We start from the raw sequence: 72,089 nt of genomic DNA on the forward strand, positions 1-72,089 counted from the left end.
ACAATAATAATATTCTAGTTAATTTTTGCCGGTATAATTTTTGTCGCCTATATTGCGCATCTGATCTTCCCGAGGTTTTCACCCACGAGTGGCCGAAAAATTGGGGAGAAATTGGGGCATTGCCAGATGTGTTGTAAGGAGATACTTGCTTGAATTGTTTCTCAAAATGAATGTTTGATTGATTGCCACAAACTTGTTTTGCAGAGAATTATAATATCTCCATCAGTCTTACTTTGTAAGGAGCTTAATTTCCTAGTCATTGGGCGGGTTGAAACTTGAAAAGTATAGATATACTTTAAGCACGGATTTGTAATTCTCACTGCACGGATTTTTATTATCACTGCACGAACGTGGCAGGAGGCACGTTAAAATAGCCCCTGGCATGATGAAATCATTTATATTTTCACCATTATCCATTTTATATGTACGGCACACGTAATGTGAGTATCCGCATGTACATGTTATCAGTGATAAATTCCCGGGGGACTCTCAAAAATTTTTGTACGGGGATGTGCCACGCAGACTTTCGGATGCTGACTTTCTCTATACCTACTTTTTGCTGATTTTACTATCCATCAGTATACCAAATTTTCACCAAAAAGCACCAAAATTTGCCCTAGTTGGGCGCTTTTAGGACCACTTTTCCCCAAAATGCGACCAAAACCACTGAAAAGGTACCCCAAAACCGTGGCACATCCCCGTATATCTTCAACCATGGAAAACCCCCTCCGGGGATAAATAACTTTGTAAATGACATTGGTAAAGCCGAAACGGATGAACAATTTTCGTAAATTTGTTTCGCGTGCGTTGGCCTGTAACGGTACAATTTCTATTGATATTGCCCATGTTGATATCCCGGGGTTGATATGATAACAGAAGTGGTATGAGCGTCGAATACAATTCCAGCAGACCTTCTGCCTTTTAACATGTTCTAAGGTACAGTGAATGAGTATGAAGAGGAACAAAGACACTGCAGCGTCATGGCTGGTGGTAGCTTCAGTCACTCTAGCGCATTTCATAGAGCAAGGTCTGATCAAGAGTTTAAGTGTCCTATTGCCAGATATCAGGGAACAGTTCACAACTTACACGTGGGTCATTGGATGGTCTATATCATTTGTGTCAGGATGGGGATGTGTGCTCGGTAAGTTAACATATTAATATGATTTAGTTTATTCTTTCTTTATTGAGGGTAACAACTTCAGTGACCAACACTGCTTTCCAAGCAGGCCCTCAGTCAATACGAAACATAATATCATAAAGTATATATAATAGTACGCAAAAGTGATACAATATAAGATACAAAAAAAATGCAATCACAATTAGGAATTCATAAACTATACATTTTAACATGAAATGAGAACATTTGTTTTGAATTGTCTCAAAGATATATTTTCCATATCAGTTCGAATCATTGGTGATAAACTGTTCCAAATATGAGCAGCTCTGATGTGAAATGTACGCAATCCAGAATTAGTGTTGTATTTCGGAACAATCGATGTATTAGACGAATGATTTCTGGTTACATGAGAATGAGTATTATGAACAAATTCAAACTGAGATGATAAATATGAAGGAATAAGATTTCTTAAACATTTAAATGTAAGAATAAGCATATGATTTTTCTATCTGTCACTTAGTTGGATCCACCCTAGTGAGTTTAACATATCTATTACTGGCGTCCTAATATCAGCACATAGAATCGTTCTAGCTAAACTATTTTGTAAAACCTGAAGCCTTCTTTGATATTCAAGAGAAAAATTAACCACACTGAACTAGCATAATCAAAGTTAGGGGTTACAAGAGCATTTGATGACATAACAACAGTGTCATGTGGAAGAAAATGTCTACAACGCCTAATAATACAAATTCTTTTTGAAATATGTTTAGATAAATAATCAATGTGAGAGGACCATGACATATTATAATCAAACTTAACACCTATATAATTATTTGAACTCATCAACCTTTTCAATTTATTCCGTGTTTGAACAAAATATCAAAAATATGTAGTCAACAGTGTATCTAATCTTAATAAGTGCAATACAATGCCACACATGTCTCTTACTTATTCTGTGACTTTCATGGAAATAGCTTGATTCGTTTTGGCGTGACATTGCTAATTTGTAATTGAGCAGTTAGATGAATAGGCATGATTTAACAGAAAGTTCTTTCCAAAACCCACTCGTAATGATAAAAAGCTACCATTATCATTAAGGAGGCGTATGTACAATCAATGTTCGCCACTCACATGACCTACGATGCTGAAACCGCGTCTACAACTAAAGATCTTGAACAGAAACTCATCACGACACACATGACACAGAGAGCCATGGAAAGACGTATGCTAAACATTATTATAACGGGAACAGTGACATAATTAAGAAGCAAAACATACTGCAGTTACTGTCCGTTTTCCTATACACAATACACAGTGCTCTCACCATTGACGTGTGACCTCAACAAATGATGTATGTTGGGAGAATGGACACTTGCCTAGTTAACATCACTGTGTGAAAATAACCAGCCAATATTTTATTTATTCTCCAAAACTTCTAGCAAATATATTTCTCTAACATGACCTAAAATTACAGCTAGGTTAGATGTTCAGAAATGGTCGCACTTTTGTAAAATATGAGTGAGGGCAAGGCATAGCTAGCCAACTCCCCGTGTTAATTGAATGGAGATTTGACCGAAAATATTGGTATCGGACCGCTCACTTCTGAAGGATGCCACAAAAAAACGGTAAAAGCTACATTTAAATTATTCTAAATAGGTTCTAGAAAATAAAGTTTTGTAACATGTCCTAAATTTTTAGCTAATTTAGATGTTTGGAGAGGGTCGCACTTTTGTGTTTTAGGAAGGATATGTAAACGACAGATAACACCAAAAATATGAAGAAATTATTTCCAAACAGTGTTAAGTCAACAATCATTATGTTGCTCATTTTGAAGAATGCTGGTTAACAAAAAGCAGGTCTTTGTGTCATTTCGTGAACAATGGTACACATACCATTGTTTCCTTTCGTTTCCTTTATAATCGGTTACCCAACTGAAGCTGTAATACCAGCTTTATTGCGATGTCGCACATTGAAAACAGACACTTGTACACAACCAGAGAAGATCTGATTTAATCAGTTGAGCTGCTTCAATGAGTGTTATCTTGGTTTAATAGCTTTTAATGGGGTTTAAGTCCTGCAAAGGTCGAGATGAATTCTACTGTAGACATGACTGCATCATGACGGAAGTCAAGGACATCATGGAAAGGATTGGTGAAGCGAAATAGAAATAGAAACATTAAGACATATGGCAAGAAACAAGGACAATAGATGGACAAAAAGAGTCACTGAGTGGCAGGCAACCAAGAACGGAAAAAAGAGGAAGACAAATAGACGAATCTGGAGGCGCTGGGCAAGGACCATATAACGAAAAAAAACCAGCTGGCTCTCAACATGCGATATATTCAAATCTCCCGCGCCGAGTGCAATGATGTCATGGTTACTTGTGCTCAATTGCTGTCAGCCTTCATTGTATTACTGGGACGTCATTGCACTGGACACATTCGGCGCCCGGGAATTTTGAATGAATCGCGTGTTGAGAGACGGCCGGCTGTATTAATAAGATGCAAAATATAAAGCGACAATTCAATGCATTATTCGCATAATTAAAAAAGTATTAATTATACTGGTTCCTTCAAAAACATCGTGGATACTTTGACTTCTCTCTTAAAATAGTAGCCCGTGTTATAATATTGTTGGTCCCAAAACGATGAATAATTATAGTGTTTATGAAATCTCGCTATTGGAGTGCAACATTGCATACATTAGCAGTGCAGCTGTTCATTATATCGCAGGGGCTATTTTAGGCGGAAAAAGTCACTGCACGTTGGCAAGACAGTGCAGTTACATTTGTCGCAGTGGGCATTAGAGAGGGGTGGTAGCCACCCCCGAGTTCTGAGATTTTTTTTAAACCACGCGTTCTAAGCACTCATTTTGATAATACATGTGTGACCTCACGTTGACTTCTTTTAAACATGGGAGATATAGGCTGACCAGGCAGATGAGGCAAGGGAAAATTTTCAAATGGTCTCACTAATTGACTACTATAATTTCTTCACCGGAACAAATTTGCAATCTTAATGCTAAAATGGCCCAAAAGAGGACAATCATGGTCTTAAGGCCCGGTCACACTATGACGGCCGATAACCAACGAAAGGTGACGGACGTGAAAATCACAAAATGTTGACGGCAAAGCGACGGCAAAAAGAGGAAAAACAAGATTCGCTGACGAGTGGGAACGACCTTCAGCGACAACACGGCGGCAAGGGACGAATGGCGGCGGCAGGAAACGGAGACTAGCGACCAAAACCGGACGTTGTCTGGGCGGCGAGTGACGATGTCTCGACGGAGCCCGACAATAAGCAACGAGGTCAGACGGCTAGCAGCGGATTTGCTTGCGGCAAGGAACGGCAGCTGACGGTGGATTGCGGCGATGATGACGTGACTCAGCGGCCGACATCAAAGCATGTGTGTGTGCGGGTCGTATAGTCCACTTTGAGGTTCCCACTCTCCAGAACGTTCTGGTCATCCACTCAAAAGTATCAATATAAATATAAAAAAATATTAATATCAGTATCAAAAATAATCAAAAATATTAACATCAATATCAATAATAATTAAATATCAATATCAATAATAATCAAAAATATTAACATCAATATCAATATCAATAATAATCAAAAATATTAATATTTTTGATTATTATTGATATTTCTTTTTATACGAACTTCAAAATTGCATCGTGCCGGACGCTTAATTTCTTTCTGCAACCATTATGGGCCGCAATATATAACTAACCGCATAGTCCGAGGGAAGTTCTATTATTGTTAGGGTTAGGGTCTTAGGGTTAGGGTCTTAGGGTTAGGATCTTAGGGTTAGGGTTAGGCTTAGGGTTTATGGTTAGGGTTAGGGTTTAAGGTTAGGGTTTAGGGTTAGGGTTAGGATTAGGGTTAGGGTTAGGATTAGGGTTAGGGTTAGGATTAGGGTTAGGGTTAGGATTAGGAGATGATATACGTATTTATAGCACTAATATTTACTAGTATATTGTGTGTATGCACTTTATTGCGTAATCAATAAGTATGATAAACAAACACCTTTCTGGCACAACGACCCATGATAGCACAGTTGTGTAGGCATTAGACTTTGAATACTTAGAGTGTGGGTTCGAACCCCAGGTAAACCGTTGTAGAATTTTAATTCTAGTAAATTTTTATTTTATTAAGTAAGAGGAAATAATAATGGCAATACACTCGTGTTGTATTTGGTCTCATACTTACATGTATGTTGGCCTACAATGTGTTATCGTATCGCGGCCCATTATGGTTGCAGAAAGAAATAACGCGTGCCGGACAGTCTATTGAAATCGAACTGACGTCAAAAAATGTCAAAAATCCCACAAAAAGTTTAAAATTGTGGACCATCGTTTAAAAATCGTAACCCATCTCAGACCACCGTTTCAATGCCGCAGATACTCGCCAATGACCCGCCATCAACAGTCAACATCCATCACCCTCCGGACAAAATTCGGAAGTCACTGTCGCACTGACTAGCGACCAAAACCGGACGTTGTCTGGGCGGCGAGTGACGATGTCTCGACGGAGCCCGACAACAAGCAACGAGGTCAGACGGCTGGCAGCGGATTTGCTTGCGGCAAGGAACGGCAGCTGACAGCGGCCGACATCAAAGCCTGTGTGTGTGCGGGTCGTATAGTGCATTTAAGCGTTCCCACTATTCACTAAAGTCAATATCAATAATAATCCAAACTATTAATATCTATATCAATAATAATCAAAAAATTAACATCAATATCAATAATAATCACAAATATTACACATATCAATAATAACAATAAAAAATAATATAAATATCAATAATAATAAAAAATAGTAAAATCAATATCAATAATAATCTAAACTATTAATATCTATATCAATAATAATCAAAAATATTAACATCAATATCAATTATCATAATCAAAGATATTAATATCAATATTAATAATAATAAAAAATATTACACGTATCAATAATAATTTAAAAAAAATTAGTATAAATATCAATAATAATCAAAATATTAAAATCAATATCATTAAAAATCCAAACTGTTATATCAATAATAATAAAAAATATTAACATCAACATATCAATAATGATCAAAAATATTATCATCAATATCAATAACAATAAACAATATTAATATTTTTTATTATTATTTATATTTCTTTTTATATGAAATTCAAAATTGCATCGTGCCGGACAGTCTATTGAAATCGTACTGACGTCAAAAAATGTATAAAAAAAATGGCACAAAAAGTTTTAAATCGTGGACCATCGTTTAAAAATCGTAACCCATCGCAGACCACTCGCAAACGACCCGCCATCAACAGTCAACATCCGTCACCCTCCGGACAAAATTCGTAAGTCACTGCCGCACCAAGATTGTTACAATTTCGTTACTTAAATTGCCACAATGTGTCGTCAGGGTTCGAGATGTGAAGTCACTTGCCGTTGTTTTGTCGTCAATGGTCGTTGACAACGACTACCAACGAAATTGTGACGACCTCAAAACGACTAGAGACGGCTTCGCACGGTATGGAGACGTCAAAGAAATGAGGGTTGCGGTCTCCAACGAAATCTGAACGGAATCACAACTACTTACTTTGCCGTCACAAAATTTTCAACATATGATGAAAATTTGCCGACGAACGCGACGAATAATTTCGTCAGCGACAACTAACGGCAACATACGATGAGTGGCGGTAAATTCAAAATTGCAATTCGCAGCTTAACGTCGCTTGCCGTTCACCCCTATTCGTCACAGTGTGACCGGGCCTTTATACCGGGCCACCATGTTATTTACAAATCATTGGACCCACTGACCTGCTATATCTGTACCGAGACACCATGAGCGCGGAGCGCACAAAAAATTTAGGTTTTAATGCTAATGGGTTAAAATTAAAACAATCTATGCCTCAAACCGGAACATACAATTTAATTTCGTTCTAATCATTTTTTTATAAAGTCGCTGCTCATTTATATTTAATCCCGTAACTATTCGTTTTGATTATGTAGGCCTACTGTTCATTTTGAGGTATATTATCACTTTTGAACTAACGACAATATCATCAAAATGAATACTTTCCGTTTTATTTTAACAAGTAACTATTCAAATTGACAAGATTTCCAACTCGTTATTTGACAAGACTACCCATTTCATTTTGACAATATTTTGTTATGCCCCTCTCTGAGAAGATAAACTACTCAAACTTGAAGTTGACAAGAATCTTTTTATTTTGTAATAATTCTTTGGCGGTCAAGTTAGCTCAATCGATAAGGCGTTCGACTATGGTGCGAGAGGTTGCGGGTTCGAACCCTGACGCGAGGGTACCTAGTACGCTCTCTTGGAAAAATTGAATTAGCTTGAAATTCCCCTGGACAAGGAACTTACTGCTAATTGTCTCGTTGCAACCCTTATCCTGGTTGCGAAGGTTATTTGTGGAATGTATTGGGTGTGCGCTCTTGTAGCTGCAAAGTCCCTGCATTAATGTTAAGGGACGAACCATTAGATTCTCAGGGGGTAGGAAGTTGGGGTCGGGGAAAGAAATTTTTTTCGCCGGAGGCGGCGAAGTCTTTTTTCTTCGCCGTCGAAGGCGAAAAGCTTTTTGTTTTTTTTCACCATGGTGGGATAATTCTGAATTGACATTTAATTTGGGTGTACTTTGTCTTGGGTCCAATCTCTATCATGGAAAGTTTGCTATATTTTTCTAAATAATGATTGTTTGTTCTAGATTTGGGTTTTAGCGTTTCATATTTGAAAGAACTAATGTTTAATTGCAACATTTCGAAACCACAAACCAAAACTGGGTGCTATGATGTACAAGATTGGGCTACGAGTATGCATTTTACCAAGTTAGCAATAGGTAATTGCTTCATTTTGCATATGCATGAATTTCTTTATTATACCCCAAATCGGATTTTATTATACATGCTATAAGGAAGTTGTTTACGTGCATTAGGCTCCTTCACAGCCGGTTTCTGTCGTGTATGTTTGCGAGTGAGCCACAAGGAGACTGGGTTGCCAGGGACTACAGGACAAAATACCTGTTTCTGACTATAACTATAAATAGCTGAGACTAGTATTGGCACCCTACTGATAATTGTTAATTGGAAATCTGAAAATAAACACTTATTTTGTAAACAGATGATACTCTGTGATTATTTATGTATGGAAACTTAGGAAATTGCTGTTAATGGAAACATTGATATATTAAGAGAGTTTATCCGATAGACTCAGATGGTAGGTGGAAGATGGGGGTCAGCAAATTTTGTTCATATTTTGTCAATCAAACATGTGTCCATGAGTATTAACAGTGGAGGTATTAAAAAATTTGAGGACCCCCACTGGGAGATACTGGACCCCCTCAAAATGAACCCCTGGGATTGTCTTCTCAGACACAAAAACTTCGAAATTTGCGCTAACTTTCGACTAGAGCCACGTAATAACACCAATTTGCAGACAATTTATTTATACTTCACAGTAATTATGCAAATTTTGTCTCGACAGAGCAATTACAAATTCTTTAGAAAAAGTTTGGATTGTTCCATTTTCAGAGAGGGGTGTAATGGCCTTTTCAGCAATTTTATAAATGTTAAAAATCCCAATTTTGAAGCCAAGTTTACAAGATGATTGTGAGAGTTCCCCAATATTTTTGTAAAAGTTATTGATATGTTGGATAAAGTAAATATAGGCCAAACAATTGAGCAAATAAAAATCATGGAGACTTTTTCTGTTTTAAAATGAGCACATCTTATTTTATGCCCTTTTTCAGAAAATGCAACCGCGATATTTCTAAGCTATAAACTCATGTTCGGTGATTTTCCATGTTTGAAAAGAAATTGGATAAAAAGTGAGCATATTAGAAGTAAACAACATCAACAATACTGTTGCCTAATAAGTTTGGGGCCTACATTTTGCTGTAGAAATGCTTAAAAAAAAGGACTATTCCATTATTTGTTGGGTGTCAATACCCCGTGTTAGTACTAAAATTCCCTTTGTTTTGATTTAAAAATTGCATCATGCTTATATGCATCCTCAAATGAATATTATCTCTTTCTTCCAAGGTAGATATAGCCTACAATTATTTTCTATCACATGTAGTGAACAACAAAGACAATAGTAATATTGGAATGATACATTCATCAAGTAGGGGTGTTATTATGATTAACATAAAAATGCTTATCTATCTATGATTTTTAATTTTTTTATACCAATCATGCTGTTGACATTCAATTGATTTTGGGATTTGTATTGAGGTTCCTATGAGTGCTCTCTCTCTTCCTCCTCTCTCTCTCTCCCTCCTCTCTCTCTCCATCATATTGCATAAAAATCAACATTTTTAAGTGGCATTTTCTACCATGCGTGGCAATATTTTTCAATTTTACATCCTCTCTAGTTGTATTAAATAAAGAATACATTTTCATTTAAGGGCTCGGATTTTCCCCAAAAGACCTAACCTGCTTTGGTGTTTTGGGAAAAAAAATCTATATCAGATTAAGGTCAAAATTTTCAATTGATTGTCGGCCTTAAGGTGGTACTACACCCTTCGCCAATTTTGTGCCTATTTTTGCATTTTTATCACAAATTATAGCGCATTGGTGACAAGTAAGATATGTATATTATAGGGGCAAGGAGTACTAACTACTGCACTGAAAACAGTTGTGGAGTTACAGTCAAAAATGAGGGAAACCAATATTTGATCAATAAATCAATAACTACTTATCTTGAGTCACTGAAATTCCAGTGTAGTAACTGGATTCCTTGCCCCTATAATATACATAACTTTTGTTACCAGTGTTTTATTAGTTGTTGAGAAAAATGCAAAAATAGTCACACATTTATCAAGATGTGTAGTCCCACCTTAAGTACATATCATCATATTTATACACTTTACTTTGAGGACTGTTAAATTTTAAAAAAATGTATAAATTTTTATAAAATGTGTATTATATCGCGAATTTAATATATATATTTTACATTATATAATATCAGAAGGACATATTCAAAATGTTCTAAGGTCCCAAAAAATAATTAAAAACATCCCTATCCGAGCCCTTAAGCTTTAATTTCATGGCTATCTTTACAGAATCAGATTTTTTATTGAAACTGTTGAAAAGTGACGCTAACTATTTTGATACCAAAACTATTATCAAAACTGGCTCCGTTCGCAGTAATTCGGAGAAGGTCTACCTTTCTTGTATTAAATAATTTCATATCCATTTGAGTGATTAATAAAATAGCATGTTTTATTTACCGGGACATTTGCTCAATTCACTGGGGAATTAAAATTAGTATAAATGGCTGTTGCCATGGAAACTGTCTTCTCTTTGAATTCTCCTAATATATGTAGCCTAAAATTAAAGAATCCATGTATATCATTATCAATAACATAAAGTGTAATACAAACGTTTGTAATGCAAGTAATATGAAAATGGGTCAATTTTTGGCCAAAATTCCCCAAATTACTTATGAATTTCAAGAGGTCATAGGTCACAGAAAAATATTGTTGCTGTCATCTGGAATAAGGGAGGCAACAAAAGATGGCATAGTGGGGTTTATCTTGATGATTATGGGGATGGAACCTTCCGAGTGGATCGAGCAGTAGATTATGCCTGCGCCTGTAGCAGTTTCCAGTTTCCGTGGCAACAGCCATTTATATCCAAAGGGCAATTTTTTGGAAAATTTTAAAAGAAAATTTACCAAATGTTACGGGGGAATTCGCTTAAAAATGACTTAATGAGTATAAATGGTTGTTGCCATGGAAACTGCCTTCCCTTTATTATTATTCGAATAGCTGACACTGTATATCAAAAATATAGAATAAACCAAAATATAAAATGTAAAAAAGAGCAAACAATTTATCTACATGTTTCATTTTTAACAGTATGTTATTTTTCTATTTCATCATTAATATCAATATTGTTATGTAATTGTTAAACTGTTGTCTAGCTTTTTTCTATAATATGAGGTTTACGGGCATGGTTCAAAGTGTAGAGTAAAAAAAGGGTAAATTTGGTCAAAATGGATTTTTGCTCGGTAGGCCCACCCTTTTTGTGGACCCCAGACCATTTTTTCATTTCATGTTGAGATAGGCCTAAGTCAAATAAGACATGACCAATTAAAGCCCACTACTAGTATTATGATTTACCCCCCCCAAGGTTAATAGGATTTTGTACTTTTGTGTCATGGGCCCTTTGTAGGCCTAGTTCCTATACCCAAAGTGCTGATACAGTCCAACCTCTCTTATCCGGCCATGATGGGACCAAGCATTGTCCGGATAAGTGAAAAAACCGGATAAGTGAATTACATGTAATTCTGCAAGTACTGAAATGGTGACAACAAAAGATTGTTTTAAACATGCTGTAATGACACTAAAAGATGGCTTTAGAGTGCTTTTTACAACATAGATGTCATTCTAAGCATTCAGAGCATAGAATTACCTGTGGTAAATCATCAAAAACATATTTCCCTGTGAAAATTTCACATCCGGATAACAGAGAGATCCATATAAAAGAGGTCCGGATAAGAGAGGTTGGACTGTACATGTAAAATGATTAAAAGTCAGAATAGGAGCTTGTGATCATCATAATAATCGTGATAACGCTAAAATATAGGCCTATATGTTCATGGAGCATTATTTACTGGTGATTTTACCAATATGCTGTAAAAAAAAGAAGCACCCATGTACTTGGTTTGTATTCTTAATGTGGTGCTCAACTCATCAAAGCAATAACTGACTCAAGATAACTGACTCGAGATAAAGGACTGATCAACAGTGAAAAGATCATACGTTTGATGTTTGTGTAATATACAGCATCATTATACCAATGCCATACCGGTTTATGGGGAAAATATATGTTTGTGTTTTCTGAAAAGTAAAGAAGTCTCCATAATTTTTATTGCATGATATAAATAACCTATGTACAGAGTTTCTCTCCTGTAATGAACAATATGAAAAAAAATTGGGGAACTCTTACAATGACGTCACAAAGTAGACGGATATTTCACTTATTTTTTCAAAAGTTGTAAAATGTGAAATATGGCCCTCCCCTGTAAATAAATGGAATATCCCAATATAAATATTTGTTGTTTTATACTTTTTTAAGAAGACGAAGGATGAAAGATTTGGTGTACAAAAATTTACTTTCATAAATGCTCGTCTTAGGTGCAAAAATATTGTTCAAAATGGTATAAAACCGCATTTTACAAGTCAGGAAATGCGCGTTTGGGAGTTCATGGAGCATTATTTACTGGCGATTTTACCAATGTGCTGTAAAAGAGAAGCATTTTGTATTCTTAAATGTGGTGATCACCTCTTCAAAGCAATAACTGACTATTGACTCAAGGTAAGGGACTGATACAGTGAAAAGATCATACATTTGATGTTGGTGTAATATACAGCATCATTATACCAATGCCATATATTGGGGAAATACATGTTTGTGTTTTCTGAAAAGTAAAGAAGTCTCCATGATTTTTATTGCATCATATGAATAACCTATGTACAGAGCTTCTCTCCTGTAATGAACAATTTGAAAAAGATTGGGGAACTCTTACAATGACGTCACAAAGTAGAGGGATATTTCAGGTTTTTTCAAAAGTTGTAAAATGTGAAATATGGGCCCCCTCCCCTGTAAATAAATGGAACATCCAAATATAAATATTTATTGTTTTATATTTTTTCAAAAGATTTCGTGCACAAAAATTTAATTTCATTAATGGTCGTCTTAGGCGCCAAAATATTGCTCAAAAATGGTATAAAACGGTATTTTACAAGTTAGGAAATGTGTGTTAGGGGCATATTTTAGGGGTCCCATATTTCCTAGGAGGGGTATACCAGATTTTTAAACCTGATTACTGTGAACACTTATCCAAACTTACTAAATTGCCAAAATATGGTTGAAATTTGCTGACCCCCATCTTCCGCCTTTTTCCCATTTCATCGGTATTTCTCAGAAAATCTCTCTTAAATCTGCTGATCCAGGCTACTGATAAGCTGTCAACAAGTGACCACTAATTCAACAATTATAATGAGCAATTGTCTGACCAGACAGGAACCAAGCTAGGTATAAGGTGCCCAGGCACCTGCTCTGTTAACTAGGGTTAGTTTATACCATCACTAATTGATGTTGGGAGTGACACTAGTGGGGGGAGGGGTGTGTTAAATACCAGTAATTGGGGGTAGATAGTTGCTTTGGTTTTATACATTTTGGGAGAGCAACTGGGCAGTTAGTAGTAACAATTATAATCAACACATTCAGAAAATAAAGATTGAATTGAGCCAGGGAACCCCTGGGATTTTTAAATCAGTCTTTTTGATTATAATTGTTAAAAGGTCATCTGAGCCTGAGGTGGAATAAGTATATATTGTTGGATTGTCAGAAGGTTCAAAGTCATTTCATAAAACGTAATCACAGTCGTCTGAATATAGATTGTTGGATTGATGCGAAACTCGGTGGATGTGATTTCCATTGATCCCTTTGTTTGTACAAGTATAAATTAAGTATAAATTAAATGTAGACCTATTTAACACACATTTTTCAATTTAGCTTATAGTATCTCATTGGTGGTATTCGTGTAACAACATTTCCAACCCGGTTAGTTGTGCATGTGCTACACACAAAAAATTACTAGCATTCCAAGTACTTGTGAATGTAAAATTATGAAACATGAATTTCATCCATGGTGTTGTCTTTTTATACACAGTTAGGTGGGGGAGTTTTTTGGGTTTTTTTTTTAGTGTTGTTGGGGAAAGTTTTTTTCCTCATGTAGTGGGTGAAGTTTTTTTTCAAAAACTCCTACCCCCACCCTGAGAACCTAATGGTGCATCCCTAAATGGTTTATGTAATGCTGTGGGGGCGTAGTGGTCAGCGACAACATGTAAAATGTGCTGAGGCCTGCGGATCAACGTCTGGGCGTTGTGCCTTTGCGTAGCGCACTATAAACCACTGGTTGTTTTTTTAATAATAAAGGAGCTAATCCGTGTACCCAATCGAGACTGACTACAATTTGGGGAAGGCGATAATATATTATTATAGTATGAATACATTCCTCGACTCAGTACTTAAGATATTGTTTTTTTACTGAATCTCTAAATGTAATTATGAGAAATATATAAAAGTATACAATTTTAGAAAGGAACTGATGCTAGGAATCCAACTAACATAACAGAATGAGCAGGTTATAAGACAATCTCAAAATTTGATTTTACTTGACTGACTCGATCGAGGAAGGTATACGGATATTACTGATATCAAGTTAACCAAACGGTATTATGCTTAAAAATTAACAGCTCGATAAAAGTAAACATGCACACAGGTGTATACAATGTCATAAAATTACAATCTCTGTAAAATGTTTATCAGAAATGTTTTTTAATACCTAGCTGCAGCTCGATAAAGTACACAGCTGGTTTACTGATATCAAGTTAACCAAACGGTATTATGCTTAAAAATTTACAGCTCGATAAAAGTAATATGCACACATGTGCATACAACGTCATAAAATTACAATCTCTGTAAAATGTCTATCAGATTTTTTTAAATACCTAGCTGCAGCTCGATAAAGTACACAGCTAGTTTACTGATATCAAGTTAACCAAACGGTATTATGCTTTAAAATGTAAATTATAATACAAAAACACACACAAACCCTGCATAGTTGCCCGGGGCAAGAAATAAAATTGGCGCTCCTACCCACCTCCTCCCCCACCACCACCACCCGAGAATATCTTAGTACGCGGTCTGTTGCTCTTACGTCTGTGCTCTCGCCCCAGTGGGTGTATTAGGGGTGGGTAGCGTTTTGGCCCGTTCTACTGGGACAATTGTGCGCGGAGCACACTTTTGGAAAACTTTCCATTTTAACCCCAAATCAAGATGATTATGTTGTGTAAAGACGGAAAATTTGAAATATATTTAATCTATTTTGCCCCTAAATCATAATATGCAATAATAATATTCTAGTTAATTTTTGCCGGTATAATTTGTGTCGCCTATATTGCGCATCTGATCTTCCCGAGGTTTTCACCCACGAGTCGCCGGGCATTGCCAGATGTGTTGTAAGGAGATACTTGCTTGAATTGTTTCTCAAAATGAATGTTTGATTGATGGCCACAAACTTGTTTTGCAGAGAATTATAATATCTCCATCAGTCTTACTTTGTAAGGAGCTTAATTTCCTAGTCATTAGTCGGGTTGAAACTTGAAAAGTATAGACATATTTTAAGCACGGATTTGTAATTCTCACTGCACGGATTTTTATTCTCACTGCACGAACGTGCCAGGAGGCACGTTAAAATAGCCCCTGTTATATCGACAACAGATCATTAAAAAATACATCATATACTGAGTAAAAAGATATCATTTACTTAATTGGATATATTATTAGATGACATTTTCTTGATCTCAAATGAACTTATATGCATGCTAATTTCCGTAATCTAAAACCCGAAGGGCAGCTGTTCATTACATCGACGATGGATCATTAAAAAATACATTATATTAGGGATGACCAATGAACCATCAACTTGATTAGAACACTCCCATAGACATGCAGGGAGCTCAACTGTGCACTGCTTGCACAGACATTTCTAAATTGAGCTCATTCTTTTATTATTCATAATTTTTCTGTAAAAATTGGGGATGTTAATGCCAATTATGTTTTGTAACTATCTTGCAAATTACAGCAACATAACGTATTTGGTTTTTCTGTAAGTGCGAGTCAAAATTGGTCCATCGCCACAGTGCGCTTAATTGCCAGTGGCCAAGTGCAGCACTGCTCAGAATGGCACAAAATATTCAGATGAACACCTTGACCTACTGAGCTGTAATTTGGCAGAGTTGCCGTTATTACCTCTATCATACCCTCTGTAAAAAGGTTAAAAAAATGGACAAGTAGATCACGAGTTAAAAATTAACTCACCAGCTTCCCTTTGGAATTTCCATACACCTTTCGAGTCATGTTAAATAGACACCTTTCTGAACATAAATGTGAAGTTTCGTGCTCATTTTTTGTATTTTTCACCTGATCTCAACCCTAAATATTTTCTTATATTTATACCATCTACACTGACTTGCTGCTATACACGCACAGGAGCTGTACTTTTAATATACGCGCCTAATCAATAATGAGTCTTTCATCTCCATTGTTAAAGTACTGTGCTCGCTCTCTGTAGCATTATGGAGTGTTTGGCAACTGTTTTCTAAAATCATGATTTCAGTGCCTCGGTTTGAAGAAATAATTTATGCTATTGACTAGTAAAGTGCCATTTCATAAGAAACCCCTTTGATACTTTCACAATATGCTTGTTTCATGTTTGCATATTATATTAAAATAAAGAAATACAAAAAGGTAAATATATGCTTATACCAATTTTGCTCCCATTGCTATTTTTGGACTTTGTCAATTTATTTAGTTCCAAGGACCGGTCAGAATGGGAAACTTCATAATTCATAATTTGACCGATTTTGACCATTTAACCACCAAAATACTTCTGCTGATGAGTATCTGTTGTAGCAATAGGGGCAACATGAAATTTTGATGGTCATCCCTAATTATATACTAAGAAGTCCAACAGTAAAAATTCAAACTTGTGCAAATGCAAATAAAAGTGCATTTGAAACGATTACAATATATATATAGCATACTTAAACCAAAGCATTCGTTAAACCGATAAAGCAGTAAAATCGCCATTGGTAGAACATGTCGAAGGGTAATGTTTAATTTGCCTACTTCGGCTGAATGGTATTTTCTCAAATGTTTTGAAATTATTTGATAAGAAATATTAGTCTTTAGACAGGAGTCAACTCATCTATAGATGAGTTGAGTTGTGACGTCAATGCCTGGCAGTTTGCGCTCGCATCATCACAATTCCCATTGTTCCCTGCTTGGCAGTATGAGAGCGCATCATATTTTGTTCAGGGCCCGTACTTTTAAAACTCCCGCCACATCATAATTCGCCGTGGAATTCCCATTGTTCCTTACCTGGCAGTATGCGCGCGCATCATATTTTGTTCAGGGCCCGTACTTTTCGCCGTGGAATTCGCCGCCAATGTAACAGGATTAACTACCACAGCAATAAGTGAATTTTTTAAATATATATCGCCCTGCACAAGTACGTTCATGCGGTACCTCTGTATAGAACCATAGATGTCAAAGACCAGGGACACCTGGATCGTAATTCTATAGAATATTCATATCATGCTGATCACTCGCACCTGTAAGATTAGTATCTTTGAAAAGAGCGGTATTGTATCCAATATAAGATTATAGACATACAAAGGTGATAAGCATGAGTGCAACATGCTTGTAGTGTAGGGCGATATATTCAAAAATTGTTTTCACCTAATTGCTATGGTAGTTAATCCTGTTACATCATCACTTCTACGACGAATAAGGCTATTTAACAGCATATCCAGGGACGTCGCTAGTCATTTTTCTCAGAGGGGTGTTTGCTGGTATGGCCTGTTTTACCTGTTGCTGGCACCTGTACAACATGATTGCCACCCCTGGCGCATCGGATAGAAGACACCCCTCCCCCATAACTGTAACCCAAGTTTTTACCAAGCTGTCCCCAGCATTCCTTTACCATGAAAAGTGCATGAAAATTTGATAAAGTGCGCGCGTAGCGCGTGAAAATTTGCTATTTCAATGCTAAAAATCAAAGGGAAGTGTACCGGAATTACCGAGTCAGTGGGCATAATGTCCAAATCGTCCTACTGTTCTGCTACTAAAATGCGCTCGAAGCGCGTAAAAAATTGTAATTTTCATGCTTACATTAACAAACTTGAGGACAATTGTTTCCTAAAATTGTGCCAAAGGATGATGCATAAGCCTTTTACAACTTTTGGCTAAAATCTTTTCCAGGCATCACAGGAGCTGTTCTAACACTCATATGATTTAGGCCTATATATAGAAAGGATGGAATTATAATTTTTATTTTTAAGATTCGTATTCAAGTTTAAGATGAAAAAAGGAATATACAAAAACGAATTACAAGGGGATATCTCACAGATCTACTCACAGAATGGCTTTATTGGTATAAATGCGCGCGAAGCGCGCAGTAATTTGGCATTTGTAATAATAAATCAAGATGGGGTTAATTTTGGGTTTAAAATAGACCAAAAGGAAAATGTAAATCGTAAATCTCTGTCAACTGAGCAGGGAGGGGATTGACTGGCCATTCTGCCCCACGCAGTGCCAGATTTACCTTTTTGGGAGCCCTCTGAAATTGTTTATTCGTGATGCCACACTATACACCACTATAGAATACAGCCGACGAATTATGGTTATTATGTACTTAAGGGCTGGGGTATGAACGTTTGGACAGTATTTATTTTGGGACATTAGAGCACATCAGACATATCGAATTGCATTCTGAATACGAAGAATGTCATTCTGATATCAAATAATTTTGATTTTTGAAATTCGCAATTTAATACACATTTTATGGCAAATCATTAAAATTGATATTTTTGATATTTAACAGTACTTGAAGTAAACTTTATAAATATGATGATTTATACTTAAAGTATATGTGGGTGGGATGAAAAGCCGACGATCAATTGAAAATTTTGACCTTTTGTATTGAAGATATGGATTTTTTTCCCAAAACACCAAAAAAAAAAATTAGGTCTTTTTGGAAAAAATCCATATCTTCAATATGAAAGGTCAAAGTTTTCAATTGACCGTCGGCTTTTCCTTCCTGCTACATACACTTAAGAATATATCATTAGATTTATATAATTTACTTCGAGGACTGTTATATATCAAAAATTTGAAAAATAATTTGTCATAAAATATGTATTATATTGTAATTTTCAAAAATGAAAATTATTTGATATCAGAAAGACATGCTTCGTATTCAGAATGCAATTCGATAGGTCTGAGGTGCTCTCATGTCCCACAAAAAATACTGTCGAAACGCAATAAACGCTCATTTTAGATCCCTTAATGCGGATGTGTACTCTAGACATTGTTTCTTTCGCGAAATTGAGTTTTTTTGATATGTTTGTACTTTGTTATGTTTTTTATAAATACAAGGAATGAAAATCCAGATTTGTACACTCCAACTGCAATATTTAAGGATTTTATTTCACTATTCCACTCGTGTTTGAAATTTAAAAGGAAAGAAAATCTTTGTTGTACCAGCAGGGTACACGCGCGCAACAACGCATCGCGTTGCGTATCGCGCAATTTGTTAACGCACAAATACGCTACGCATACGCGACGCTTATCTGCATGCGAGGCGCATCTTATGGAAACACCACGGAAGCACTGATTTCACAAAAACCCAGCGGTCAAATGGCTCCGTTTTAGCTTATAAAATGTGAATTTTTCAAGTTCTTTCCCCGATTTAAACATCAAGATATGAATGGATTTCGCCCAAACTTCTCAAGGGGCTGTGGATTTACCGATGTTAACGTAATGTAAGGTAGAACAACGAGAACTGCCGCATTCTTCTGTAAGCTTCGATCAAAGTGCAAAATGTGACCACTTTAAACTTCAACGGCCTTTATTTCAATGTTCATTTTCTCGGTAAAATGGCGACTTAGGTACATGATAACTCAATAAATACAGCATCTATAGGTAAGCATTTATGCTCATCATAAAAAGCATGATCGATTTAAGAAACGGTTTTCTTATTTTTTTATATTTTGGTCTATTTCCGATTTTAGGCATCATTTTGTGCAAATAGGCGTTTGTGAATTTTAAAAAGTTCATTTTGATGCCTTATATGGTCAATATCTCAAAAATAAGGCCAATATCAAAAAACTAAAAAAATCGTTTTTGGAATGGTGCCTCAAGATTAAGAAAAAAGCAAAACAAACATTTTTGGAAAGAGTGTTTTTTTGTTATGATGTACCGAACAAAAATTGCCAACAAATCATTTTTTTGTGATTTTCTTAATATTTGTTGTTTTTACACCAAAACTGTACTTATATTGATATTCATTGATGTCTTGCCTTCATAAAAATGTATACTTTTATATGTCTTGCATGAATAATTACAAAGTTATGGCGGTTTTACTACATGCGTATCCGAGAGTACACAGCTACCTTAAGGGAGCTGGAATGGGCGTTTTGAGCGTTTCGACAGTATTTTTTGTGGGACATGAGCGCACATCAGACATATCGAATTGCATTCTGAATACGAAGACAGCTATGGCACGATTTAGGGTGTAATGGTGTGAGGATTTTGTGTCGCACTCACATTACCGCCCTCTACAGTCCCTCCACATTTTTATGTATTCTGTTATTTTGTCATTGGATTTCTTTTGTTTTATATTGTTTTGTGAGGCGATCACTTGCAGGATTGCAGGAGAGTGTGATGTGGAAGAAAATGTCTACAACGCCTAATAATACAAATTCTTTTTGAAATATGTTTACATAAATAATCAATGTGAGAGGACCATGACATATTATAATCAAACTTAACACCTATATAATTATTTGAACTCATCAACCTTTTCAATTTATTCCGTGTTTGAACAAAATATCAAAAATATGTAGTCAACAGTGTATCTAATCTTAAAAAGTGCAATACAATGCCACACATGTCTCTTACTTATTCTGTGACTTTCATGGAAATAGCTTATTTCGTTTTGGCGTGACATTGCTAATTTGTAATTGAGCAGTTAGATGAATAGGCATGATTTAACAGAAAGTTCTTTCCAAAACCCACTCGTAATGATAAAAAGCTACCATTATCATTAAGGAGGCGTATGTACAATCAATGTTCGCCACTCACATGACCTACGATGCTGAAACCGCGTCTACAACTAAAGATCTTGAACAGAAACTCATCACGACACACATGAGTATGACACAGAGAGCCATGGAAAGACGTATGCTAAACATTATTATAACGGGAACAGTGACATAATTAAGAAGCAAAACGGAAGTCAAGGACATCATGGAAAAGATTGGTGAAGCGAAATAGAAATGGAAACATTAAGACACATGGCAAGAAACAAGGACAATAGATGGACAAAAAGAGTCACTGAGTGGCAGGCAACCAAGAACGGAAAAAAGAGGAAGACAAATAGACGAATCTGGAGGCGCTGGGCAAGGACCATATAACGAATAAAAACAGCTGGCTGTCAACATGCGATATATTCAACGCGCCGAGTGCAATGACGTCATGATTACTTGTGCTAAATTGCTGTCAGCCTTCATTGTATTACTGGGACGTCATTGCACTGGACATTTTCGGCGCCCGGGAATTTTGAATGAATCGCGTGTTGAGAGACGGCTGTATTAATAAGATGCAAAATATAAAGCGACAATTCAATGCATTATTCGCATAATTAAAAAAGTATTAATTATACTGGTTCCTTCAAAAACATCGTGGATACTTTGACTTCTTTCTTAAAATAGTAGCCCGTGTTTTGATATTGTTGGTCCCAAAACGATGAATAATTATAGTGTTTATGAAATCTCGCTATTGGAGTGCAACATTGCATAAATTAGCAGTGCAGCTGTTCATTACATCGACAACGGTTCATTAAAAAAATACATCATATACTGAGTAAAAAGATATAATTTACTTAATTGGATAGATTATTAGATGACATTTTCTTGATCTCAAATGAACTTATATGCATGCTAATTTCCGTAATCTAAAACCCGAAGGGCAGCTGTTCATTACATCGACGATGGATCATTAAAAATACATTATATTAGGGATGACCAATGAACCATCAACTTGATTAGAACACTCCCATAGACATGCAGGGAGCTCAACTGTGCACTGCTTGCACAGACATTTCTAAATTGAGCTCATTCTTTTATTTTTCATAATTTTTCTGTAAAAATTGGGGATGTTAATGCCAATTATGTTTGATAACTATCATGCAAATTACAGCAACATAACTTATTTGGTTTTTCTGTAAATGTGAGTCAAAATTGGTCCATCGCCACAGTGCGCTTAATTGCCAGTGGCCAAGTACAGCACTGCTCAGAATGGCACAAAATATTCAGATCAATAAGATCAGGTGAAAACCTTTACCTACTGAGCTGTAATTTGGCAGAGTTGCCGTTATTACCTTTATCATACCCTCTGTAAAAAGGTTAAAAAAATGGACAAGTAGATCTCGAGTTAAAAATTAAATCACCAGCTTCCCTTTGGAATGTCCATACACCTTTCGAGTCATGTTAAATAGACACCTTTCTAAACATAAATGTGAAGTTTCGTGCTCATTTTATGTATTTTTCACCTGATCTCAACCCTAAACATTTTTTTATATTTATACCGTCTACACTGACTTGCTGCTATACACGCACAGGAGCTGCACTTTTAATATACGCGCCTAATCAATAATGAGTCTTTCACTCCATTGTTAAAGTACTGTGCTCCCTGTAGCATTATGGAGTGTTTGGCAAATGTTTTCTAAAATCATGATTTCAGTGCCTCGGTTTGAAGAAATAATTTATGCTATTGACTAGTAAAGTGTCATTTCATAAGAAACCCATTAGATACTTTCACAATATGCTTGTTTCATGTTTGCATATTATATTAAAATAAAGAAATACAACTAGACTTAGCTGTGGTCTAAGACCACGAACACAGCCGTGTTGTGACCCCTTAATCACATTTGACCCCAAAATATATGAAAACCCCATAGACATTGGCTAATGTCAATGCGCATGTCCATGTGGCATCACTTTGCTATGCTTTTTGTGGCAGAAGGGGCATTTGAAGGTATTTCGGTTTATACCGGAAATGACCCCTTAATGACCTTTGACCCCAAATCTGTATACACCTCATAGACACTGTGTAATAACAATGCATGTGTGCAAGTGGCGTCACTGTCCTACATAATCTGTGGAAGAAGATGCATTTTAAAGGTCTTTCGTTTTATACCGGAAGTGACCCCTTAATGAAATTTGACCCCGAATAAAAAATACCACATATACATTGAGTGACTGCAAATCATGTGTGAACATACGGTTACTGTCCTATGTTTTTCTAAGCAAATAAAAAAAATTGAAGGTTTTTCATTTTATACCGGAAGTGACCCCTTAATGACCTTTGACCCAAAATCTGTGTACACCCCATAGACACTGGGTAATAACAATGCATGTGTGCAAGTGGCGTCACTGTCCTACAGAATCTGTGGAAGAAGATGCATTTTAAAGGTATTTTGTTTTATACCGGAAGTGACCCCTTAATGAGCTTTGACCCCAAATAAAAAAAATACCACATATACATTGGGTGACTGCAGATCATATATGAACATACCGTTACTGTGCTATGTTTTACGTAGCTAATAAAAATGTTTAAAGGCTTTTCGTTTTATACCGGAAGTGACCCCTTAATGACCTTTGACCCCAAATGTGTGTACACCATATAGACACTGTGTTATAACAATGCATGTGTGCAAGTGGCGTCACTGTCCTACGTAATTAGTGGAAAAAGAAGCATTATAAAGATTTTCGTTTTATACCGGAAGTGACCCCTTAATGACCTTTGACCCCAAATCTGTGTACACCCCATAGACACTGGATAATAACAATGCATGTGTGCAAGTGGTGTCACTGTCCTACAGAATCTGTGGAAGAAGATGCATTTTAAAGGTGTTTCGTTTTATACCGGAAGTGACCCCTTAATGAGATTTGACCCCAAATAAAAAAAATACCACATATACATTGGGTGACTGCAGATCATGTGTGAACATACCGTTACTGTCCCATGTTTTACTTATCTAATAAAAATTTTTGAAGGTATTTCGTTTTATACCGGAAGTGACCCCTTAATGACCTTTGACCCCAAATCTGTGTACACCCCATAGACACTGAGTAATAACAATGCATGTGTGCAAGTGGCATCTCTGTCCCACATAATTTGTGGAAGAAGATGCATTTTAAAGGTATTTCTTTTTATACCGGAAGTGACCCCTTAATGCGCTTTGACCCCAAATAATAAAAAAATACCACATGTACATTGGGTGACTGCAGATCATATGTGAACATACCGTTACTGTGCTATGTTTTATTTAGCTAATACAAATTTTTGAAGGTTTTTCGTTTTATACCGGAAGTGACCCCCTTAATGACCTTTGACCCCAAATCTGTGTACACCACATAGACACTGGGTAATAACAATGCATGTGTGCAAGTAGGGTCGCTGTCCTACGTAAGTTGTGGGAAAAGATGCATTTTTAGTTGAAATCACGTTTTTAACCCCTGTGACCCCTGCGTGACCTTTGACCCCACAAGTTTCATGTGACATGTAGGGGCACGGTCAATGCTGTGTAACTAGACTTAGCTGTGGTCTAAGACCACAAACACAGCCGTGTTATGACCTCTTATTGACCTTTGACCCCAAAATATATGAAGACCCTATAGACATTGGCTGATGTCAATGCATGTGTGCACGTGGCATCACTTTGACATGTTATTTGTGGCAGAAGGGGCATTTTGAAGGTTTTCGTCTCAGACCGGAAGTCACCCTTTCATAACCTTTGACCCCAAATAAAAAAATACCACATTATACACTGCCTAACCCCATTTTATGTGCGAACATACCGTTACTGTGATATGTTTTCCTTAGCTAATAAAATTGTTTGAAGGTATTTCAATTTTTACCGGAAGTGACCCCTTAATGACTTTTGACCCCAAATCTGTGTACACCCGGTAGACACTGGGCAATGACAATGCATGTGTGCAAGTGGCGTCACTGTCCTACGTAATTTGTGGGAGAAAATGCATCTTAAAGGTATTTCGTTTTATACCGGAAGTGACCCTTTAATGACCTTTGACCAAAAATAAAAAAATACCACATATACACTGGATAACCACAATTCATCTGTGAATATATCGTTACTGTCCTATGTTTTGTTTAGCTAATAAAAATGTTTGAAGGTGTTTCATTTTATACCGGAAGTGACCCCTTAATGACCTTTGACCACAAATCTGTGTACACCACATAGACACTGGGTAATGACAATGCACGTGTGCAAGTGGCGTCACTGTCCTACGTAATTTGTGGGAGAAGATGCATTTTAAAGGTATTTCGTTTTATACCGGAAGTGACCCCTTAATGACCTTTGTCCATAATAAAATAAATACCACATATGCACTGGGTAACCACAATTCATGTGTGAACATACCGTTACTGTCCTATGTTTTGTTTAGCTAATAACATTTTTTGAATGTATTTCGTTTTATACCGGAAGTGACCCCTTAATGACCATTGAACCCAAATCTGTGTACACCACATAGACACTGGGCAATAACAATGCATGTGCGGTAGTGGCGTCGCTGTCCTACGTAAGTTGTGGGAGAAGATGCATTTTTAGCTGAAATCACGTTTTTGACCCCTATGACCCCTGTGTGACCTTTGACCCCACAAGTTTCATGTGACATGTAGGGGCACGGTCAATGATCATTGTGACCAAGTTAGGTCAAAATCGATATAAGCATGTGAGTGCTAGAGCAAAATGTAATGGTTGACAGAAGAAGAAGAAAGAAGAACTAGACTTAGCTGTGGTCTAAGACCACGAACACAGCCGTGGTGTGACCCCTTAATGACCTTTGACTCCAAAATCTCAGAACACTCCATAGACATCGGCTAATCTCAATGCACGTTTGCACGTGGCATCACTCTGCTATGTTATTTGTGCCAGAAGAGGCATTTAGAAGGAATTTCGTTTTAGACCGGAAGTGACCCCTAAATGACCTTTGATCCCAAATAAAAAATACCAGAGATACACTGGATAACCACAATTCATGTGTGAACATACCGTTACTGTCCTATGTTTTGTTTAGCTAATAAATGTTTTTGAAATTATTTCGTTTTATACCGGAAGTGACCCTTTAATGACGTTTGACCCCAAATCTGTGTACACCCCGTAGACACTGGGTAATGACAATGCATGTGTGCAAGTGGCGTCACTGTCCTACGTAATATGTTGGAGAAGATGCATTTTAAAGGTATTTCGTTTTATACCGGAAGTGACCCTTAATGACCTATCACCCAAATTAAAAAAATACCACATATACACTGGGTAACCACAATTCATGTGTGAACATATCGTTACTGTTCTATGTTTGGTTTAGCTAATAAAATTTTTTGAAGGTATTTCGTTTTATACCGGAAGTGAGCCCTTAATGACCTTTGACCCCAAATCTGTGTACACCCCATACACATTGGGTAATAATAATGTATGTGTGCAAGTGGCGTCACTGTCCTACATAATCTGTGGAAGAAGATGCATTTTAAAGGTATTTCTTTGAATACCGGAAGTGACCCCTTAATGAGCTTTGACCCCAAATAAAAAAAATACCACATATACATTGGATGACTACAGATCATATGTGAACATACCGTTACTGTGCTATGTTTTACTTAGCTAATACAAATTTTTGAAGGTTTTTTGTTTTTTACCGGAAGTGACCCCTTAATGGCCTTTGACCCCAAATCTGTGTACACCAAATAGACACTGGGTAATCACAATGCACGTGTGCAAGTGGCATTACTGTCCTACGTTATATGTGGGAGAAGATGCATTTTGAGCGGAAATTACGTTTTTGACCTCTGTGACCCCTGCGTGACCTTTGACCCCACAAGTTTCATGTGACATGTAGGGGCACGGTCAATGATCATTTTGACCAAGTTAGGTCAAAATCGATGTAAGCATGTGAGTGCTAGAGCAAATGTAATGGTTGACAGAAAGAAGAAGAAAGAACTAGACTTAGCTGTGGTCTAAGACCACGAACACAGCCGTGTTGTGACCTCTTAATGACCTTTGACCCCAAAATATATGAAAACCCCATAGGCATTAGCTAATGTCAATGTATGCGTGTACGTGGCATTATTTTGCCATGTTATTTGTGGCAGAAGGGGCATTTTGAAAGTTTTTCGTCTCATACCGGAAGTGGCCCCTTAATGACCTTTGACCCCAAATCTGTGTACACCCCATAAATACTGGGTAATAACAATGCATGTGTGTAAGTGGCATCACTGTCCTGAGTAATTTGTGGGAGAAGATGCATTTTAAAGGTATTTCGTTTTATACCGGAAATGACCCCTTAATGACCTTTGACCCCAAATAAAAAAATATCATATATACATTGGTTAAACACAATTCATGTGTGAACATACCATTACTCTCCTATGTTTTTCTTAGCTAATAAATTTTTGAAGATATTTCAATTTATACCGGAAGTGGCCCCTTAATGACATTTGACCCCAAATCTGTGTACACCCCATAGACACTGGGTAATAACAATGCATGTGTGCAAGTGGCATCTCTGTCACACATAATTTGTGGAAGAAGATGCATTTTAAAGGTATTTCTTTTTATACCGGAAGTGGCCCCTTAATGAGCTTTGACCCCAATTAAAAAAAATACCACATATACATTGGGTAACTGCAGATCATATGTGAACATACCGTTACTGCGCTATGTTTTACTTAGCTAATAAAAATTTGTGAAGGTTTTTCGTTTTATACCGGAAGTGACCCCTTAATGACCTTTGACCCCAAATATGTGTACACCATATAGACACTGGCTAATAACAATGCATGTGTGCAAGTGGTGTCACTGTCGTACGTAATCTGTAGGAGAAGATGCATTTTAGTTGAAATCACGTTTTTGACCCCTATGACCCCTGCGTGACCTTTGACCCCACAAGTTTCATGTGACGTGCAGGGGCACGTGATCAATGATCATTGTGACCAAGTTAGGTCAAAATCGATGTAAGCATGTGAGTGCTAGAGCAAATGTAATGGTTGACAGAAAGAAGAAAGAAGAAAGAAAGAAAGAACCTGTAAGAAAAAAGACACAGCCGTGACTAACGTCACGGCTGTGTAAAGAAAGAAAGAAAGCTGTGTAAAGAAAGAACCTGTAAGAAAAAAGACACAGCCGTGACGTAAAAAGGTAAATATATGCTTATACCAATTTTGCTCCCATTGCTATTTTTGGACTTTGTCAATTTATTTCGTTCCAAGGACCGGTTAGAATGGGAAACTTCATAATTCATAATTCGAAAAGTTTTTGACCGATTTTGACCATTTAACCACCAAAATACTTCTGCTGATGAGTATCTTTTGTAGCAATAGGGGCAACATGAAATTTTGATGGTCATCCCTAATTATATACTAAGAAGTCCAACAGTAAAAATTCAAACTTGTGCAAATACAAATAAAAGTGTATTTGAAACGATTACAATATATACATGCGCATATTTGGGGGGGCTTTGGGGCGCCAGCCCCGGGGAATCAAAGTAGGGGCGGCAAAAACGAAGGGGTGGCGGAAGAAGAAGGGGCGGCAAAAACAGGGGCGGCAAAAACGAAGGGGCGGCAAAAGTAATTAGCAACGAAAAAATGGCGCAAAAAATTGAAAAAGCATAAAAATTTTAAAAAAAAGGTTGCTGTTAGGGCGGTAGCGCCTAAAATCCTTTTTTTTTCGTTTTTTTTTTTTTTTTCCTCTTCACTTTTTCAAACGACCGTGAAAAAAATTGGGTCAACCTTTTCGGGCTGTTAAGGAAGGGGCGGCAAAATTGTTTCTTCTTCAGCCCCCCCGGGGTTGGGCGGCCACGGTACGCCACTGATATATATAGCATAGTTAAACCAAAGTATTCGTTAAACCGATAAAGCAGTAAAATCACCATTAGCTGAATGGTATTTTCTAAAATGTTTTGAAATTATTTGATAAGAAATATTAGTCTTTAGACAGGAGTCAACTCATCTATAGATGAATCAGTAAAAAGCTGAGTCGGCAGTGTGATGATGAATACAAAAGTAAAAATAATAATAATAATAATAATAATTTATTTCTTATATAGCGCAGTACAATATAATATCTCAAAGCGCTTTACAATAAACATGATAATAACACATTATACAAATTTAAACATGGAAAGCAAATATATAAAGTACACTGGTTAAAAAGTATGCACATATTTAAAAACCAATTAACATGATTAAGAACAATAATTAAAACCTACATGTATACCAAAACACTGCAAAAGATAAGCTAACATTGCACATTTAACGAGCGCAAGTACACTGAAACAAACCAAAAAAATTATGTGCAAGGTAAAGCTTAAGTAATCATTTAAAAATACAGCATAATTAATTACACATGAAAAAAAAAAAACAGTATCAAAACGCAGGGAACCAAACTGCGGAGGCAAAGACAATTAAAAAGTCGATGCGCAACGAAGGATCAAAAATGTAGACCAAAAAAAGGCTCCTATGAATTATTAAAAGCAATTTTAAACAAATGTGTTTTGAGCTGACTTTTGAAGTGTGCAAGAGATGAAGAAGATTTAATGTGAGCCGGCAGTTTATTCCACAGAAGGGGTGCAGCATTACAGAAAGCCCGCTCGCCATAAAATTGAGGTTTACCCCTTGCTGGTAGACGGAGTAGGTTTTGTGACGCAGAGCGCAGAGATCGGCCAGGATTGTATGTGATTAAAAGATCGGTAATATAAGATGGAGCAAGATCATTTAACGCTTTAAAAGTGATAAGCAATATCTTGAACTCAATACGGTACACAACAGGGAGCCAGTGGAGATCGAAAAGCACTGGCGTAATGTGATCGCGATATTTGACCCTTGACACCAATCTAGCCGCAGAATTTTGAATTCGCTGCAGCTTGGCAATGTCACACTGAGGAAGACCAAATAAAAGACTATTACAGCAATCCAATCGCGAAGACACGAAAGCATGAACTAACCGTTCTGTTGCGTTTTGGTCAAGATATTTGCGAATCTTACCTATCCTGTAAATGGCAAAGGAGGCAGCCTACCGTGAAGTATATATATAGATTGGTTGAGTTGTGACGTCAATGCCTGGCAGTTTACGCTAGCATCATCACAATTCCCATTGTTCCTTGCTTGGCAGTATGCGAGCGCATCATATTTTGTTCAGGGCCCGTACTTTTAAAACTCCCGCCACATCATAATTCGCCGTGGAATTCCCATTGTTCCTTGCCTGGCAGTATGCGCGCGCATCATATTTTGTTCAGGGCCCGTACTTTTCGCCGTGGAATTCGCCGCCAATGTAACAGGATTAACTACCACAGCAATAAGTGAATTTTTTAAATATATATCGCCCTGCACAAGTACGTTCATGCGGTACCTCTGTATAGAACCATAGATGTCAAAGACCAGGGACACCTGGATCGTAATTCTATAGAATATTCATATCATGCTGATCACTCGCACCTGTAAGATTAGTATCTTTGAAAAGAGCGGTAGTGTATCCAATATAAGATTATAGACATACAAAGGTGATAAGCATGAGTGCAACATGCTTGTAGTGTAGGGCGATATATTCAAAAATTGTTTTCACCTAATTGCTATGGTAGTTAATCCTGTTACATCATCACTTCTACGACGAATAAGGCTATTTAACAGCATATCCAGGGACGTCGCTAGTCATTTTTCTCAGAGGGGTGTTTGCTGGTATGGCCTGTTTTACCTGTTGCTGGCACCTGGACAACACGATTGCCACCCCTGGCGCATCGGATAGAAGACAACCATCCCCCATAACTGTAACCCAAGTTTTTACCAAGCTATCCCCAGCTTTTCTTTACCATGAAAAGTGCATGAAAATTTGATAAAGTGCGCGCGTAGCGCGTGAAAATTTACTATTTCAATGCTAAAAATCAAAGGGGAGTGTACCGGAGTCACCGAGTCAGTGGGCATAATGTCCAAATCGTCCCACTGTTCTGCTACTAAAATGCGCTCGAAGCGCGTAAAAAATTTTCATGCTTAAATGAACAAACTTAAGGACAATTGTTTCCTAAAATTGTGCCAAAGGATGATGCATATTAATAGCCTTTTACAACTTTTGGCTAAATTTTTTTCCAGGCTTCACAGGAGCTGCCCTAACACTCATATGATTTAGGCCTATATATATAAAGGATGGAATTATAACTCTTATTTTTAAGATTCGTATTCAAGTTTAAGATGAAAAAAGGAATATACAAAAACGAATTACAAGGGGATATCTCACAGATCTACTCACAGAATGGCTTTATTAGTATAAATGCGCGCGAAGCGCAGTAATTTGGCATTTGTAATAATAAATCAAGATGGGGCTAACTTTGGGTTTAAAATAGACCAAAAGGAAAATGTAAATCGTAAATCTCTGTCGAAGGGATCTGGAATGGGCGTTTTGAGCGTTTCGACAGTATTTTTTGTGGGACATGAGAGCACATCAGACATATCAAATTGCATTCTGAATACGAAGAATGTCGTTCTGATATCAAATAATTTCCATTTTTTGAAATTCACGATATAATACAAATTTTAGGACAACTTATTAAAATTTGATATTTTCACAATTTTTATATATAACAGTCCTCGAAGTAAATTTTATAAATGTAATGATACATTCTTAAAGTGTATGTAGCTGGGAGGAAAAGAGACGATCAATTGAAAATTTTGACCTTTCATATTGAAGATATGAATTTTTTCCCAAAAAGACCTAATTTTTTCGGTTGGTGTTTTGGGAAAACTTCAATACGAAAAGTCAACATTTTCAATTGATCGCCGGCTTTTCATCCCACCTACATACACTTTAAGTATAAATCATCAGATTTGTAAAGTTTTCTTCGAGTACTGTTAGATATCAAAAATATCAATTTTTAATGATTTGCCATAAAATGTGCATTACATTGCGAATTTCAAAAAATCAAAATTATTTGATATCAGAAGGACATCTTCGTATTCAGAATGCAATTTGATATGTCTGATATGCTCTAATGCCCCACAATAAATACTGTCCAAAGGTTCATACCCCACCCCTTATGGCAGGATCTCAAATTTCTATACTATTATCTGTTAGGTTTGGCTTCAAATATATTGGTTAGCAAATCACTAGGTCGACCAAGTCTCATTGTCTGCGGAATCACAGCTACCATAGGCTTACTCATCTGTTCGAGTGCTTCGAATCCTTTAACGCTACTGTTTGGGTTAATCTTTTTCGGTAAGTTCCTGAATAATGAATATTTAATGAAAATATATTTTTAACATAAAAACAAAAGAAATTCTACACCAAACGTGTCTCGTAAAATCTCAATCTCTCTTTTTCAAAAGGATTTATTATGCTTGAACCCATCATCACCTTAGGAGCTGTGCCGCAGTATTTTGATGCCCATTTTGATACTGCAGTAGTCATCTGCTCTTGCGGAACTGGACTTGGAATCACAGTCATGCCCATACTAACTCAAATGTTACGAGATGTCTACGGTTGGAGAGGGACGTTAGTGTTATTAAGTGGGCTTTGCGCGCATAGTATCCTATGTGGTGCCCTCATAAAAATAGACGCACATAATGAGCAAGAAGTCACTGATGATGAAATCTGGCCAATTCTTTCTACATCAGCAAGAGACAAACCACCTGCTACAACTGGAGGCTACAAGTTGATATCATCTTTTACAAAGACATTGTCTGACCTTATAGATTCATCATTGCTTACAGATATCCACTTCGTTACCCTAATATTGATACCATCTTTCGTAATTGGCTATACATTTACCGGATGGCTAATATACACGGTATCTTATGCCGTATCTAACGGCGCATCTATAAGAGAAGCATCAATTGTTGCAACAAGCGGGGGAGTCGGATTGACAGCAATCCGAATTATCTTACCTATTTTGCACAAACTGTTAACCTATAAACAACTTATATACTTGGGATCCTTCTTATCAGCAATGTCTTTAATTCTAATGACTCAGTTTGGCAATTTTGAGTGGATGGTCGCAATGTCAGTGTGTTATGGTATAAGTTACGGCATTCTTGGAGCAGAGATGTACATTGCCATCAAGAAAGTTACTGAAGAATCTAAATACTTCAGTGGAGTGGCGTGGTATTCGTTATTTGAAGGTGCAGGGTCAATAACAAGTGGGTTTATAACAGGTAAAGAATAAAATGTTTCGATAGTTCATGGGTAGTCAATTTACTGTTATTTTGTTACATTATTTGGATTGCTTGACACAATAGACTAACAAACCCTGTAAAAAAAAGCCTCCAAATCCATGATAAACACCACCGGGGCTGATTGTGACATTCTAGGGTTTATCACCCTACTCTTTTCGAAACGGACTTCTAGATACGTGTACATACAGTTATATTCCTCTGTGTACATTGGATCGACAGCTAAACGTCCCCTCCGAAGGACGGACTGTTCGCATGGTTCGTTTACATTCAATGCATCATCATCCCGAATCAGTATCCCACGAAATTGTCACAGCTGTGAATTGAACCCAGGACCTCATGCACCAAGGCCGAGTAACTACTCCCATGCTGCTCATAACCTGGAATGCAATAAACATTTGGTATTAAATTTTGTTGGGAATGCAAAGGGTAACAATGGAAGTCCGGAATAAGCTCTCTTTTTGTGTTAATTTAACAATACTATACCATATTCGCCACTATATTAAAGTATACATCAGCTATGGATTTGTTCCAATAATATTGTTTTCTTTTCATTTCAGGTTGGTTGTTCGATATGACAGGAAGTTTCACCGCATCATTTGCCATATTAGGTGTTATTTCCTTAATAACGGTTGTATCTTTTGGATTGGAGGAAATTTGGATTGGAATCAAAAGGAAAAATGCATCAATTTGAAGATTACAGTGAACACAAGATTAATATCAACAACGATGAAGATGACGATGGTATTGATAGTAATATCACTATGATGAAGGTGATATTGATAATTATCTTGTTGATAATGCTGCTGCTGATGTTGTTGTCGTTGTCGTTGAATATGATGATGGTGGTGGTGCGGTGATGATTTTGGAGGTGGTGACGGTGGTGGTGCGGTGATGATGTTGGAGATGGTGACGGTGGTGGTGTGGTGATGGTGTTGGAGGTGGTGACGGTGGTGTCGGTGATGGGTGAGAAAGTTTTTGCTACACTTTTTATGTAGAGGAAAACTCTGAAACTTACAGTTATTAAATCGTCAACGGACGATGCGTTTCTGAGAATTAAACTGTATTTACAGTGTATTGCTGAGCGACTAATGACTGATATTTGACAAATGAGCAGCACTTTTCCCAACCGCAAGATCCTGCTTCATTGTACAAAATCCAATCGCTCGTATCAATTCAGTATTAGGGGTTGGAAATTTGGGTCAGAATAGTTGTTGATATGTAAACTTTTCCTTTTCTTAATATACCCTTTATATAACCCGACATTTAAACATTTTCTGACAACCTTTTATAACCTTTTGCGAATGATGTCGAAAACGTTTTGTGTTTGCTGAGATGAGCTGAAATGGCATGGCTTTAGACCATATTTTACATGTTTTATGGCAATAAACACCATAATGTTGTTTGATTTTGAGCAAACACAAAGTTATAGCTCTTTATGTGTAATGGTATGAACCAAATGGCTTCAATTCCCGGTTTCAATTTGGAATTCATTTTGAGCATATTCCTGTAATGAAAAGGGGCACATATGCTGTATCAAAATGATTTTTACAGTTATATATTTTATTCATTTCAAGGGAAGCCACTGTAACATTTGGAATCAGCAGTACACCCAGCAAACCCACAGCATTTTACAGAAAAGGTTTAAATGTCAGGTTTTATAAAGGGTATATAAAAAGTTTTAAACATTCATAAAATATATTTGAAAACGTGTTGTAAAACATTCTAAAAGAATGTTATTTAACTGTTGACAAAATTGGCCTATTTTGCAAATTGCTAAAATATTTGCCCAAAATAATTTACAATAACGTTTAAAAACGTATTCATAATCTTTATATAACCTAGACTTCTCTGTAGTCCACTTGCCCATTTTGCATACTCTGGCTATTTTATTTAAGCATAAAACTCTGATTTGTATTAATTTGTGTGCAATTGATAGATTTTCACATCTCGGATCTTTTCAGTTACCGTACTCCCTCTGTTTGTTAGCTTCCCAAGTGGATTTTTACTCGGGCTTTCGCGAATAAACTGGCTGATTCCAAAATCGCCCCCCGGAAAAAGTCCACTTTTTCAAAATCAGCACCCCCCCCCCCAAATAAAATCCTGCGTACGGGCCGGGGGGAGAGAAAGCGTGATTTTTTAAAACTTTTGAATAAAAAGTAGGCCTACTCTTGCGCACGCAGATTTTATTGATTGGTACCAATACCGGGTAGCAATTTAATTTGGTACAGCACAACACACGATATACCTTGTAATTCCAGTCAATGTCTGTCCTATGTAAACTAGCTGCCTTTGCTGGTATATGCGTGGAAGGCCAATCCAAATCGGAAGGACCCGCTTCCAGAAGCAGAACAGTGATGTTGTCATCTTCAGATAGCCTTGCTGCAACCACCCCTCCAGCGCTTCCTGATCCACACACCACATAGTCATAAGAAGTTGAAACGGTAGCCATGATTTTGTCGCGTAAATGTATTGTCATTCACCATACTGACTGACCTGGTAGGTACGTGTATATATCGCATTAAAAGGAAAATGACCACCGGACTTGAACTTGACCTGAACGAATTATCATAAATTGAACTGCAACGAACTTAGGGACGCACCATTAAAGACTATCAAGGGGAGTGCAGTAGGCCTACGTCAGTATGTACGCGTGGTAGTTTGGGGCGTGCCGCCTAGTACGAGAACCCACCGTAGTAGCTCTGCACAACGGGCAGCACCAATACGAAAACGTCATACCGATAAATGATGTGTCTGTTTTGCCCGTTATTTAAGTTTGTGTTGCGAACTACGTGCCGCCGTGACAATGATTTTAGCATCTCGGTGAAGCAATACATTTTTTAACACCTCGGCGAGACGATTTTTTTTAACTCCTCGGTGAGACAATTATTTGTTTTAATAGTTCTCCATTTTCAACAATTTGTTTTTGGATTTGTGACAACATTTAAAAAAATATAGGCCACGAGGCCTGGCTAAGTCCACGTTTTGTATCATAATTTCGTTTTGGGAACGTGAACATTTTCAAAGGAGATCGATCTAAAGATTTATAATTTTTTTTTCAAAACATAGAATCATATATGTTTACAGGATTTCTCACTTACAAAACATCCCCACATCCATCACCACGTATGGCTCCCATCAGTAGCTATCAGTGTAGCCTAGATTTCTTTTTGTTATGGGGTGGACGCTTTTGGTGAATATCTGTGAAGTACACTCTTAAAAATACCTAGTCGTTTTTTCGACTAGAAATCCTAGTCCAAATAATTTGACGAGAATTTGGTCATTTTGAGGAGATTTTCTAATCATTTCAACACGAATCTAGCCATTTATGCCTGGTCAACATGGATCTTGTCATCATACGTCTGGTCATAAATTCTAGTCAAAAAATTCTAGTCAATTCCAAGTCAAGGCTGAAGAAGTCAGTGTGAGTTTTTACACCAATTTCTGTAATAAATTGGGTAACAAATGATTATTGTGATGAGTACTAGTGTTTGGAGGACCTTCTTTAAATCGTATTATTATATACTCAGTTGAAATAAAAGGAAACCACGGATGATAGAACGCAGGGCAAACGCTATTTAACACCATAGATTTTATATTTTTAAGCAAATACTTTAGAATTTTCTACCGTCCATTTTCAAGACCGTATTTTTTAATTAATTAAGGATACGTTCTTGAGTATGTGTCACCATGCTATCAAATACATTGATGAATCGTAGTGTTCCTCTCTAATAGCGCGGAGCAGACCAGAGATGATGCATTTCCAGGCATATAGTCTTTACCCATAATGAGTACCCAAATTAACATGACTAGAATTTTCTAGTCAAAATGACTATGACTATTTTACTTGGGAATCTAGTCAAATTGACCAGATTCTAGTCAAAAGTGACTAGTTCTTTGTTGACCAGATTATCTTGTCACTTCTGGTGATTCGATTATTCTGGTCAAAACTACTAGATTCTAGTAAGGTCTTATTTCACACCGGAATCTAGTTAAATTTGACTAGTTTCCTGTCAACAATGACAAGGTATTTTTAAGAGTGTAGAGTACGTGAATCAAAGTGTTTTTTTCTCATAGAATAATTTTACACGAACAAAATATGTTCGACGCTATTATAATTGGTACAATAATTATGTGTACCCCCGGGGTGGAAAGCGAATTTTGGCACAGATATTTTGGGCACCGTTTCTATATTACGTCCTAAAAAGGTAGGAAAACATTAGAAAATGTCCGGCCCACTGCGCTTGCATTAGGGGCTGTGCACAGTGGCGGCACCAGATTTTTTGGGGGGGGCGCCGGGGCAAAGTGAATTTCAGGGGAGGGACAAAGTCGACAAAGTTTGCGCAAAATTGACGGGGTTTTCAAAAGTGTGGGGGGTAAGATAAATATTTTGGGGGAAATTATGTTTACCCCAGGGCGGTGAATTCTCAAAAGTGTTCTGCCAAAAATCGCTTGCCCACCGTGCCAAAAAATCTTTGCGCCCCCCATACCAAAAAATCTTTGCCCCCCCCCCCCACCTTTACACACTTAGATTTTGGGTATAATTTAAAATCTAAAATTGTCTTATCATATAATATTATATAGTGAACCCGCTTTCTAATTGCATAATTAATGAGCTAATTTGCATAGAGGAAACAGGTAGAAAATTCGGTACGCGAAACTTCGGTACGCGATTTTTTTTATGGCGCTGACACAGCTGTCGCCACCATCATGTTTCTGCTCCCAGTTTTTCCTCGTTTGCTGTCTGTTATCATTTATGTAAGTTTTGTTTATCTGTACCAGACTGTTAAATATCATCTCAACAATGAGATGTGAGTATTTTGATGAAACAAATGCAGCAAAACTAATTCCAAACGATCATCTACAGAACTGCCTTTTGAGGTGCAAAATTTGGCAGCCATGCACCTGTTTAAGCTTACCTCCAGATTTAAGCTTATTGACTGTCAACCAGCCTTTGGTCTACAATCAACGTGACATTATTTCTATAGTCAACAACACCAGTACTGATATGACAATTTGTGCAATTTGAGACATGGTTATCATGCCATGTATTCTGAAACTGATGACAATTTATCATTTAGATATAGTCGTGAACAACTTATGGGACTTAGGAAAAAAACAAGAATTTCTGAACAAACATTTAGTATTGTGCAATCTTTGGGTATACTGCGGCGTGTACGTAGTCGTACAGATGGTCAGCATATCAGGAAACTGTTGTATGCGGCAATCGTCATCCCCCACTTCCAGCTCATAATGCTTATGGTTGTGAAGAAACTCGCCCATCATCACTTATTCATATCCCCTGTACACTCACTCAATCCCAATCCCAACCGGTCACATCTGAACACAAAACATTACTTCCATCCATCTTTTTAACAAATGCACAGTAATTGGTGAAGAAATTTGAGGAAGCGGAGATAATCTTTGATCAACAAGATGGACATTGGCGTTGTAACCGAATCGAGGTTTTCTCCAAACATTCCTGATGAACAGCTAAGCATAAGTGGTTACAGTTTGTTATCACAATGCCGGGACAGAAGGCGTGGCGGCGGAGTTGCTTTCTACGTGAGAAATGAGTTACATGCCAAAAAGATTGATGTTCCTGTTCGTAATGAACTTGAATGCCTCTGGGTCAACATTCGCCCTAATAGACTGCCCCGTGGAATTTCTTCTTTAGCAATTTGGGTGGTTTATATCGTAACTGACTCCCCCTCAGGATTTACTTAAGATGCATTTGTTAAAGACTGTTGACTATGTAAGAACAAAGTATCCTGATATTGGTATAGTTATCTTAGGTGACTTTAAAAGAATGAATATACAGGAAATTGTTAATGATACAAAAATGCTACGATTGGCCGAAATTACCATAAACGATGCTGGGGGCATCATTTATTGATGGTATAAAAAATACTTGAATAAGGAAGCGAGCTCAGGGAGGTCCAATTCCGTTTCAGTATGGCAGCTGACATATTCTAATGACGGCGGAATAAATGTAAAGCGCTTTGATACATGTGAAAGAAGCTATAAATGTCAACATTTTTTTACAAAGACTAGTGTAACTATTGATATATTCCGACATTATATTCTTACATGTATGTCCAACCTTAAATAAAAATATTTTACCACTTTGTGGGCGTTGCGACAGACACAAGCAGCTAATTTTCTGTCAGTCTTCCGCAGTGGCTAAAATTACCGCTAGATACGTCTTCACCTGCAGGATCGCGACGCTTCGGTGAAATGAACAAAGATCGGATAAACAATACTAATACCGTACGGAGCGGATAACCGAAAATAGCGCCAGAGAACCGACCACGCAACGCAACGGTTGTCTCAAGTGAAAACGCCAAAAACTTCACGTGACTATTTGGACTATTATGGCCCGTAATATTTACAGTACAGTTTGCCTACTCTGAAGTACAAAGTGACAACACGCGCGTATACAGCGCGTTAACAGTGCGTAGTAATGCGTCTCTGCTGCAGGTATGCGTGCCTTCAAAGTCGGCACAATGTGTGCGTCGGCGTCTGTACTTTGTACCTCAGCGTAGACTGACAGTAGAATAGGTTAAAAAAATAGACAAATATCATTTAAAATTGGTCATGTCTTTGATGCCAATCGACCCCAATAATTCCACTATTCCTGACGCCCAATTTTGATCAGATCTGCACCCTTTTCGCCAATCATTATAGCAGGCGCATTGGTGTTTCCGGATGGCACGTTCGGCATGATGGAAGCGTCCACAACTCGAAGACCTTGGATGCCAAGAACCCTATTGAACAACCAACAAAACAAAAATATATAAACAAGACACGACAAATGATAGAAAAAAACTCGTCATTCTCAACATTCTAAAAGTGTTTTAGGTCTTATGCTAAAAAAAAAAGATAAAAAAGTCCACCCATAAACAGCAGCTTTTGCTACTAACACGTTGCTGGGATACAAGATCAATTTGGTTTTATATAAGAAGTGTCCTACAGAACATTTGACACAAATCAACATTTTTGAATCAACAAGATATTCTTTTGTAATGGAATAAAATACTGAAGACTCGAAGATAATACGTCTTTGATCCCATATCGGAGAGCTATAATAGATTTAGTAAGAAAGGGAACAAAATGCTGAAGACGTAAGATGTTGCGATAATACGCCTTCGATCCCATCCATGTATACACTGGGAGCTTTAATGTACTGCACAGTAAATATGTGTTACTCGCAGTCAGTTGTTAATATACCTAAGCTGAGGGTCCACCACCGCCGTCTTGTCTTCGGTCGCTGCCATCTTACATGTGCTCGTAGGATGGTATACCGTTCGGGCATAATGTCGGATAACCTGCTCTAGATGCTCACCAGACCACTCATCATGTGTACCATCTGGTATCTTCATGCAATGGAACTTACATCTATTAAAATGCAGAGAAACGTGATATGAGCACAATAGGCAGCGCATGCTGACAAATATTACAAACGGACAAATAGACCGCTTACATACGCACCCCTTTGTAGCATTTTGTATCGACTATAGAGGGCGATACAGTGCGAAGTAGTAGCCTTGTTCAAAGCGCTCATGTTTTCCTCCCTCATGTTCAGCACTTGAACCAAGATATTACTACTTTCGGGCTCACCAAGTCGATGAGAGCTGCAAACTGAGACTACTTATGACCATGCGTATGTTGAACGACTGAATTCGGGTTGATTCTACGAGCCCGTAGTAAATTGACCTTTGAGGGTCGCTAGAATGTACTCTCGCTGGATCGGCGCATCGCGTAATGTACGTATACTGCACTTACTTGATAACTATAGAAACGGTTTATATTTATCTGGTATTCGTAGTTTTGCGGAAATAGTGACGAATCGTGATCTTCATTTGCCAAGTTTCTTACAATAAATGTGAAAATGAAGGGAGCACTGATAATGGGTGAAGAGGATAAGCGACCACCCCTACAAAGTTTTAATCTAATTAGGAGAGGGGCCTTGTGTTGTATTTTGAGGTGACAGTCTTGACCATAAATTATCATTTTGAAACTGATGGATACCAATCTTTCATTTTGAAACTGTTATACGTGTATATACATGTTCAACAGGTAAAGGTATAAGTACTTACTCAAATGATGCCATGGCCTTAGTTTCAGTGACTCTTTTAGCAAAGCGGATTCCCTGTTACAAACAATGTTACAAAGAATAATCGATGTGATGTACTGTTCTTTCAATGTAAACGGTTGGGTAGAGACAGACAGACACCCACACAGACAGACAGACAGACAGACAGACAGACAGACAGCAAGCACAAAAAGAAATTTTAGTTGAACCAGATTGAGCAAGTCTTCTTCTTCATGTTATTAAGCAACTGCAAGCGTTTTGTATTTTAATTTTTTAACACACACGCACACACCCTCCATCCCGGATATCCAACATCACACCAGTATAATACACAACGCATACACCCCTTCACACACACCCCTGCCCATGCAGTGCCCACCCCTTCCAGTCAAACACACCCACATCCCCTCCCCATATCCAGACCCACACAAGAAAAGTCCTACTTAACCACTTAAAACATGCAGAATAGCTCAGAATGCTTATAAATTCAGTCATCGCCCATTCTAAGAAAGGATATAATGTAACGATTTAGCAGTAGGCCTATATTTACTTCTATGAGTGCCTTGACATCATACGGGTCGTCCAAGTAGTTAGGGTTTATGATTGGCGGATCCAGAGGATCGTTACTTCTCAGTTTCACTTCTCCAATACTCTTTGGATGCAGTAAACATATAAATAATGAAAATCCTATTTTGCGCATGCGTTCTTCACTGGTATTGTCGTAGTTCTCGAGCGGGAAGAATCTGTGCAAAATATGTTGAAAGTATGTCATATTAAAGAAAACGGAAGGGGAAAAGAACAAGAAAGTGAAAACGGAAAGTATTTTTCCTTGTTCGACATAATAACATTTTCATACAAAATAGATCAGTATTTCTTTGCCATAAAATGTTAGCTTTTACTGTCAGATATATCCCCTTTTAATTTGAGCGATCAACTAAGGCAAAGCAAAGAAAATAGGAATTTACTACCAGCGCCGATCCGTCGCCACTCCTTCGGTCGTGTTACGGAACGATCCTTTGTTGTGTAGATCATCGCCCCGCATGCCATACTGTTTTATGAACATCGTGTATGCGTTCGATTAATATTTCCATCATAATAATAAAACGACGGATCCTGCGTTTTACTTAAAATCTCGGATTTTGACAAAACTACAGCACCTTGATTTTTGCAGGGTATGTTGGTTTAATAAAGTACAATATAATCGTGTGAAAAACAGAATTTGGAGAAATATTGAGGACGTCCTCCTAAGCAAATGTTATAATATGGCTTTAAGTTTCTTCAACACGATAATCAATCACCTCTTGAACCAATCAAAAGTAGGGATACGTTCGTGTTGAGGATGGATGGATAAATAAACAAACGAGTTATGGTAGCAGGTATTAAACAATTTTTTTATTCGATTTGCTAAATGTTACGTTACTGACTGACGTGTTCTCTTACTTTGGATCCTTGTACACGTGAGCGGATGTGACAGGTCCCGATGGGATCTCACCGAGGAGATGCACTATTTGGATGTCCGGGGCCTCTGTCTGTTGACCAATAATGAAAAAATTGTGATATCATATCATCTCATCATTTCATTGTAAGAAAACATAGGAAAAACATAGCAAACAACAGAATTTACCAGCGATAATAGACAATTATGACGAGTCAATTTACATTAAGTGCTATACAAAACTGGAACATCATTGTTTTTTGTTGTAAATAGGCTATACCTAAAAGACATCCCCAATAACATATTAAAAAAGGAGAAAAAAGAAATAGGGGAAAAATGCTAATTTGCATCAAACAAATGAGCTGCCTATATGCAAGACTCTATTAGAATTTAGGATTCACAAAAAGTATAGTTTGACCGATCTCTGATGTACAGTTCTTGAGTTATAGGCATAAAGGTCAAATTTCAAATTTTGGTCTCCACCATTGTCCACAGGGGTACAAAAAAAATCAAAAATGCTCCAATGTTGTTGCTTTAAACAATATTTTAAACAAAGAATAGTTTACCATATCTTAATAGGTGAAGGTCAACATGATTCAATGGGCTTTGACTTTTTGCCCTGTTATATTTGCTTGACTATAATAAAAATTAATCATATTTCGATCAAAAAACCGTCATCACTCCAATGAGACCGCCCAAATCTGGTCTAAATATTTGCAAATAAATTTTACAAAATTTACTGAAGTGAAATATGTGCGTCCACGGTCTAAATAAGACTTGGTCCCACTCTTCAACACACCCCTACTACCCGACTGAGGCTACTCTTAAAACAGCGTAGTGGTGAACTTGACGCCGTAAGTAGTCAACTATGCACCTTACTCCTAAATTGTGGTCAATTTTAACCACAAAAGGTCAAAATTTTACCAGAATTTAGGTGCACAGTTAACAGATTTAAAGAGTGCACACGGCACTTGGCACTGTTGCGGTCCGAGTGGGACGCAATAAATATACGTACCGGTACATATTAACCACCATTCGTTTTGTATATATCTACCTGCTTTGAGCGGGGACAGAGTGGGGCGGCCGTAGTAGAGTGAGGCCAGTTCATGCTCTCATACCTAATACAAAACTCACCTTTAGCTCTTCTAACCCTGTTTTAAAGAACGCCACCCCTTCCTTAGGATTTGTTCCTGTGGCACACTAAAAGAGGATAATTTTAGTAATATTTTATTGGCTAAAATCATCATATTTGATCAAGAAAATGGACCAAATTTAAGACCATTTCAACTGTCAGCAGATTTCCATTTTAAGTTGAATATTTCACAATCTTTTGGCTTAAAAAAACAAACATAACAGTGCGAGATGCAGTGCAGGTGGGAACGGCCTTCCAAAAATTACGAGTGGAGGGAGGGACGGGGCGAAATACAAGTGACCGATAGAGCGGGGGGTCTTACGGTGCAGAATCCATTGGCGCGCTTTTAAGGGCCCCTGAAGCTGTTGAGTTTGAGCCTTTTTGAATGGCACCGGAGAACTATACATATTTTGTAATTTGTTACACAATCATGTTGACTATTTAATGTTGCCAGAAGACCAACTGAGTTGGTTCCCAAACTGGAAAAGACACAGCGTTATATAATTTTGAATTGAACCTGGGTAGGCTTATATCCCATTACAGCAGAGCAATTATTATATGGTTGGTACTGGTCTGATAAATTTTTTAAAAGATGTGTATTATTTTGGTGCCTTCAGTACAAGAGCTGAGCTTGTGCCACGGAATTGTGCTTAATGAATCCAAGTGGCAATGGGGAATCAGGAGGTTTAGACGATTGCTGATTTTAAGTTCGTCACAAAATGAAGCCCCAAAATAAGAATTATGTGAAGAGCAAAATTGTAAGGTGACTGCACTTAAAGCCATATTATAACATTTCTTTAAAAATAGATTAGTATTTATTTTCCATAAAATGGTAGCTTTTACTGTCAGATATGTTCCCTTTTAATTTTGAGCCGAACAAGTGAGGTAAAGCAAAGACAATTGGAATTTACTACTAGCGCCAATGCATGTTACTCCGGCGGTTGTAATATGGTACGATCCTCTGGCATGTGTGTGTGTGTCACGCACGCCGTGTACGTACAAGAGGGGGTGTGTTGACATCGAATACGCGTTCGACTAATATTTCCATCGTAATAATAACACGCTGATTCAGGCGGTTTATTCAAAATCTCGGATTTTGACAAAACTGTAGCACCTGAAGTCTTGATTTTTGCAGAGAATCTTTGTTTACTAAAGTACATTACAATCGTGCAAAAACCTGAATTTAAATTTTTTTTGAGGGCGTTCTCCTCCGCAAATGTTATAATATGGCTTTAATTTGACACTTAGGCCTACTAAATATCACTATCTCACGTTTGTGTAATAAGTAAGGGGGTGTGGAGGGGGGGAGGTGGGAAAGGTACGTTTGTTATATACTCACATATTCATCTGTGTGAATTTCAGTTCCTTCCTTGACCGACACCTTGACTATCATATTCAAATGATCCTATATTTATAAGCATAGAAAATAGAAAGATATTACACGCAGCAATACAGATTGAGGTGGCAAGACCACAAATACGTTAAAATTGCATTTCGAATATTACAAAACAGATATATGCAACGTGTGGTATTAAACTATATTGCTTGTAGTAGGAAAGGAGACTCAAGAAGTACAAAATTAATTACCTTGCTTTACACGGCGACGCAAGGTGCGGTAAGATTACATTGCTTTATTAGGGTGTAGTAATATTATGTTGCTTTATATGCAGCAAAAGAGACACAGAGTATGGTAGATATTATAGGTAGGTATTATAATTTCAGTTAGATGCACCATTACAAAGCAAACAGTGGGTGGATGAACAGTAACAATACTGTGTGAGGCCTTTGTTTCCCAAATGAGAACAATAGTCTCCATATTGTTATGCAGCATTATTATGGTAAATAATAGCTTGTTGATGGTACAACTCATTGTATATTTTTTCATATACTAGTCCAAGTTAAACACACTTACGTGCAGACGTTTCGATACCTACCAGCTATCTTTCTCAATGCTATACTGTTGATGTGATGATCGCTGTACAGCTGTTGTTGATCGCTGCTTGGCAACGGAGTTGCCAGACGATTTCTCCATCAACAGGACAATCCTTGCCTCCTCCCAATTGATGATATGATTATTGTCCACAACGTGGTCAGTTATCGCAGATCAACAGTAGCATTGAGAAAGTAGCTATCGAAACGTCTGCACGTATTAAGTGTGTTTAACTTGGACTAGTATATGAAAAAATATACAGTTTTATGGAACAGTCCTGATGAATTTGTTCAAGAGGTACAACTCATTGTTGCTAATGTCAAACTTGTCAAAGTAATTGTGATTATATCACACAAGTAAATGAGACACATGGGGTTGTGGACTTACCACGGTTTGGAAATAAGCTCTTCATATACAAGAAGAAGTAGAATTAAATCTTAACCTAATTATGATCCTTGTCTACATCCTAACCTTTCAACCTAAACGGTAACCCTAACGATGGCAAATATTCTAAATTATTGCACATGAAATATTTCCATTTCCACTCTTCTGATAATCTGTATAATAGTCACCTGTAAGTTCTTCCCAACAGGTAGATCAGCGATGCAGTCAATCCCAATTTCTCTCAGGTGTTCCTTAGGACCAATCCCAGACAACATCAGAATCTATCAACAAAATTATGTAAAAAAAGATGACATGCCATAACGGTGAATTTTTCTTCGTGTTTACCTTACATCTACAGGGATTTAAAGTTATCCCTCTGTTCTTTCACAAAGCTCAGACTTGGGTTCGTCATGTTTGAATTTAATTTAAGTATTATCCTACATGTATCACCCATGCATACATTAACTTTGGAAGGTTTTTTATATCGTTTTATTGCCCCATCATCAGAAAAGTGGCTTGGGGTCTTGATGACTTTGCTTTAAAAACATCAGTTTATGTCTACTCCATACTTCATACATAATTATGAGTCATTCCATGACATATCAACAAGTCAGTGGTCATCCGTCATATTTTGCTTAAAATCATTTCTAGCATACCTCTATGGTCATAATTTGAACACATGGAAAAAATGAATGCTCAACTCCAAGCGGTTTTGGAGATATGGCTTGTCAAAAGTTAGCCCAGACCCCCACTTTTTGCTCTCTCGAGTCGCGTCGTTGAATTAGTAGCGTTTTGGGACACTCATATTTTGACTTTGCAAAAAAGATATTATGCTTTATTCCCTTTATACATTTATGGACCTCCAAACATCGTCGTTCGTGTTGCGACACATTTTTTACGCTGACCCCCCTAAATTTCAAATTTAGGGGGGTCAGCAAAAAAGTTGAACATTGTTCAACTCCATCGCGGACCGAAATTTCCAACTCGCGATGAGAATTTTCACCGCTGGCTCATTACAGTTTTTGTAGCATCGCATCGCGCTGCGATGTGGAGTCATGCTATAGTTTGATCAGCTCATAATCGGCGGGCCGTATAACATCGCGGATTAATATCAATTTTTTTCAAGAATTGTCTCGTGACAATTCGTCAAGTATCACGAATTATTAACTTAAGTCCTATACTTTGCCTACTTTATTTAATACACACAATATAGACCAGATATGTCAACTATATCACTCTTAAAGTGGATCTATTTTTCGGTGTACGGGTAAAAGCCTATAACATTTCCCGCCGATTACAAGATGATCCAAGTATAGAAATCTATTCTCTGTATCTAATGTAATACACTAGATACCATTTCACTCACGTACCGGCGGAAGAAGCCGTCTTTCACATCTATAATTTTCTTGATTTATAACAATCATCACACCCAAACAATTACTTCATTAATTGTACTTACCTGTGGTGAATTGACAGCTCCCCCTGAGACGATTGCCTCTTTGTTCACCTTAACGAACTTGTCGCCTTCTTTTGTACGGAAGGAAACACCAACAACTTTCTTGTCTTCAATGTTAACCTGGTTACAATCAAATATGTGTTAATTTACTTAAAAGTAGCTTACTATTTTCCTCGTGTGTCAAGGAAGCTTGGAATACAGACACAGAAGAAGGTAATTTACTAATAATTATTTACTAATTATTTTTGCAACAACGTGAGTCCCAGGGGACACTGAAGTTTGGTTTGGGTAGGGGTGTGTCACTGAGAATTTGAAAGGGGACCCATCAAATATTACCAATTTTTCATAAAAATTAGACTATATCGATATACCAAAATTCAACATTTTCGGCCAAATTTAACACAAATTGTCTTAATTTTGACAAATTTTCCTCCCAATTACTGAAAAAATGTTGGCAACATCAGTGTAGTGAGGCAAAATAGGTTATTTGGGAACATCTTCCACAGGGGGAGAATGAATGTTGAAAAAATAACCCATCTATATTCCAAAATTGGCCTAAAAAGGGGTCATTGATATACCATTTGTACTGAGTACCACCCCCCGGGGACGTGAGTAAATGATAATGGATGGCGGCAAAATGTATTCTTCAGGGTAAAGGTGGAATTCTATAAAAAGAAAGTTACTACCGGAATAGGCCCTATACTATAGTAAACATCTCAAAAAAGTAACTAACCCCCCAATAAACAATGGCCATTATTCAAAAACGGGCTATTGTAGGCCTATTGCAAATCTGAAAAATGCGTTGGAAGCAGAATTTATTTCTGCGCAGTTTGACACCTCATTTGATACGATAGCCCAGAAAACAATAAAACACCGGTCAATTTAATGTAGTGAGGTCCAGATTTGAAAGTTGCACTTACATACAAATTTTTACAATACAAAAACACTCAGATATCATTACACAGATTTTCTTCCATTACACTGAATGCAAAATCAATAGAATGTACTGCAACTTTCAGATCTTGGGCAACATTGATTTAAATGTACGCTATGACGTCAATATTTAGTCAATTGGTACAAATGAGGTGTCAAAATGTGCAGAAATAAATTCTGCTTCCAACGCATTTAACAGATTTGTAATACAATCACCCGTTTTGGAATAATGGTCATTATTTAAGGGGGTCAGTTACTTTTTTTTTGAGATGTTTATATGAAGAACAGACTTATAAAGCTGTTAGTTTGGAGCTGAGACATGGACACTGCAGAAGGAGTTGCGATGAGACCAGGAACTTTTGAAATGTCGGTGTGGAGAAGAAAAGAAAAAGTGAATTGGAAAGACAAAAAGACAAATAAAGAAATAAAAATGCTTTGGGGAGAGGGTTATAATAAATATCACCCGGAGCCGAAAGAAAAACCTGATTGATCACATATTAAGGACTCCTGGCAGGGGCGTAGCAAGAGCATCAGGGGCCCATGGACAAGGAGCAGTATGTGCCCTTTTAACCAGGGCGGGATTTACCTTATGTGGGCCCTGGGCCAGGCCAAAATTTAGAGGCCCCGAAGGCTCATGTGCCGAGGAAGGCATGTACACTCAAGACAGTGGCCAAGTTTTGGTTTACGTATATTATAGAGGGGAACTAACATATTTTGTTCCGATGTGTAATACTAGGACATTTGCACGCAAAGCACGCGAAAAAAAATCAATTTCAGACTATTTTAACCCCAGATCAACATGAATTTCGCTATTTGAATGCGCGCGAAGCGCAGAAAATTTTACAACTTTGCCCTATTTTGGCCAAAAAACATGCTGATATTGGGGTTAAAAGAAATATGCATAGGGTCATTTTGGGGCCCCAAAGGGCCCTGGGCCCGGGCCCATCTGATCCAATGGTAAATTGGGCCCTGCTCTCCATTATTAGCTCTTATTTAATTTTCGCTTTTGTGCTCGGGGCCCCTGAACCCTCGGGGCCCATGGACTTCGTCCACCCTGTCCCCCGCTACGCCCCTGATTCCCGGACGCTTAATTTCTTTCTGCAACCATAATAGGGCACAGTACTGCCAACCCTTAGGGTTGGAATTTAGGGTTAGGGTAAGGTTTCTAATGGAAGACAGATAAAAAAAAAAAAAACTAGTTTGCGTCTGACGTCATCTGTCAATCAAACTCGAGCACGGTTTGTTTACAAGCGTCGTGATGATATGAGTTGCTGAACGCGCGGGCAGTAAGATCGGACGCGTTATTGTTAATTTTGCACCTTCATACAAACCATCTCAAAAGTTAGGTCTTTACATAGTAGGAAACTTTCTTTACTGAAGGCACCATGTCAGCAATGCCTAGAAAATTGCTTTTTGCCTTCGCCATTTTCTGCTATTCCTTTTCTCCGATCGGCACCAGATAAATCGACCTTCCTTTTACGTGTTATTAACCAATCAAGGATCGTAGGGAATTTGAATGACAGTGACGTCAGACGCGAAGCTTATCTCCAATATCTTCAATATAACGTATTGTGGCCCATTAAGGTTACATAAAACTAACACGCATCCCGGACATATGAGATACGTAATAGAAGGAAGGATGGAAGAGAAGAAACAAAAAGGAAGAAGAAAATTGGGAATGTTTGATGAACTAAAGGACAGACGATCGTTTGTGGGGCTGAAGCGAAGATCTGAATACAGAGGAAAATAGAGTAGGCCTATAGACGAATCCAATGAGCCAAGTCATGGTCAGGATTTGGTCGGGTATATTTGGTTCCCCGCATGCACCAAACAGGTGTTGTGAGTGCCCAATTGGGTGGATTAAAGCCGCTTAAAATTCGATGTTAGATTCTTTTGTGTTGTAAACTGTCATCATTCTTTTGTCTACGTGTAACACGGGTGATAGAAATGCAGTTTAAAATACCCTTCCAAGGCCGCATCATTTCACATTTTAGGTGAGATAGCTGGGTCCCCGTCGCGGCTATGGCTGCCATTGAGGAGTACGAATGCGTGAAATTGGATTCGTCTATAGGCCTATAATATACCGGAGCCGCGGATTCGCCTAACACTAAAGGCAGAATTCAATAAGCAAGCAAAGCTAGTTTACATTTAGCAAATAACCGACTAGAATTTCTTCCTACCTTTGTGACCACTGCATTACATAATACCGTGAGGTTACTCCTCTCCATAGCAGGATGGATGTAAGTACGTGCTACGCTTGTTCGTTTACCATCCTCATCTATAGTCATTGGGAAATCCCCGAACCCAATCTAAAAGAAAGTATCAACAACACATGATATATATATGGTTTATGGTATGGAGGTGTTTGGAATTATAGTAAGATTTGGGAACTGAACATTCATTAAATTCATTAAAAGTTTGTTATGTTAAATAAATTTAACGTTTTTCTTATAAATACTTACAATGTCACCACTGTTCACGTCGACTTGCTTAAATCCAAGCTCAACACCTATTTCAAAATAACAGTATGACTCTCTTATAAATTGATATTTGAAGCATTTGATATAAATTATTTAAATAATTATGGTCTACCCAATAATAGATAATAGATATGACTGGTATTATAACTTAATCATGATGAAACATATTCTTCTCTTTCTCTTTTCAAAATTTCTCACACATTTTGTTCACAAGCAATACGAAATCACAAATATCCAATGAAACCCAGTCTAAAACTATATATGTATGTTGATAGGCCTATCCAATATAGTCTGTATTGATGTGACAATAAGTACAAGAAATTTGAGGCATGTTACCATGCATAATGAAAGACAGAGATAAAAAGACTAGTAGGCGTCTGAAATTGTGACAACAAGACAGAAAATGCCGTACTGCGCAGGGTGGCAACCAATCACGGCGCGGCTTTGCCCTGACGCGATCTAGTCTTTTTTTTAATCTCTGTCTCATGGTGTTTCATCATAGGTTTGTCGGACCACCTACAAGAAACAAACTTGGTTTTAATAGCCTTTTTATCGTATGCTCAAGATTTTGACTCCATAAATTCGCGATGTCTGAATTTTATGATGATTATCGGTAGAAAAATCCAAAATAAGAAGTTCTGCCGCTTTTTTCAAACACATAAACCACAATATTATCGAATTTATTCCCAGTCAGGGTGAACTAATGAGTGTTTGTTTTCTTTGTATGGGGGAGGGGAGTGGTCATGAATATATTGGGTCATGTTCTTTTGTACCAAAATAGGGAAGTCATAAAATGATCAAGGGCTCGTTCACTCTGAATACTGATCTGTTAAGGGAAGGGGTATGAACGTTTGGACAGTATTTATTGTGGGACATTAGAGCACATCAGACATATCGAATTACATTCTGAATACGAAGAATGTCCTTCTGATATCAAATAATTTTGATTTTTGAAATTCGCAATGTAATACACATTTTATGGCAAATCTTTAAAATTGATATTTTTGATATTTAACAGTACTCGAAGTAAACTTTATAAATCTGATGATTTATACTTGAGTGTATGTAGGTGGGATGAAAAGCCGACGATCAATTGAAAATTTTGACCTTTCGTATTGAAGAAATTGATTTTTTTCTCAAAACACCAAAAATAGGTCTTTTGGGGAAAAATCAATATCGTCAATATGAAAGGTCAAAATTTTCAATTGATCGTCGGCTTTTCCTCCCAGCTACATACACTTTAAGAATATATCATTAGATTTATAAAATTTACTTCGAGAACTGTTATATATCAAATATTTGAAAAATATCAAGTTTTTATAATTTGTCATAAAATTAGTATTATATCGTGATTTTCAAAAAATTAAAATTATTTGATATCAGAAAGACATGCTTCGTATTCAGAATGCAATTCGATACGTCTAAGGTGCTCTCATGTCCCATAAAAAATACTGTCGAAACGCTCATTCCAGATCCCTTAACCCTCTGAGCACTACCTGGCGATCTAACATTACCTCTGATTGGTCAATTACATGATATTTTCACTTTAATCACCGATCACAATGGAGCTTTGCAAATAATTCACCCCAATTTTTTTGCGTGGTGAAATTATTCTAACAATGTTGCTGATTGGTCCAATTGATAATGAAAACTTCTTTTTGGCCAATCGGCAGGTAGTTCTCATGGGGTTCCTTAAAGTCTCGTTCACATATTGGCCAAAATTTCAGTTACAATTAAAAGTTTCTTTTGGAATTTTATAGTTTACCTGCATCTATAAAAGCGTCACTTAGCTGATTTCCTCGATGCTTTATCGTCAGTGGACCGCCAGTGTTGTGGAATTTTGAACCGACGAGTTTTGGACTATTGACAGAGCATTCACATTTCCGTGTTAAGAAAAAGATGAAAAAAAATGGCAAGAAATAAATTAACATCAATTAAAGGTATAATGTATTTTGTTTGTTTCAAGACACACACACACAAACATATTTGAAAGCGTGCTATGCGTTAATATATTCTTTCACCAGATTATCACAAAATTTGGATATCACGGTTTATGACACCAGTGGCGTCCGCAGGTTTTTCAAAAGTGGGACGGGGGGGTCAGTAAATATGGTATAGAGATGGGTTGGTTACTGATACAAGCGAGGTAATTGTAATCGGGTATTCTTTTGCACTACGCATAATAGAGATTGAAACATTCTGAAGCACACCCGTACAAATATTTTCCAAGAACCCCGAGGGTGCACGAGTCTCGATTCCCCCGACTGCATGTTCAGCTATCCGCTCGCAGTAAATATAGCTAATCCCCAAACTTCTCCCCGACTGGGTCATTTCCATCGGCTGTCTGACAAAAGTGGGTGGGTCGTGGTCCTCCACCCCCCCTTTACGCAGGCCACTGGATATCACGAAGTGATGTCATGATAGTGTCATATACTTTCGACCAATCAGATGTTTCATCGTATGGGTCATTACCATAATTGATTGGCCTATTTTACTATTATCCAATCAGATCGCTCCATAGCATGCGCGGTTGGAAAAAAGGATCACTGCATTGGCGCATTGAATTCGCTTGATTTCAAGCTATAGCAAGAGGAAAGTCCATTATAAGGTGCATGATGCAGTCATGTCTACAGTAGAATTCACCACGACCTTTGCAGGACTTAAACCCCATTAAAAGCTATTAAACCAAGATAACACTCATTGAAAACAGCTCAACTATGTTACATCAGGTCTTCTCTGGTTAAATCCACATACACATGTTTCTGTTTTACCTGTGCGTGTGCGGTATTGCAATGAGCTGGTATTATAGTTTCAGTTGGGTGAACGATTATAAAGCGAACGAAAGGTAACAATACTGTGTGGGCGCTTTGTTTGCGAAATGAGACAATAGTGTGCATATTGTTAACCAGCATTCTTGAACATGAGAAACATAATGGTTGTAGACCGTAACACGGTTTGGAAATAATTTCTTCATATTTTTTTGGTGTTATCTGTCGTTTACATATCCTTCCTAAAACACCAAAGTGCGAATATTTCCAAACACCTAAATTAGCTAAAAATGTAGGACATGTTACAAAACTACATTTTCTAGAATTTCAGAAGAGTACTTTAAATATTGGCCGGTTATTTTTCACACAGTGACGTTAACTAGGCAATGTCCTATTACCTATAACATACACTAAAACACCAAAGTGCGAATATTTCAAAACATCTAAATTAGCTAAAAATTTAGGACATGTTACAAAACTATATTTTCTAGAATTTCAGAAGAGTACTTTAAATATTGGCCGGTTATTTTTCACACAGTGACGTTAACTAGGCAATGGCCCATACTTCTAACACACACTATTTGTAGAGGTCACGCGTCAATGGTGAGAGCACTGTGTATTGTGTATAGGAAAACGGACAGTAACTGCAGTATGGTAAACTTCAGCATGATTTTATAAAAAAACGGGAATAAAACAAATAATGTATCCACTCTCAAGTGTTTGTATGATTTATGATTCTGTCGGTTGAGTGTGCACAATCACAATGTTTGCTAAAAAGAGGTAAAATCAGTCCCTTCAATATTATTCGAAGCTACCAAACTTAGTACCAACAATTGCCGATTTATTGATCATAATATTATGATTAAAAACAGTTTTTGTTTTTGATTCCTCAATATTTGGTATTAGATTTATCGGATGTACATTTATACAATACATGATAAATCCACCTTAATGCTCTGCGTGCTAGCTGTAGGCTTCAACATAAAAAGTCCAAGTTTTGCGATAATTTCGCAAAATTTCAAGAGCTATCTTAAGAATCACTGAACCAATACTAGATTTGTTTGTACTCATTTTAATGCATTTTTCATGCTGATGCCAAATATGGTCATGAAAATATACAATTGCGAAATTTTTGAATTTTGGATTTTGTTTAACTTGTCGTCTGCAGTCGACACCCGCGTGGAGAGATAAAAAACACCAACACGTGTACAAACGTACCATTTGCAGTTTTCTGTTTTCAGAAAGTATGGCAGCAGTTCCTTCCAGCTCCACCCAGTACAACCAGCCTGAGCCCAGGAATCATAATCAACAGATGAACATCTTGTAAAACACATGAAATTATTGGAGCTGCAGCCACCTAATACCTGCAAGAAACGACATGTTCAGATGCAGAACGTATACGTAGCCATACTAGCCAAAGGCGGTCTTGTGAAATTGTTTAGTATTAGGGAGTGTTCATAAATACTTTGGGGGGGGGGTGGAAAAGTTGGAACCTCGGACGTCAAAAATTTTGATCCCCCTGAAAAAGGGTGGATTTTTTTTTATCCCCCCTTTTCATGGTCTAAACTTTTTTTGATCCACTTCATGTCCTAAAAAAGAAACCCAAAATATACATCATTAACAGTGGCATAGATTTCTTTTGACATTGGGGTTGGAATTTTTTGGAAGTCCAGTGAATCCAGCACCTTTTGCCGACAAAGTTTATGGTACAAATGCGCGGGAAGCGCGCAAAAAAGTTGTCATATTGAAGCTAAACTGCATGATGAAATATAGTACAAAACTGGAATTAATTTGCGTGAAGCGCAAATAAATTGGCACTTTTTAGTTTAAAATAACCAAATATGGGGTTAATGTTGGTTAGAAACCCATATACAGGCATCAACATTGGGGGATGATTGTATGGACCACACCACCCCTATCAAAAAATATTGGGGATTTATCCCCTTCCCCCCCCCTGGAATTTACCCCTATGGTCATTAACTCATTAGCTAAAAATTATCGTTTGGAGTTATTACTCATTGGAGTCATAGTGTTACACCCAAATTGTAAAGTGGTCACATTTTGTCAATGTAGCTTGAGATTACAAAATCGAATACTTAACATATATGCGCGCGGATCGCGCAAAAATTTTGGAATGTACACGCCTTCTCGCACATTTTACCCCGGAATTTTACCCTCAAATATTTTGATCCCCCCCTATTAAGGACTGAGTTTTTTTGGATCCCCCCTTTTAAGGACCCAAAATTTCTTTGATCACCAATATTTTCCAACCCCCCACCAAAGTATTTATGAACACTCCCTTAATAGTGATAATTAAAGGGACATAATTAAAAATAAACACAAGGCAGCAGTAAATTACGTATATTATACTTTGATGAGACGATCAGTGTTCGTATTCATCGTGAAAACTTCTCTTGAATTCAGGATCGAGTTCTCTATGTGTAGCCAGTGGCGGCACTACGGGGGGGGGGGGAACTTGCCACTCCAAATATTTATCTTGGCCCAAGTTTGCCCTCCCTCCCCCACTTTGGAGGCAAAACCCCAAATCACACAAATTTCCACTTTTGTGCAAAATTGGTCGATTCCCCGAAATTCACTTTCCCCGTGCATGCCCCCGAAAAAAATCCTGGTGCCGCCACTTAATGTAGCGCTTTGATGTCAAATCCTGCGAAAGTACAACGATATACCATGGTTCATGGGTTTGTGACCATGGATTGTGACCATGGTTTGTGACTATATGGTTAACATGGTTAACCATGTTTTATTAAGCATGATTGACCATGGTTCAAAAGTGGTGCCAATTTGCATAGGTAACCATATGGTCTACTAGTATATGAACCAAAAACAATAGCCCTTGCATTTCACATTTGGGTTTTGGTTTTTAAGCCAATACTAGAAACAAACCCAAACAAAAAGTGAAATCCTTTATGGTTGCACAATGTTTACTCTAAAACAAAGAATATCGTCGTGCAGTTTGGAAATGACCTCTACTTAACATTCCTCTGATTAGCAATTGATTTGATGTTTCATTTTTTTTTTACATCAGGTGAGACAAACATTTTAATAAAAGTACGACTAGAAAGTATGTGATATTTGACGGAAATGATAAGGGGATGTACGCTTAAAAGAGAACTTCATATCCCATGCAGAAAAAAACCTGATTTTAAAAAAAATATATAAAAATTATGCAGACTTAAACAAATTTGGCATACCCCTTATAATAACCAGTTTGGTCAAAGAAAGGATTTGTGGGGGAGCAATGTTTCCTGTGGTAAAACAGGTTAACATTTTTATTCATCTGGGAAAAAGAGCACTGATATAATGTATTTAATAAGTACGTACAACCCACCAACCCGTTAGTTTTAGCAAAATAATAAAGGCTTTTAAGATTAGCATCTATATATTTTAAACTGTTGCGATTTGGTAGTTCACAGTATCTTGTGAACGTGATATAGTGAGTTTTGGCAAAAACTGCATTGATCATTTCATAGCGAGTGTGTAGAAGAATTCAAATATTTTTGTAGGGCCTGTGGTTCTTGAGTTATGTTGTAAACAGGGTTGAAACAACAACACTTTTGTAAAACGTACATAACTCATTAACAATAAATCAAGCAAGTTTTTAAAGTAGGCCTATATGATTTGTAGGATAAACCTATTGCAAAACATCAAAGTGTTATTCAATAATATATTGATTTAGATAATAAAAATCGATATTTTTGGCTGCTTCGACCAACAATACCTCGTGTACCCTTAAAAGAGAATTTGACTGTTTTACTTCATTCCTAATGTTTCTAGGCCCTACAACTTTTTGATACAATTAAAATACCTCTATGATGTCACTTTATCTAATTGCAAAAATCATTTTCATTGTGCAGAATTCAACAGGTTTTTTCCCATGATTTTGCCAAAATATGTTTTGATTTTTTGTAAATACCTGATAGTATTGTGCATATTTCTAGCATTCCACTGGTCTCTTATGACCTGATCATGAGGTGAAGCAGTTCTTGGAATTAAAAAAAAATTAAGAAAATCGATTTAAATACAAAAATTCCAATTTAAATAAAAAAAATCTGATGTTTTTTTTTATTAAAAAAATAAATCAACAACCCTGAATAATATTAATAATAACATATCCTGAAGTGATTATAATACGTACCTTACCCCGTGGCCAGAAACAAGCTTCTAAGGCTTTGTAGCCATTTACTTGAGGCTCGCACTGAAGAAAAATGCAATTAAACAAATAAAAACAACAATTATTATTTGCCTCTCTGCCACGATGCATGTACTTGCTTTTTATTTTTACTTTGTATTTTCAGCTATGTTATTATTTCCCAGGCCCATACGCAGATGTACTTGATGTCAATCAAGAATAATGTATTATATTACATGTAGACTAAAAACTGAGTAGGTGGGGCATCTGCAAATGTTTGTACCTCCCTGATATGTAACTGACAAATAACAGGAAAAACAACTCCCATATCTGCATGTCCATAACTTTGGTCAGTGGAGCGAGCCAAGGGATTTCAAGTGGGTGATTATTGATTGGCAAGTGCCATATTTGGGCATAAGTATAGTCCACCATTCAATGTAGAGGATGGGCTAGACTTTATCGATTGCTGGAGCCGTAAGAGTGCAAAGGTCGAACCATGTTTGCTGTGCAGAATAACTGCACTATGCCTCGCAACATACGATAGCCTACCTTGTAATTCCAATCAATGTCTGTCCTTTGTAAACTAGCTGCCTTTGCAGGTATATGCGTGGAAGGCCAATCCAAATCGGAAGGACCCGCTTCTAGAAGCAGAACAGAGATGTTGTCATCTTCAGATAGCCTTGCTGCAACCACTCCTCCAGCGCTTCCTGATCCACAAACCACATAGTCATAAGAACTTGTAACGGTAGCCATGATCTTGTCGCGTTATAATAATAATATTGATTTGACCCGAGATACCTTGTACCTTGTAGAATATCTCCCGTACACAGGTCACGAAACCACTTGACAACGCCAGTGGAGTGAAAACAAATCGCGCTGGTGTGTGACAGTGTGATTACTGCATACGTGTCACGATCGGCCGCCGGCTATAACGTGCGATCGCTGCCATTAATAGGCAAATCGACATATGTCAATTTCGCTGAAAGAAATTGACATATGTTGATTTTGTCCAATAGGAGAACTTGTAATTGACACAAGTAAGCTAATTTACATAAAATCGACATATGTCATTTCCAAAGATGGAAATTGACATTACCGGTATGTCCATTATTTAAAACCACTTTTGCTGTTTGCGTCAAAGTGTTATTGGTGCGTACTGCTGCTGCATATCTGATTGGTTGACATTGTTCGCAATCATTTTTATGGTATAAATCGACATATGTCAATTTGAAGAAATGTGATTTGTTGCAGAAAAGAATACACCCGAAAAGACATCCAATACGCCCAACTGAATTTGATGCATAATTCTACGGCTATCGATATACTTTGACCGCTTTTGGCCTGCCTAAAAATCTTAACCACCTACACAGCTCTACACCCCCTATAAATCACTACCCCGGGGTACACATCATTATTGCACCACCCCAAGACCTGCACAGGATTGAACTTCCATCTATGTAGACTCTTACACCATACACACGTTATGTTGTACATTGTATTTTTAAAAGCAGGCCTTCTCTTTAGGTCATCATTTACTTTCTAACAATACTAGCTAATACTCAATGGGAAACGATATTTACCCATTTTAGAACGGAATTCATGTTGAAATAGTTGTATAATGATGTAAAAATTGCAAAAAACAAAGGGTCATAAACGGTGATAGAGCTCGTACTCCGAGGTGTATTTTGGGCGCATTCGTAATGTAGCGATTTGGATATTGACATATGTCAATTTCTAAATTGGCATATGTTGATTACATTTTAAATCTTTCTGGTGGTTATTTCAGCCAATGAGAATGAACCAATAAACAGTAATAAATTCGACACTAGTTTTCAAATAATGAATATATGTCGATTTCTCCTAAGGTAGTTGACATATGTACATTTTACCTTACTTATGTCGATTACAAGTTCTGCTATTGGATGAAATCAACATACATGCGCGTATATTTTTTTGGGTGGGCTTTGGGGGCGCCCGCCCCCCGGGGTAAAAGCAGGGGGCGGCCAAAACGAAGGGGCGGCGGAAGACGAAGGGGCGGCAAAAACAGGGGCGGCAAAAACGATGGGGGCGGCAAAAAGAATTAGTAGAAAAAAGGGCGGAAAAATTTGAAAAAGTATAACATTTTTTGAAAAAATGGTACTATACATTAAAATGTGTTGCTTTTAGGGCGCTAGTGCGGCATACCAAATTTTGCTAGTAGTCTTTTTTCCAATTCAACCTTTGAGCTCAGTAACAGTTTCTCTAGTCTTGCTAGTGATCACAGCGGGCCACTCAGTCCACCATTGGCAGCTTCATCACCATGTAAGTTAAGTGACTCACAAACTGGGTCAAAACCAAGTAGATCTAAAAATGGTAAGGCAGGAGCAAACAAATCAAAGCCCAAATTATTGGAACTGAAACTCACCTTGACAGTAATATCAACAACAGTGAGCTTTTACCACCAAATTACACCATTGTGCGTAAAGATAGGGTAGGTGCCAAGCGTGGTGGGGTCTTGATTGCCCTGACAAGTGACCTAATAGGGACCTACAGAGTAGATTTAGATACTAGGTTACTATTAAGATCCAAGGAGCTAGAGACACCACCATAGGTGCCTTTTACCGATCCCATATATTTGGGAACTCAATTGAGTACATGAATGAGCTTCATGACTCATTGACCAAGCTTAGAGCTACAAGCAACGGTCAAAAGTTTTTTGCTGGAGATTTCAATCTCCCAGACATTGAATGGGAAAATAACTCATTCAAACCAGGGGGGCAATATCCCTCCCTTTCCAAGAAATTACTTGAAATCACGGCTGAGTTTGGTTTGGAGCAAGTTGTGCGTGAGCCCACACGAGGGAACAACACACTTGACTTATTTTTTTACCACCAACCCCACCTTGGTTGAAAAATCTATTGTGGTCCCAGGTATAAGTGACCATGATATCATTCCCTTAATCATTGTCAATTGTAGACCTAAAATTAATAAGCAGAAAGCTCGAAAGATATTCTTGTACCACAAAGCTGATTTACAAGCTCTTAAAAGTGACATAAAAATTGGTCAGGTTTATTTGTGAGAAATACGTCTCCAACAGCACAGTTAAGGAATGATTTTCAGTGTGCTATAGAAGATGCAATGGACACACACATACCGTCCAAAATGTCTACCAAGAGAAGCCAAACCCCCTGGATAAATAAGAAAATCAAACGCCTTCACAAGCGTAAACAGAGAGCGTTTAATGCATACAAAAAATCACCAACCCCAAGTCATGAGAATTTTACTGAAATAAGAAAAACTGTATTTAAAGAAACCAGGAACTCATACAGGAGACATATTGCTGATGTTTGTTCTGATTCGCCTAAGAGCTTTTGGTCGTTTATAAAAAGTCTCAAGGTTGATGCTATGGGAATCCCAACACTTAAGAAAGATGGTAAACTTGAGTCGGACAATGTTTGTAAAGCTGAAATTCTGAATGACCAGTTTAGATCAGTCTTCACAAAGGAAGATAATAATCCACCCAAAGAGCAAATTCCTCAAATTCCAACCATGCCAGACATCACCATTTCAACTGAAGGTGTAGCCAAATTACTTAAGGAGCTTGATCCCAAAAAGGCCAGTGGCCCAGACGGGATCTCAGCGCGTATCCTCCAATTGGCTGCGGAGGAATTAGCTCCTGCCCTTTGTGTTATTTTTCAAAAATCTTACGACACTGAGGTACTTCCAAATTCATGGTTGCAAGCAAACATTTCCCCTATCTTTAAAAAAGGAGATAGGACGTTGGCGTCATATTATCTCCCTGTTTCATTAACATCAATATGCTGCAAAACCTTAGAGCATATCTTACATTCCAATATTATGAGACATTTTGACCAATTTTCAGTTTTAACTGAAAACAACACGGATTTAGAAGTAAACACTCTACAGAATCTCAGCTAATCCTCACGACTCATGATTGAGCTCATTCATTAAATAACAAATCCCAAGTGGATATCGGACTTTTCAAAAGCCTTTGATGTAGTTCCCCATAATAGGCTTTTAAACAAACTAAACAGATATGGTATTCACAACAAGACACATACATGGATCAGTAGCTTTCTCAAGCATCGTGTCCAGAGGGTCGTAGTCGGTGGTGAACACTCGACATGGACCAACGTTGCTTCGGGCGTCCCTCAGGGCACGGTGCTTGGACCGCTACTGTTCCTTGTATACATAAATGATCTCCCTGACCTGACAACATAAATTCCACAGTACGTCTCTTTGCAGACGACTGTGTGTTATATAGAGAATTCTTAAACACTTGAGAACATTCCTGCTATCTTATTGGTTCTTACCCGTGTGATATGATACGATATCACACGGGTCAGCGCGTGTGCATCGACGCGATACGCGTACGCGCTATTTGAACCAATCGCAGGCGTATAGCAACAACGGGACTGATCGATATTAAGCCCTAGGTATAATTCCTTGCAAAATGTAGGATTTGATTTGATTAAAATTTGTAATACTTATGATGGTTTTATTTGAATTGAAGTGTTTAAGAATGAGAATAAAGGTATTGTTATTATCCGCTGTCGTGCATCTATCATCTCATATAAACACGGACGACATCATAATAATATCGCCCGTGTTATATGAGACGATAGATGCACTCCAGGGGCTAAAAACAATACATTTATTCTCTAAATACAAAATCAGTTTGATGCAGATGAACTACAACAAGACCTGAACACACTCATAAAATGAGAAAAAGACTGGCAAATGCATTTCAACCCAGAGAAGTGTTTTTATTATGAGACTCACACATAAAAGATCTGTGTTCGATTATGACTACACACTGGGAAATTCTATCTTGCAGACAACAAACAGCCACCCATATCTCGGCGTAACAATCACTGATAAACTCACCTGGAATAAACACATCGATAACATAACAGCATCCGCAAATCGCACCTTGGGCTTTATACGTAGAAATTTATATTCATGTCCCCAACATGTGAAAGAGTCGGCCTATAAGACACTGGTTCGACCTGGTTCGGAATATTCATCCTCTACATGGGGTCCGTATACACAAGTGCTTAACAACAAGCTTGAAATGGTTCAAAAGATCGAGGGCGGCCCGTTTTGTAAGTGGGGATTACAAGTCTAAATCCCAATCTAGCTGCCGAAGTATAGCTCTGTCTGCATGACAGAGCTACTTCGGCAGCTAGATTGGGAGTCGCTGCAGTCCAGAAGGAAGTGTAGAAGACTGACCATACTTCAAAAAGCCATCACTGGTCACCTATCCCTACCTGTCGGAAAACTCCTTCAGCCCGCCAACAACGAAACACCACTCCAAAGATGGCGATGTTTTCACTCCAGTGCTGACGCACGCACTATTCACAGGAAGTGACGTATTGCCGACCAACAGATATTAAGCTTATAATCAAGAGTATTGTCATTCACCATCCATGCTGATTGACCTGGTAGGTACACGTATTGTATTCAAAGGAAAATGACCACCGGACTTGAACTTGACTTGAAAGAATTACCATAACTGGTGAACTGCAACGAACTTAGGGACGCACCATTAGATATCAAGGGGAGGGGGTGCTGTATGTCAGTACGTGTAGTTTGGGCCGTGCCGCCGTGACAATGTTTTTAGCACCTCGGTGAAGCAATAATTTTTTAACACCTCTCGGCGAGACAATTTTTTTGTTTTAATCGTAATGTTCTCTTTTTTCAACTTTGTTTCTGGATTTGTGAAACAAAATTTGTTTAATATAAGTCCATACGTTTTGTATCACCTCGGTAAATTTCGTTTTGGGAACTTGAACATTTTCAAAGGAGTCGATCTAAAGATTTATACTTTTTTCAAAACATAGACTCGTGTTTAAGGATTTTTCACAAAAACGTCCCACATACATCATCCCCACCCCATCAGTGCAGCATAGATTTGTTTATTGACACGCATTGTATAAGGCTTGTCAAAGTTGCATAAAAGTATTATTACAAAATATTAAACGCACTGCCTATGAACTAAATGTCCAAATAGTGCTTAACTTAAAACTTAATCACTAAGATGTTCAGTTCATAAACATGGTGTTAAAATGTAAACAAGCAAACACAACGGTTTAATACCCAAATGATTTGATAAGTTTAGGATTTAGTGTTCAGGAGCGTCTACAGGATAACCCAATAGAAATAGGCCATGTGGATTGGGGACTTCACTTAAAGTATCGGCAGTAAGCTTAAAACGTTCGTGAAGATTCCAAAACCATAAAGTGTCTTCTTTACCACTGTTGCAAAAATCATCAAAATCACTGAATGCTCGTCCCAAGGCTTATCCTCACGAGTGACCAAAAATTCATGGAGTAAAGGGCGTCGCCAGATGCGTTGTATGGCCATAATATTTTACTTGACGCATCGTTCCCGGGACCTACCGCTAGGTGGCAGCTGACACGACGATAGCTTTATTGGAACACCTTAATTACTTTCACATGCGAAAACCGGGTAATGCTCTGAGATAGCCCAGCCTATCTATGATGTATAGCCACAATTTTGACATTGTAGCGCATGGAATGGCTTAGGATGGTTTCAGAAGGGTTGGAAACGCTGATAAATATACGAAACAGCATAGATCTGGGCCAAAAAAGTGCATTTAATCAACAGCTCTACTGGACCCGTGACGTCTGCGCGACGTCACGGGTCTAGCCGGGTCTAGCCGGGTATAGCCGGGTATAGCCCCCTTCATCTGACCAGACGCCACCAACGGCATCTATCTCTAGTTCCGAAAAACTCTGGATTTTTTCGCAAAATGAATGTTTGACTGATTACCACAAACAATACCCATTTTGCAGAGGAATTTTTCGACTCGATCAGTCTTTAGTATCCTGGTCATTTGTCGGATTGAAACCGAATGTATATAAATATTTTAAGCACGGATTTGTAATTACCATTGCACGGATTTTTATCCTCACTGCACAAACGTGCCCATGATACACACTACCCTTTTTACCATTTGGGGTAATATGGTACAAAGAAGTACTGTTAGCTATCCATTATTATACTGGGAAGTAGTATGGTTACTCGCATTACATCGGTTACTAGCATACCGGTTACTCGCATTAGAGTTTTCAGCAGCTCTCCATTATAATATAGTTGGCATAATTATTTTCTACTTTTGAATTAATTTTGTACTTGGCATTGAGGGTAGAATCATAATATGAAATCCCATAAAAATATTATCAGTACCAGTTAGTAAAAATGAAGAAAAAACTTGATCTTTTGGTTGCTAGCATTACACAGAAAATTATTCCCCTCAAAGGCTGTGCATCGATGTGGCTACAAAAAACGAGTCATACGTGGAAATTGGTTTTGGATTTTAGAAGTTGGGAATACCAAAACGCGTTTTACTTTTGTGAGGATTCCTTTTGTTGTATGTTCACATTCGTTTGTGGCTAATACCAGAGGCGTAGCGTCATAGGGGCACGACGATCTGAAATTTAAAAAAATCCCATAGGAAAATTGCCGAAAAACGGCTTGTGCCCCAATCAGATCCGGTGCCCCCAATCATGGTCGGTGCCCCCCCAAATGTTATGACCAACGCTACGCCACTGGCTAATACTCTGGAGTTAAAATTTTTCGCTCGCTTCCCGCTTGAAAGTTGAATTTAATGCATCCGTCGCCAATGGTTGTCAAACAATTGTCCCGTTTAGCATGTACGTTATCAGTGATAAATTACTTTGTAGATGACATTGGTAAAGCTGAAACGGATGAACAATTTTCGTAATAATTGTTTCGTGTGCGTTGGCCTGTAACGGTACAATTCCTATTGCTATTGCCCATGTTGATATGATAGCAGAAACTGAAATAACAGTCAAGCGGTATGAGCGTCGAATACAATTCTTTTAACATGTTCTAAGATGCTAAGGTACAGTGAATGAGTATGAAGAGGAACAAAGACACTGCAGCGTCATGGCTGGTGATAGCTTCAGTCACTCTAGCGCATTTCATAGAGCAAGGTCTGATCAAGAGTTTAAGTGTCCTATTGCCAGATATCAGGGAACAGTTCACAACTCATACGTGGGTCATTGGATGGTCGATATCATTTGTGTCAGGATGGGGATGTGTGCTCGGTAAGTTAACATATTAATATGATTTAGTTTATTCTTTGTTTATTGAGGGTAACAACTTCAGTGACCAACACTGCTTTCCAAGCAGGCCCTCAGTCAATACGAAACATAATATCATATTAAGTATATATAATAGTACGCAAAAGTGATACAATATAAGATATACAAAAAAAAATGCAATCACAATTAGGAATTCATAAACTATACATTTTAACATAAAATCAGAACATTTGTTTTGAATTATTGTCTCGAAGACATATTTTCCATATCAGTTCGAATCATTGGTTATAAACTGTTCCAAATATGAGCAGCTCTGACGTGAAATGTACGCAATCCAGAATTAGTGTTGTATTTTGGAACAATCAATGTATTAGACGAATGATTTCTGGTTACATGAGAATGAGTATTATGAACAAATTCAAACTGAGATGATAAATATGAAGGACTAAGATTTCTTAAACATTTAAATGTAAGAATAAGCATATGATTTTTTCCATCTGTTACTTAGTTGGATCCACCCTAGTGAGTTTAACATGTCTATTACTGGCGTCCTAATAGCAGCACATAGAATCGTTCTAGCTAAACTATTTTGTAAAACCTGAAGCCTTCTTTGATATTCAAGAGAAAAATTACACCACACTGAACTAGCATAATCAAAATTAGGGGTTACAAGAGCATTTGATAACATAACAAGAGTATGATGTGGAAGAAAATGTCTACAACGCCTAATAATACCAATACTTTTTGAAACATTTTAAGATAAATAATCAATGTGAGAGGACCATAACATATTAGAGACATTGCGATTTCCAAACGCAGCACGTGGAACGTACGTTTTCACGTACGCTTTAACGTACGTTAATACAGTGTTAAATATTGCTAGTCTCGGTTCCAAACTGGATTGTGCCCATTCGTCAAAATAACAGTAAGCTGAGTCTCTGCCTAGTTCAAACAGGCCGCTTTTGATTTTGACTAAAATTTTTACCAACATGCTTATTAAACTTAATTGTTTTTTTGTGCTCTCCAAATATTATAGTTGCCCAAAAACATATATTTTGGTAGATTAAAGATCACTACATCCATACATCATGACTTTACTTTCAAAATGAGACTTTTTCATCCTGAAAATTGGGCGCGTTGCATGGACTTAAACATGAGGTAAAATCAGCATAGTTCAACGTAGCATCTGCGTTTTATTCTACGTTGGAATCCAAAATGGGAAATCGCAATGTCATTTTTTGTACGCAAAGTATCACACACATTTCAATGGGGAATCTCTGCGTATGAATATTACGTTTAAATTTAATCCATTTTTATCACATCGCTGTACCTTTATTATAATGATTTGTTACAAACAAAAAGGATCATAATAATAATGAGACTCTCCTTCGTATGTTCATTATCTTTGACTGTCTTTAACATATTGTGAAATGGACAAATTTTGTGCATTTTCAACGATGTATCTACGTCGATTTCGCACGTGGAATATCTTCAAAAATAGCTAAATACGTGACCTCGCTTCGATACAGGAGAGTGGTTTTGAATAGATCAACGTACGTCCGATGTCTACGTTTGGAAATCGCAATGTCTCTAGTATAATCAAACTTAACACCTAGATATTTGAACTCATCAACCTTTTCAATAATACAATTGTTGTATACAAGATTTACATTACTAAATTTATCTATGATATGATTGTTACCAAGGATCATTAATTTAGTTTGATCTATAATTATTTAAAATGAGTTTGTTAGCTGATAACCACCGTGCTACGTTACACATGTTTGATTGCAAAATAATGTGCTTGAAAATGTGAGCATACAACAAGGTTTGTAATTGTGCCCAAACATATGATAATGGTAGCTTTTTATGATTACTAAATTATTACCATGTGAATTTCACATGGTAATAGTAATAATAGTTATCATAAAAAGCTACCATTATCATTAAGGAGGCGTATGTACAATCAATGTTCGCCACTCACATGACCTACGATGCTGAAACCGGGTCTACAACTAACTAAAGATCTTGAACAGAAACACATCACGACACACATGACACAGAGAGCCATGGAAAGACGTATATGCTAAACATTATTATAACGGGACAGAGTCAGGAACAGTGACATAATTAAGAAGCAAAACAGAAGTCAAGGACATCATGGAAAGGATTGGTGAAGCGAAATAGAGATGGAAACATTAAGACACATGGCAAGAAACAAGGACAATAGATGGACAAAAAGAGTCACTGAGTGGCAACCAAGAACGGGAAAAGAGGAAGACAAATAGACTAATCTGGAGGCGACGAGCAAGGACCATATAACGAATAAAAAACAGCTGGCTCTCAACATGCGATGTATTCAAATCTCCCACGCCGAGTGCAATGACGTCATGGTTACTTGTGCTCAATTCGTTGTCAGCCTTCATTGTATTACTGGGACGTCTTTGCACTGGACAATTTCGGCGCCCGGGAATTTTGAATATCGTTAAGAGAGGGCTGTATTAATAAGATGCAAAATATAAAGCGACAATTCAATGCATTATTCGCATAATTAAAAAAAAAGTATTAATTATACTGGTTCCTTCAAAAACATCGTGGATACTTTGACCTTTCTCTTAAAATAGTAGCCCGTGTTTTAATATTGTTGGTCCCAAAACGATGAATAAGTATAGTGTTTATGATATCTCGCTATTGGAGTGCAACATTGCATAAATTAGCAGTGCAGCTGTTCGTTACATCGACAATGGATCATTAAAAAAATACATCATAATTATACTGAGTAAAAATAAATCATTTACTTAATTGGATAGATTATTAGATGACATTTTCTTGATCTCAAATTAACTTACATGCATGCTAATTTCCGTAATCTAAAACCCGAAATCTATATTTGGCAGGGCAGCTGTTCATTACATCGACGATGGATCATTAAAAAATACATTATATACTAAGAAGTCCAAAAGTAAAACTTTAAACTTGTGCAAATGCACCGTCGTCGAACAAGTTTAGAACCGTCAGTTCTAAACTTGTCCGACGGCGAGTGAACCCGCTAAAAACCCACTAATTGTTAAACCAAAGCATTCGTTAAACCGATAAAGCAGTAAAATCGCCATTGGTAGAACATGTAGAAGGGTAATGTTTAATTTGCCTACTTCGGCTGAATGGTATTTCTAAAAATGTTTTGAAATTATTTGATAAGAAATATTAGTTTTTAGACAGGAGTCAACTCATCTATAGATGAGTTGAATTGTGACATCAATGCCTGGCAGTTTGCGCTCGCATCATCACAATTCACATTGATGCGCGTGCATCATACTTTGTTCAGGGCCCGTACTTTTAAAACTACCGCCACATCATAATTCGCCGTGGAATTCCGATTGTTCCTTGTCTGGCAGTATGCGCGCGCATCATATTTTGTTCAGGGCCCGTACATTTAAAATTCCCGCCACATCACAATTCGCCGCCGATGTAACAGGGTTAACTACCACAGCAAAAGGTGACTTTTTTTAAAAACATAAGATATTTCAATGCCGGGCAGTGGGCATAATGTCCAAATCGTCCCACTGTTCTGCTACTAATATGCGCTCGAAGCGCGCAAAAAATTGCAATTTCCATGCTTAAATGAACAAAATTGAGGACAATTGTTTCCTAAAATTGTGCCAAAGGATGATGCATAAGCCTTTTACAACTTTTGGCTAAAATCTTTTCCAGGCATCACATGAGCTGTCCTAACACTAATATTAAAAACTTCGGTCGAAGTTTTGCCACAAGTTTAAAAAAATAACGGTTAGTTCATGAAAAAGAAGAAGTGAAATTTAGCAAAACGCGACGAGGTTTATTTGCCCGTAAGAGAGCTCTATTGTTCCGCTATTGTATCCGCTATTGTATCCACTATTGTATTCTATTCATAAAAGCTACTGCAAGAATCGCGGCAATCCCTGATATTGCAGGTGTCTACCGCCGGCGTTTCGCATTTATTAACATTCAAAATGATCCCATACTCTTACATTTATAGTCTTATTAGTGCTTTTTATATAATATTCAGAAATTGCAATTCTGAAAACTACTTTCAAGTGAAAATATATATTCCATCGAAAATATATCATACTTAAATTCTATATAATCTATAGATACCCAACCCAGAAGTGCCCATTTATTTTCTAAATTTTTCAGTGAACACGATAATGTGATTGATCTTCTTACACGTAAAAATACGGCCAATTCAGAGAGAAAATCTTGTTTCTCGTATAGGGCCTACTATAGACAATTACTTTTTGTTGGCTGGCCGCTGAGCTACATCTTTTTACTAATTATAGATACGTCAAAACGTGTTCCCATGTTTAAAGTGTACAAGCTATTTCTACTTGCTTTATAATTATAGAGAGCACAATTGAATGAAGACGATTTATTTGTGCCAGGATTTCATTTAATATAACTATTTTTTTAATTTTAATAATACCCCATACCTAACAAGAACATAAGGAAATATTGTAAAGGCCATAAATATACGCACTCATGCATAGGGAGACAAACATGATAAAGTTAATCTGTTCTTTTCATTCTCGTTCATTAACCTTTGGAACATTTCACATGCATGGTGTTTGCATCAATGCCTTCTCGGCAATCTAGGGCCATAGGCCTATAGCAGAGAAGATGTAGTAAGAAAGAAAGAAAGAAATGAGGAAAGAAAGAAAGGAAGGAAGGAAAAAGAAATGAGAAGAAAGAAATAAAGAAAGGAAAAAGAAAAGGAAAGGAAAGAATGACAGTAGGCCTATGAAAGAAACAAAAAATAAGAAAGAAAGAAAAGAAAAAGAAAGAAAGAAAGAAAGAAAGAAGAGGAAGAAAGAAAGAAAGAAGGAGAGAAATAAAGGAAGAAAGAATGAAAGAAAGGAAAAAAGAAAGGAAGGAAAAGAGAAGAAAGAAATAAAGAAAAGAAAAATAACTAAAAAGGAAAGGACTAATAAAAGTAGGCCTATGAAAGAAAAACGAAAGAAAGGAGGAAAGAAAGAGAGAAAGAAAGAAAGAAGGAGAGAAAGAAAGAAAGAGAGAAAGAAAGAAAGAAGGAAAAAAGAAAATTAGAAAACACAGGAAATTAATACAAAAAACTGCTATAATGGAGAGAATGAAGATCTACCAAATGGGCAGGGCGTGACCAAAAGGAAATTTAAGTCCGATGCTATCAGGGCCAGCAAGGGTGCCGTAATGGTATATAGTATGTTGTTCCTTCAACCAACGCTAGTGATCTGAACCTGAGCTTTGGAGAAGGCCAGTGACTCTAAGATCAGACGAAATATGGGGAATATCGTTGTAGTGGCGCGTGATGGGACTGTCATGTTTGTTTTTGCTCACTTTGATAAAGTATTTTTGTACGAAACGTCAGTGTATAATTTTATATTAAAACATCGTTGAACAACACCATTTTGTTCAATTACTTTTCACTTTTTACCATGCGATGTTACGTGGGACTCTTAACTTTTTTCTGCACCAAATAACGAGATTTATATATTTTCTAAGTTTAATAATTTATTTAATTTAACAAGAAAAACGTCAAGTGTTCAAACTTTAAAGCTCTTTTTCTCGAAACAGCGATTTTGATTTCAAGTTAGATCATTTTACCAAATCAGGGCCGAATTAGGCTGTTTAGCTTAATCATGTGAAGTGACCTCTTAGCTCTTGAAATGATATCACAATGATCAGAGTGATCTTTTTGTTATTACAGTGAGGCCCACATACAATGTTCAACACAAAGTGAACGATGTTATAACTTGGAGGGCTAACAAACCAACACCGCCAAATTCGACTGACGTGTGTACAACGTGGGAAACTATGAGGAAACACTCGTTGTCTGATCATGCCATGTGTTTATGGTTCGGATAGCGGTTACTTTCCAGATCTCGTTCCGCTTGGGTTTATTGAATACACTCTATATATAGTCATCAATATGTCGTTTCCAGTCCCTGTCTGAACTATTGGGTTCAGCTATTAATTTTTGTAATAATTCTTTTACCCCATGCAGCTGATTGGGGTGGTTACGGGTCGTTAAAACAACTAACCGCGAAATGAGGATATCGAACTAGTTTGCCCCGCAAGGGCTTAAAAGAACCACAAACCGCGAAATATGGATATCCAACTAGTTTGCCCTCGAAGCTTCAGAAAATCACTCATCGCGAAATAGTTTTCCCCGCAGGGCTACAAAGAACCATTAACCGCGAAATATGGATATCCAA

The 72,089-nt window shown here is 37.4% G+C and overlaps 2 protein-coding genes across 2 annotated transcripts; one reads left to right on the top strand and one right to left on the bottom strand.

Moving 5' to 3' along the window:
* The first annotated feature begins 951 nt into the window (after positions 1–951).
* Positions 952–33,700, top strand: LOC140139625 (monocarboxylate transporter 11-like). The gene is made up of 4 exons (XM_072161329.1): positions 952–1,141; positions 31,913–32,053; positions 32,164–32,988; positions 33,567–33,700. Exons 1-4 carry the CDS (start codon positions 952–954, stop codon positions 33,698–33,700), a joined length of 1,290 nt encoding a protein of 429 aa, XP_072017430.1.
* A 5,932-nt stretch (positions 33,701–39,632) lies between these two features.
* Positions 39,633–58,522, bottom strand: LOC140139626 (alcohol dehydrogenase [acceptor]-like). The gene is made up of 15 exons (XM_072161330.1): positions 58,319–58,522; positions 57,776–57,835; positions 54,838–54,983; positions 52,617–52,711; positions 50,834–50,880; positions 50,552–50,680; positions 47,442–47,558; positions 46,171–46,263; positions 45,008–45,073; positions 43,671–43,736; positions 42,542–42,630; positions 41,652–41,844; positions 41,106–41,158; positions 40,237–40,404; positions 39,633–39,773 (listed from the first exon to the last, which is right to left on the bottom strand). The coding sequence occupies exons 1-15, from the start codon at positions 58,520–58,522 to the stop codon at positions 39,638–39,640; spliced, it is 1,662 nt and encodes a 553-aa protein (XP_072017431.1). The 3' UTR covers positions 39,633–39,637.
* Positions 58,523–72,089: the final 13,567 nt, after the last annotated feature.

The sequence above is a fragment of the Amphiura filiformis genome, chromosome 18 (assembly GCF_039555335.1).
Source record: "Amphiura filiformis chromosome 18, Afil_fr2py, whole genome shotgun sequence".
NCBI lineage: Eukaryota > Metazoa > Echinodermata > Ophiuroidea > Amphilepidida > Amphiuridae > Amphiura > Amphiura filiformis.

What these genes read in the sequence shown, in the direction of transcription:
- LOC140139625 (XM_072161329.1), top strand. Translation starts at nt 952, where the DNA reads ATGAAGAGGAACAAAGACACTGCAGCGTCATGGCTGGTGGTAGCTTCA. An exon ending in AGGATGGGGATGTGTGCTCG is followed by an intron (nt 1,142 to 31,912) that starts GTAAGTTAACAT and finishes ATTATCTGTTAG; the next exon opens with GTTTGGCTTCAAATATATTG. An exon ending in AACAAGTGGGTTTATAACAG is followed by an intron (nt 32,989 to 33,566) that starts GTAAAGAATAAA and finishes TTTTCATTTCAG; the next exon opens with GTTGGTTGTTCGATATGACA.
- LOC140139626 (XM_072161330.1), bottom strand. Translation starts at nt 58,522, where the DNA reads ATGGCTACCGTTACAAGTTCTTATGACTATGTGGTTTGTGGATCAGGA. An exon ending in AAAACAGAAAACTGCAAATG is followed by an intron (nt 52,712 to 54,837) that starts GTACGTTTGTAC and finishes CTCTGTCAATAG; the next exon opens with TCCAAAACTCGTCGGTTCAA. An exon ending in CTGTTGGGAAGAACTTACAG is followed by an intron (nt 45,074 to 46,170) that starts GTGACTATTATA and finishes TTATAAATATAG; the next exon opens with GATCATTTGAATATGATAGT.